The sequence below is a fragment of the Orcinus orca genome, chromosome 17 (assembly GCF_937001465.1).
Source record: "Orcinus orca chromosome 17, mOrcOrc1.1, whole genome shotgun sequence".
Classification (NCBI taxonomy): domain Eukaryota; kingdom Metazoa; phylum Chordata; class Mammalia; order Artiodactyla; family Delphinidae; genus Orcinus; species Orcinus orca.
Genome location: NC_064575.1, coordinates 66,098,134 through 66,170,222, shown reverse-complemented (window position 1 = coordinate 66,170,222; position 72,089 = coordinate 66,098,134). Strand labels below are relative to the sequence as shown.

Sequence of the window (72,089 nt, the reverse complement as noted above, 5' to 3'; positions counted from 1 at the left end):
TTTTTTTTAAAGAAGATGTTGGGGGTAGGAGTTTATTAATTTATTTATTTTTGCTGTGTTGGGTCTTCGTTTCTGTGCGAGGGCGTTCTCTAGTTGTGGCAAGCAGGGGCCGCTCTTCATCGCGGTGCGCGGGCTTCTCATTATCGCGGCCTCTCTTGTTGCGGAGCACAGGCTCCAGACGCGCAGGCTCAGCGGCCATGGCTCACAGGCCTAGTTGCTCCGCGGCATGTGGGATCTTCCCAGACAAGGGATCGAACCCGTGTCCCCTGCATTGGCAGGCAGAGTCTCAACAACTGCGCCACCAGGGAAGCCCCCTGTTTTATTTTTTTTAATTCCACATGTAAGTGATGACATAGACTATTTATATTTCTTTGTCTGACTTGTATCAGTAGCAGTAGCATAATATCCTCTAGGTCCATCCATGTTGTTGAAAATGGCAGAATTTCATTCTTTCTTATGACTGAATAATATTGCATTGTGTGCACGCGTGTGTGTGTATATACATATATACACACATATACATATACAGAAGTTCTCATCACAAGAAAAAAACTGTAACTAGACTTACTGTGGTGATCATTTTGCAATATATACAGATATCAAATCATTTCGTACATCCGAAATGAATACAATGTTATATGTTAATTATACCTCAATTAAAAAAAAAGAAACGTTTTTAAAAGTGCAATTTTGCCCCCAGTGGACATTTTGCAATGTCATTTTTGATTGGCACAACTGGGAGAAATGAAGTACTACTGGCATCTAGTGAGTTAGAAGCTGGGGTGCTGCTAAACATCCTACAAAGCACAAGACAATCTCCCACAACAAAGACTTCTACAGCCCAAAATATTAAAGTGCTGCCATTGAGAAATCCAAGAATGTGTCAGGATTTTTTTTTTTGAAGCAAGCCATTCTTAGTCAACATTTAAATAATTTTTTATTATTGTAAGTAACACTGGAATGAAAATCATGGTAGTTCCTATTTGCTGAGGCTGTTCTGTGGTCTGCATGATAATTTATGTTAAGTTGCATCAATATAAGCATTTTGGGGTGTGTGTGCGTGTGTGCATCTGTGTGTAGGCTTGTACATGAAGGCCTAATGCAGATTATCCCTAATCCACATCCTAGGGACAGTTAAATAGCACTTGAAATGTCCTAAAACAGATCAGCATTTTTAGAGTAGATTATCTGGTACTTAAGGTAATCTTATTGATATCTACACCAGAGAGTGTGTTAATTAGCATAAGTGACATTAAAAATTTTTTTCATTGGTCTAATGAGTGATGTTTCCCATAAGTGACTGATAAGGAGTAAGTTAGAAGACGCACTGCTCTTGGATGCCAGAAGTGTAGGAATAGGACACAGCCAGGAATCCAATGCCATCAGTAAAGTATTTCAGGTCAAGGTTCCCTTTGGTCACTAGTCCCTCCATCCATGACAGACCTTGAAGCCTGTTGGACTCTACACTCACAGTCCTGCCTGCTTGCCGTTGTCACGTTAGCCTTTCAGGCAAGTGCTGGTGATCATACATAAAACAAAGAGCTGGCCTCTCCGAGAAGATTGTAGATGGAATGTGTTCAAACTGGTTGTGGGGAAATATAACTGATATTCAAACCATGATTTCCCTGATATTGTTGCTTGGCACAAAATTACTTTGAAACACACACACACACACACACACACACACACACACACACACAAAGGTGGAACCCAAAAGACTGCTCTTTGTGAAAAAACTGGGCATAGGCAAGGTCATCAGACAGATTTTGCGTTGATCTAGACTCTGCCTCCCTAGATTCACGTCTTGGGGCAAGCTGCTGCTCTGAGCCTCAGTTTCCCTCATAAAATGAGGACTATATCACCAATCTCAGTAAGTACATTAACTGCATAGCAGAATAGTTGGCACACTGTGAGCATGCTATAAATGTTTGTATTATTTGCATGTCTTTATACCCAACTCTACTTCATTACTTAGGATAAATTTCTAGAAATGCAATTTCTGGTCAGTATATCACCTTTGAATGTCACATGATCACAAATGTTTTCTCAATAAAGCCCTCATTGCTTCAGCGATTTAATGATTTTTTCTTTTTTTCTTCCTTCATTTTGTTCTTTTAGGGGAAGAAAAGGCCAGTCTTTGGTTTGTTCTTCTCTTTTGATGGGAGTCAACTCTTCTATTCGACTTCAAGAATGTATTTTGGGAGCCTGGTATTCCCAGTTGCCTGTCACCCTCCCAGTATTCAAGTACAACCACTTCCACCTGGTGCCCTTCCACCAGCTTCCTAGGATAATTCTAGAAAAGTCTCACACCAAGCCTTGCCCATAGCAGGATTAGAGTTCCTGGGACTAAGAGAAGCAGATCCTCAGAAACGAAAGATTATTTGCCTTTTATAACTAGAAAGACAAGACGCATTATACAGTTCTTGAAAGTCACGAAGCTAGTAATGAAAATGTTAAGGTATGTAAGCTTATAGTAATGTGTCAATGTAGGTTCATCCATTGTAACAGATGTACTCCTCTAGTAGGGGACAGTGATAGTGCAGAAGGCTGTGTGTATGTGTGTGGGGGGGTAAAGCGTATATGGCACGTCTCTGTACCTTCTGCTCCATTTGCTGTGAACCTGAAACTTCTCTAAGAGCTAACATCTATTTTTTATAAAAGTGAGCAATACTACCTCCATCACAGGCTTTGGGAAAAATTGAATGTGATTAATTAAATGTGGGCAAAACACTTAGCATAATGCCAAGCATGTAACTGCTCAAGCAATGTTTATCACTGTTGTAAGAGAAAACATAAACGATGGCAGGAATTGCTTTAATCTCTACATCTATTTCCCCATAATAATAATGAAATAATCTATATACTTGTTTTTTTTTTAAAAAAAAAAAGAAGGGGAAGGAGAAGGCACCATGTGGAGTACTTGGTACTAGAACTCACACACCCTGCCTTTCAATGCCTCAATCCTGTAACTAGTTCTTCATTCAGTAGACATTTGTGGCCTCCCTGCAATGTCCAAGGCACCCTGCCCGGTACTTGGGAATACAAAGATGAGTGAGACCTAACCAGCCCACAAGGCAAACGCGTATGGGTAATCACGAGTCACAGGGAGGGGCTTCTGTATTAGGTCAACTACATGTTTAGAGACTAATCATTTTAAAATATCAAGGGGGAAAAGATCTGATTCAAGTAACTTAGTAAGAAAGGGGGAGAAAGCTCTGATACTTTACTAAGGGATATAAAAGAAGACAAATGCATGGCCATCAGCACTCCCTAATTTAATCCATAAAGTCGATGTAATCCAATTAAAATATGCCCAGTGGATTGGGGTATTTTTAACTAAACCAGTTTTCGAGTTCAAATGGAATCATAAACCTGTGAAATGTCTAGAAAAAATTAAAACAAGCATTGAGATAAGTTTAGCTTTTATTAAATATACAACTGTATTCCATTAAAAAAAAAAAGGCTGAAGCCACATGGTTGTAGCCATGTGGGTTTATGCACTGTCTTGATTATCTTGATTAATCTTTAAAGCAGGCTTCCTAGTTTGTTTTCTCTTTTTACCCTAGGGGCATTGCAACATAGTATGATTTGGAATGGATGGAAAATATGCCTCTCCGACTTCCCTGGTGGCTCAGCGGATAAGAATCTGTCTGCAAATGCAGGGGACATGGGTTCGAGCCCTGGTTAGGGAAGATCCCACATGCCGCGGAGCAACTAAGCCCGTATGCCACAACTACTGAGCCTGCGCTCTAGAGCCTGTGAGCCACGACTACTGAGCCCGCGTGCCGCACCTACTGAAGCCTGCTCACCTAGAGCCCGCGCTCCACAACAAGAGAAGCCATCGCAATGAGAAGCCCGCGCACCGCAACGAAGAGTAGCCCCTGCTCGCCGCAACCAGAGAAAGCCCGCGTGCAGCAACGAAGACCCAACACAGCCAAAAATAAATAAAATTAAATCTTTAAAAAAAAAAAGAAAAATATGCCTCTCTCTTCCCCCTTCCCACTCCTCCCCCTCCCCCTGCCTCTAATGTAGAAGTATTATTTTGAACTTGGGCACGTTATCCAGAAGATCAGCTTGAGGATCTGGACTCCGACCATCAATAAATGTTCCCCAGTTTGAAGACTGTTAACTTAGATGAAAGAGAGGCTGCTGTGCCAAGCAAAGGGATTTTCAATTTATCCCATTTACAAAGGTTTCTGAAACCCCACACTATTGACATTTTGGAAATTGGGGGAAATTCTTTGTCGTTTGGGGAGGTCATCCTCTGCACTGCAGTGAAGAATGTTCAGCAGCATCCCTAGACTTGAACCACTAGATGTCAGTAGCAGCACTCCACCCCCTCCAGTTGCAACAACCAGAATGCCTCCAGATATTACCAGATTTCCCCTGGGGGACAGGATCGACCCTAGTTGAGCACCACTGCCCTAGACAAAAGGTAAGTCATTGATAGGGCTTGAAGCAATAAGACACAACCAAAATTGCAAGATTATTTTTATTGCTTTTAGAAGTAATTGCAATGTTAATATGGGGTGAGGCCTAATAAACTTTTTATAGACCTGATGAAAAAGGAGGAATCTTTGGGGACATTTGCCTGTCCAATATCAAAACACACTCTAAAGCTTTGTTATTTAAACTGTGGTACTTGTGTAGGAATTGATAAAGAGACCTAAGAAATGGAGCAAACAGTCCAGAAATAGACTAATGTTAGAAGAGTGAAATAAGCACTCTCACACAATATGATGGTGTCATCATGGTGTAAATTAGTACAATCCTTGGAAAGCTATTTGTTTATATGTATCAAGTTGAGAAAAATTTTTATATCTTTTGGGACTGTATACACTTGTCAGAATACTGTGAACTTGTTAAGAATTATCTTTATCAAGAGTGTGTTATAACATGCAAGCATGCTTATGTTATACTAAGTGAATAAAAATATAGATGACAATATGCATATATACATATATATTGAATACAGAATACAATATACATTTTGAATGTATATTCAATATAGGCACAATTAAGTTAAAAAACAATAAAAGTTTAAGAGGGTGTGGAATAACAGTGCTTTTCTCTAAGTAGTAAACATTTCACAGGCTACTTTTCTGCTTTTGATTTCTCTTTATTTTAAATGTTTTTCTATAATCAAATAACTTCCCCTTATTAATTAAGGGAAAATTTTGCAAAATATTTGAAATAAATTATAATTTAAAATTGAATGAAAAAAATTAAATAAAAATAGCCCAGTGTAATTTTTTTGCTTTCATTGAATGTATCTTTTGACAATTTACTATTACTACCTTAGCCTGCTTGGAGAGACATTAGTTTTCTGTTGGAAAAACCCCATGTTTACTGACAATTGAAAATTGAAAAAATATATAGCACACAGTTCACTTCAGCCTGATTATGAGTCAGTGTTTTGAGGATGCTGGTGATGTGCATTAATTTTAGACTGAATTTGTCTTCTTTTCCCTCACATGGCATCCTATCCTAGGAGGAGCGTCCTGACGGTTTAATTCATCTTCCATTGTCATTCTTGACAGTATTCATCATGAAGTGGAGACATACTGCTGCAGCTCAGGGTAAGAAAAAGTCTAAATTGAAATTTGCTCGTTTTGAAGTTAAGTCTAGTAATAGTTATGAGTTTAAGACTTTCTTTATCTGGATCTCAACTCTATTCATCCACCTTGCTAGTTGTAGAATGCAATTCCTCTTCTTTATTTGACATTCACATTTTTTTTCAACCCATGTAATTTATTTTTATGCTTGGCATCTTGGTTAGATTAATTTTATTTCATTTACTCTCAGATGTGTTAATGCTTACACATAACTTTATTATTTCCTGCCTTGACATAGTACAATTTATACTTAATGAAATATCCTACCTAGGCTAAATGATATTCATAGAGAATTATAATAAAGGTATCAGAGAAATGAAATATATCAAGAGTTATTTTTAGCAAGTGAATCAAGATAAATTTTAGTCATGAAAAGCATTATTTTATATATCCACCTCATCCTTAATAATACTGATTCCTATTACCATTCAACATGTCACTACAGTGTCTCTTAATTAATATAACAAATTATTTCTACTGGGATTCATAATCTCAAGTAGTTATTAGAAAGACAAAATTTGATTCCATAGTCCAAGAACCATAAATATCTACTGAAAGGTGCTTAGTAATTAAAATAACTCCTGGAAGAATATCTTTGGCTTTTAGCTTTTCTATTTAAGTAGAAATGTTCCCATTCTGGTTTAAAATATAAAATAGAGCCTTTTATAATGCTGGCAGTGGAAGAAGGACTCACAATTAATACGTTTATGTATCATGTTTAGAGAGAGATGCTGTACAAAAGGAAATTTATTTGATCCTCAAACTGATTCCATAAAATACGAGCCACATTTTTGCTTTCTGACTTGATAAACCAAAAGAGTCACCTGTTAATTTGCAATAAGAAATACAACTATCAAGCCAATTAGAATGTTCCTATCAGTTCATTTGTCATTTTCCAAGAAGAAAAAAGTCTAACCGGGAAAGCCAACTATCAGATCTTTTCTACCCCACGCGGCAGCCTTGTAGTGAGGTTTTAAGAGTCCAATAAATGACACTACTTGCTTCCAACTCTTGAGCTTGGCAGCCACTAAGAGATGGGATTACTGACAAAAACTTTATTGGAGGACAAGGCTTGGAAGTGCAGCCACGATGATCTTTCTTAAACTGCACTTTTCAGTGCTCACAAGCACCCTATAAGGTAGTCACTATTACTCCCCTCCTTTTATAGATGAGGAAACTGAAGCAGAGAGAAGTCAGGAAATCTGCTCATGTTCAAAGATGTACCAGTTGGTGGGCTGTAAATGTGAAGCCAGGCATTTTGACTCTAGAACCTACATTTAAAACTACTGTCTGCCTCACTTCACAATCTTTTGTGACGGGGATTCCAATGGCTTGAGAACAGAGGCACAAGCATTAAGTTCTTCCATTGGGCCACAGAGTCTCAGACATTTTGACAGTTGACATTTCCTCTGAGAGAGTCACTTTCATTCAGTGGTAACAACTCAAGCCAGAAATTACGAGAGCCACGAGGTCTAAACTGACCACATTACGACCATAGCCATCTGTGACTCTGGCTACATGTTTGTACAGGTTCCTTTCCCTTAATCTGGACTGAACCCTCCCCCCTTGTGTACCTCACAGCTCTCAACCCTTCAAGACTCAGTTTAAGAGGATCCAATTGCCTATTTTTAAAAGCATGCTCTGATCCTCTTGGGAGATGAAATGTGTCACACCATCCACTTGACTCCATAGAACTCCAGGAACTTCCCTCATCTAGCACTCACTACATGTATTTTAGACGATATATCTACTTGCCGACATATAAGCTCCATGGAGACAATACTGGCATTTTATTTATCTTGTTCTTCCTAGGATTTAGCCAGTTATGAACCTTAAAAGAATGCAGGCTCTATAATAAATGTTGTAGAATCATAAAATCTAGTCCAGTCTTATTCTGTTTGAATTCCTTCTGCAGCTCTACAATTCTAGTATATCTCTTGCAAGCTAAGTGTGGGCTTAGGGTTTGGAGATGAGGTATTTAGCTTCGGGTATGAGAAAACTTAGGAACTGAAAAGCAACTAAACTTCAGGTGTAAGATAGTTTTACAAATTTTTATATAAAAAGTATTGTAGTCTAGCTGTAGAAAAATATAAAAATCATAAAGCACAACTTTAATCGCATCACCTTGCTTTAACATCAATATATTCCTCTGATCTTCTTAGCAGCTGTAGTTAAGCCATTAAAAAATAGAAAAGGGGGAGTAATATAGAAAGTATCAATAAAATATTTTAGTTAAAATGATATATTAAAAAGAGAACAGGAAATGTAAAATGTTACGGCACCTGAAACAGGAATAAGGAATGTTCGATTTAAATCAGCAAAAAAGTATTGAGTGGTAACTAAAGGTAAGACAAATACGGTAATAGTGATGCAACCACCTTTGTGACCTCAGAATCCTCATCTCTCAGATGGTGACCAACAGATAATTCTATTCATTCATTTACTCATTCATTTATTCATTCACTCATTCATCAAAGGACTCGGCACAGTAGCACACACTGGTTAGCCCCTAATAGATCAAACAGACCTGCAGAACACATTTTATCCTTTATCCAGTAAGTTCACCCAACAAAAAATTTCCAACTACCTACTAAGTAAAAACAAATTAAGCGTGATCCTGGCCCTGCATAGTAATATCTTGTCAACCTTGGGGTCTACCTTCCTGAAAAATCTTACTTAATCAAACTGTAGGTTGGCACAAATTAAGGTCTCATATAAAATAGGGAGTTAAAATGATTTAAATGTCATTAAATATATTTTTAAAAGAATAAATAAATATTCCAAAAGAGATCTTCTTCCAAAACAAATCAGATTCATAGAATTAAAACCCAGTCATATTGGATAAACCTTCCTATAATTACCTTCTTCTGTGGTTCAGGATACATTGCTGTGGTATTGTTTTCTTAAGGCAAAATTGATTTCCCCACAGTTTTAATATGGTGCAGGTCTTTCAGGTCTTCATATTTTTGAACTAGTCCTTACTGGCTTGAAATGTAATGCTATTAACACTTGCATTCTTTCTGTTTTGTTTCAACATGCTCCGTAACACCTGCTTTGTCATAAATGATCACAGTGCTTGAGGGCACAGTCTTCCTGATTTTGATTCCATATATAGAAAGGGTGTAGCATCCACACACACGCAAATTCTCTCTCTGTAATATCCTCATAAATACATACCTGTGATCTCTAAGAATGGGGAGCTAAATTTGGGTTCATTAACAAGACTGAACCAAACCACATATTTTTTTTTAATCAGGGTTGTTTATATATACAAGACCCCATTATGTCTGTAAAAAACAAATTGTCCAAAACCCGGTATGGTATAGAACCCTATTCTGTTACATTATTCCAACCCTTCCTCTGGGAAGAAATTAGCCCTCCTGATAAAATGCATAAGCAATTTTAGGGCTTAACGGGTTTAATACTGAGAAACCAGTCATCTACCCTCCCAGCTGACTCTCACTTGGTGGTTGTTATGAAACATTATTTTATATAGTTCAACAAATATTAGACAACCATCCTCTTTTCCTATAAGTGTTCTTGCCAAGAGTGAATCTTTGAACTGGCCTTCTAGAGGCCTTTTTGCTTGCATCATGCTCACAATTAAATCCTCCAAAACCTTTTTTTTTAATGTCTGAAAACCTCCATTAGCAAGTCAGAGTTTACAGAAGATTCTCCTAGTAAGGAAGAGTGCAAAATAAGTTGATAATTACAGTGCAGTGTAATAAATTCCACTTCGTAGGTATACCCAGTATGCCGTGAGGATGGAGCAAAACTGTTGAAAGCAGACTGGGACCAGCTTACCACAAGAGAAATTGAAGGTAGGAGAATTTTTGTGAATATTTTATGAGCAAGTTTTCATTCATTGTGTTTATTTTGTTTAATTATTAGTTTTAAGACAGCTACCATTTTCTATCTGTTTTTGCTAAAAGTACATTGTTTTATCCACATTACAGCTCAAACAAGTTTTATTGGAATAGCTGGGAATTTAACCACCATGGTAATATCATTACTAGGGGAAAATAGGTTACAAATTCAAACCAAAAAAATCCCAAATTGACGTATGATACACAACCAATTGGTAAATCAAGATTTCTTGATAATCTATATGGGTGAATACAAAAAGATGAAATAATTCTTAGGTGAGTTCAGCTTGATTTAGCTCTGCAAGATCATTCTCAGAATGAGAATCATTCTGATTATTGAGTTGGAGTCCCAGATATCTTGACAATAGGAAGAATTTCAGCTGGTGGATATGATGATAACATTAGTCACAGCAGTTAAATCTTCCGTTACAAATCAGTCCCTTGGCCTTCTGGGGTATGAGTTAGTCTTTTGTTAGAAAAGTGTACATCAATGCTAAAGTTGAGTCCACGTAAATATACACATGATAACAGAATCAATCCAACTGCTCTAACTATATATTGACTCTGTCCTTGGTGCTGGCTGGTTAATATTTATATGCTTCATTGTTTATTGTTAATGACTTGGATAAAGTTATACCCCCAAAACTTCCAGATAACACTGTTGACAAAATCAAAACTAAAAAAATATCTCCATGTACTAAGATGAACCAAAAATACACCAATAAGAAATTAACTAAGGATAAACGTAAGAAACAATTGCACAAATATAGGAAGATGTGACTTAGCAGCAGCAGGTATAATAATAAATTTTTTACAATCAGAAGGGCTTTTATTGACAGTAAGCTTAGTGTGGGTTAAAAGTGGTCCAAAAAACTAATATGAACACAACCTACTTTCAAATGCAATTAACATTCAGTCAGTTCTTATTTTTCACTATGTTTGGGTCTTCCGTATCATTATTAAAGATTTATAATGAGAGAGGGGATCAATAAGGTTTTTTCTGTGAAGGTTGGGCCCCATCTGGAGAACAGTGCTATGTTCAGAACAAAAGGGAACAGTTTTGTATGTTGGAGTTGCGTGTTTGGGCTTGCAAGTTTTTAGTGAAATAAATTTTTCACAGAAAATTTTTAACAGAGTATATATTATAGAAAGTTTTTAATAGAGAATTTCACATTTACCATTTGTTTTGAATTCTAAAATGTGAAATTGTAATATAAAGGGAAGAACTCATGTTCAATTTTTACCATCTGAAGAGTGCTCTTGAAAAGTATCTCTTAATCTTGGTCACTTCAGCCTGGCAGTCTAATGACTGGATCAACAATCTCTGATATTAGCTAATAACTAATTCTTGTCTGCATCATATCTCTGTTAAAAAACATTCACTTCATCCCATAGAGACATCATCTTAAAGTAAAACAGAATGAGAATCACCTAATTAAATCAATGTGCAAAATGCAATCTTGGGCAAAACCAATCTCAGCACAGCAGTGAAAGTTTTTCCATTAGAGAGAAGGACTTTCATTCTACCGTGAATTTAGGACAAACTCTACAGTGCATGGAATTCCATGAACTATTAATTTAACAGATAAGAACTAACTCTCAGATGTTTCATGCTATTTAAAGTGAAAGATTCATTTGCCTCTGAGCTACACTCAGAAAACTTCAGATAGTAAAAGGCTCCTCAACTGAAATGAGCTAAGAAAATTACGTGAAAGTCAATTTGCTTTCCTACTTGGAAACTTCTGATTTCTGAGATGAAGAAAATGAGTATAATTTTCTATAAATTTATGGATTCAACTCTATGAATGCAAGCACCAATAGTACATCTTAATGGAAACATGGGAAGTTATTGCTGGCATCCTCCACTTCCCCATTAGAAAACAAACGTCTCCTCCTGCTATTCCATATTTCATGAAGCAGACTACTTGCTCTCTGTGGCCTGTATTTAAAATAAGAGTAATAAATGCAATCTGGGATGGGCTGAACAATTTAAAGGAGACATGGGGATTTTGATCCTATCTTTGGACTCAGGCAAAGAGTTGTTTTATTTCCCTTTCGTAGGAAGGACCTGCAGGATGCAGCAGAGACCACTGGCAAAACTAAATTTCCAAAAGTTAAGTAAGTTATTAGCTGACAGTTGAACCCATGGGCTAGGGAGTCAGACCTCTGTTCAAAGAGTGCGTCTGCCACTCACTAGCAGATACTAAACCTCCCTAAGTCTTAGTTTCTCCATCATTGAAATGGGATAAAAAATATTACCTATAGCATAATAAATAATATATATGGAAATATAATATTTATTTCTAGAAACTAAATGGTACCATGTCTAGTTTCACTCACCACCTATCAAAATGCCTTTAATGTAGCAAATGCTTAAGAAATAGCAGTGATTATCCATATCATTATTATAATTATTGGCAAGAATTACCAACATTAGCCCAGCAGTTAAAAGTACAGTCTACATGGGACTTCCCTGGTGCTGCAGTGGTTAAGAATCCACCTGCCAGTGCAGGGGACACAGGTTCAATCCCTGGTCCAGGAAGATCCCACATGCTGTGGAGCAACTAAACCCATGCACCACAACTACTGAGCCTGCGCTCTAGAGCCCATGAGCCACAACTACTGAAGCCTGTGTGCCTAGAGCCCGTGCTCCACAACGAGAGAAGCCACCGCAATGAGAAGCCCACGCACTGCAATGAAGAGTAGCTCTGGCTCACCGCAACTAGAGAAAGCCCACCTGCAGCAATGAAGACCCACCACAGCTAAAAAAAAAACAAACTACGGTCTTCAAAGCTAGACTTTCAGTGTTTAAATATAACTTCTGGGACTTCCCTGACGGTCCAGCAGTTAAGACTCCACACTCCCAATGCAGGGGACCCAGGTTCGATCCCTGGTCAGGGAACTAGATACCCTATGCCACAACTAAGAGCCCACATGCCGCAACGAAGATCCTGCATGTGTTAACGAAGATCCCACGTGCTGCAACTAAGACCTGGCGCAGCCAAGTGAATAAACAAATTAAAATTTTTAAATAAATAAGTATATATATAAATAAATAAATATAAATTCTACCCTTTCCTAGTGATCTTGGATATTACTAAGCCTCTCTGCTGTCAATTTTCACCATTCAACAAATGGTGCTGGAACAACTGGATACTGTATCCACATGCCAAAAAAAAAAAAAAAGTTAGACCTCACACTCTGCACAGAAATTAACTCAAAATGGATCACAGACTTAAATGCAAAACACGAAACTCCTGGAAGATAACACAGAAGAAAATTAAATGACCTTAGTTTTGGTGATGACTTTTTAAAGATTTATTTATTATTTTATTTATTTAGTTAGTTTTAAAATTTTTGGCTGCGTCGGGTCTTAGTTGTGGCACACCAGATCTTCATTGAGGCATGTGGGATCTTTCTTTGCAGTGCGCGGGCTTCTCTCTAGTTGTGGCATGTGGGTTTTCTCTTCTCTGTCTGTGGCGCGCAGATGCCAGAGCACATGGGCTCTGTAGTTGTGGCGCTCGGGTTCCAGAGCGCGTGGGCTCTGTAGTTTGTGGCACGTGGGTTCTAGTTGAGGTGCACGAGCTCAATAGTTGTGGCGTGCGGGCTTAGTTGCCCCGTGGCATGTGGGATCTTAGTTCCCCGACCAGGGATCGAACCCGTGTCCCCTGCATTCTAAGGCAGATTCTTCACCACTGGACCACCAGGGAAGTCCTGGTGATGACTTTTTAGATAAAGCAACAAGCACAATCCATGAAAGAAATAATCGATAAGCTGGACTTCATTAAAATTAAAAATTTCTGCTCTGCAAAAGATATTATTAAGAAAATAAAAAAGACTAGGAGAAAATGCTTGCTAAATACGTATCTGATAAAGGGCTTTTATCCAAAATATACAAAGAACTTTAAACTCAACAATAAGAAAACTACTCAATTAGAAAATGAGCCAAAGACCTTAACAGATACCTCACCAAAGAAGATATAGAGATGGCAAATAAGCATATGAAAAAATGGTCCACATCATATGTCATCAGGAAGATGCAAATTAAAACACCAGTGAGACACCACTACACGCCTATTAGAATGGCCAAAATCTACAACATTGACCTCACCAAATGCTGGTTAAGATGTGGAGCAACAGGAACTTTCATTGCTGATAGGAATGAAAATGGTACACCCACTTTGGAAGACAGTTTGGCAACTTCTTACAAAACTAAACACATTCTACCATATGATCCAGAAATCCTACTCCCCTGGTATTTACTCAAAAGAGTTAAAAACATGTCTACACAAAAACTTGTACACATGTTAAACTAATGATTATTACCAATAATTATTTAACTGGAGTTGCAAATCATACTAAAATTTCCTCTAAGATTTAATTTTAAATTCTTTGTGTCTCCGTTCAGTGAGTCCTTTTTTTTTTTTTTTTTTTTTTTTTTTGCGGTACGCGGGCCTCTCACTGCCGTGGCTTCTCCCATTGTGGAGCACAGGCTCCGGACGCGCAGGCTCAGCGGCCATGACTCACGGGCCCAGCCGCTCCGCGGCATGTGGGATCCTCCTGGACCGGGGCACGAACCCGCGTCCCCTTTATCGGCAGGAGGTCTCTCAACCACTGCGCCACCAGGGAAGCCCCAGTGAGTCCTTTTGTTCCCAGATCCGTAGGTGGAGCTGTCTCTTCCAGATTTCAAGCTCAGATCAGTTTTTAAAGTTGTTTCACTCTTCTGATTCTAAGTCAGTGGTCCTCAATCTGGAGACTTTTTGGGTTGTCACATAAGGAGGAGGAGGGAGATGTTACTAGTAGACAGAGGCCAGAGATGCTGCTAAATATCCTGGATACCAGACAGCTGCCACAAATGGCACAATGATAATTATGCCAAGTTTGAGAAACCGTGCTCTAGCACCTTCTGTCTCTTAGACGTCTTTTGTGTAGTTTTCTCCTCAGCCCACCTTCCATGTGTTCCTCTAAATCCCTAGGGTAACACCTGATTATAATGGCAGTGCAATGGTTTTTACAATAAGATCAGTTGTGTCTCAGACAAAAACCAGTATTCTTAGAATATGCAAATTATTTGTGAGGGTGAAGTATTTTGTCAAAGGAAGGTAAATGTAAGTTGCTATCTCCCACAGAAATGAGTTTATTTTGTTCACTTTTAGCCTTCCTTTGAAAAGAAGTATTTGTCAAAGCCAGCCTACTCATTATTCTCCATCCTTAAGATGTGTTTCAGTGATGCATCTGACAACTTATACTCTTTTGGATGTAATAGTTGTACTATAATAAAGATGAAACCTATTGTAAGAATCTTCCAAAATGTAGAATTCAATCATGTAACTCATTAACGCTTCACACAAACATGTTGCATCAAAGACAGATACGTGTTTTTAAATTTTTTATGATGATAAAAATCTAAAAAATATAAAGAAACAATGCCAAACTAGATATGACATCTTTAATAGCACAGAATATTATTTGAAAGCAGTAGCTTCAAATATATTAGTATTAATAGATCTGTTCTTTCATTTCAAGAAGCATGTATTAGTTTAAATTCTATTCAAGTCTTTGAATATCCTAGTTCAAAATATATACATGGTCTATATAGCAAACCAAGGAATAAATTACTTAAGAAACCTCTTAAGAAATTTGTACTTTGGAATAAGTGTAATCTCTGAAAGAGGGCTCATCCCCTAACTGACTCCACTTCAGCCAAGCAGATCTCCTTTCTGTTCCTTGAAACTTCCAGGGAACCTCTTGTCTCAGAGCCTTTGTACTTTCTGTTCCCTCTCCCAGACACTTCTTCCCTAGGGACTCACAGGGCTCATCCTCTGGTTTCCTTCAGATCTTCACATAAATAGCATTTTCTCAGGGAGACTTCCTTCACCCCCTCAATACTCTCTACTCCCATCCTGTACACTATTTTTCTCCATGGCAGTTGTCACCTTCTAATGTACTATATATTTTACTCATTTGTTGTAATAAGACTCAGCAAATATGTGTTGTGTTCATTTAGTAAATAAAAGGAAGGAAAGGTGGGGATGCCAATAACATGGTTTTGCTGGAGTGGATTTAGTAGGCATGGTCTGTCTCTGGAGCTCTAATGCTGGTGAACACTTCTAACACGGGTCCATAGCTAAGGTAGTGTGATTCTGGAACAAAGTGTACCAACAGTGCCTTCCTGATTCCCCAGCTTCCTGACAGTTGCAGAGGTAGCCCTTTCTTTAGAAGGTAGCTCTCAGTTATTCTGGGAGTCTCTCCTGGAGACCCAGAGAGAGTCAGCTCTTCTTCACAATCTATCTTATTCATCTTAGTTTACCCAAATGTTTCCTATTATCTACAACTGAGCCCTGAATATACCCCCATTTTACATCAAGAAAACTGATCACCAGGAACACTAAATGACAGCAGTAAGTCAAGCCTGAGTTTATATGATCCCACAAACTAAATGAACAATTCTAGATTCCTCTTCCAATGACTCAGAAACACCTACACAGTTCTAGAAATTTCTCCTCCTAATCCCTCAGAAAGATAGATTTCTGGAACTGATGAAAAAATATATTCTTTCCAGCCCAACCCTCTGCCTGGAATAGTTTGCACCTGGTACGGATGACTGTTAAGACTGCTCCCAAGAGGCAAGAAAATCTTGCATCTCAGTATTTGAGCATTTTGCATAATATATTCAGTATGATATTTTTGTGCAATTTTCAAGATATGTTGTACCGGGAAACTCAAATTAAGTCACAAAAAATCGGCTGTTTGGTTATAAACCATCCATTGTGGGCTTACAGTGCATATTATGGATTCAAATCTTCTTTCAACTAAAAATGGCTTGTTTTCCTTTTCTGATTACTCAGTTGATGACTTGTGTGATTTGGGACAATCAGAGCCTGAGAATCTGGCTGCTGCTTCCTGTCTTTTGCACATTCTGTTGAAGCAGCTAAACTCTGTGTCTAGTTGGTTTTTGGGGTTTTTTTTTTGTCCATCTGTGGAGTTTGTTTTTGAAACTGAAAACATTTTTCAAAGAGAAAACCATCTCAGAAAAACATCATAGAGGGAAAATCCTCTCCATTATTTGTATAATATTATATAGGCAAGCCAAGGACAGGCTGCTCCTCTGAAAAGACAAACCTGGTAAGAGGAGATTCCATAATATAGAAAGCAAATGAAGCTGAAGGGATCAGAGGATGAAAAGGACCAACATATTTTCAGGGGTATGAAAGTTAGTAATACAAAGCTATTAAATAACCTGTGAGTTAATTAATATATTTTTTATATATATATATATATATATATATATATACTTTTTTTCTTTATATATTGCAGTTTTAACACACTGTGTTTTTTTTCCCATTTATTTAAAGAGTTATTCCATGAGTTTTTAAGAATTGGTTCCCAGGGAATTCCTGGGTGGTCCAGTGGTTAGGACTTGGCGCTTTTACTCCCAAGGGCCCAGGTTCAATCCCTGGTTGGGGAACTAAGAACCCACAAGCCACATGGTGTGGCCAAAAAAAAAAAAAAAGAATTGGGTCCCAAAACGTACAGAAGGAACGGTCCCTTCCAAAGTTGTAAGTTAGATCATGAGAAATTGTCAGTATTATTGAAAGTTATTTTTAAAAATAGAGTTTCTCTCTTGGTTGTCAAAGTCAATACATTTCCCACTACTCAGACGGAAATCAGACCTTTACCACAAAGAGAATGCTCTTTAAAAATGGCAGTCTCTTGGGCTTCCTTGGTGGCGCAGTGGTTGAGAGTCCGCCTGCCGATGCAGGGAACACGGGTTCGTGCCCCAGTCCGGGAAGATCCCACATGCCGCGGAGCAGCTGGGCCCGTGAGCCGTGGCCGCTGAGCCTGCGCGTCTAGAGCCTGTGCTCCTCAACGGGAGAGGCCACAACAGTGAGAGGCCCGCGTACCGCAGAAACAAAAACAAAAAAAAAATGGCGGTCTCATAGCGTCTAACATAATAGCTTATTAGGTTTAAAAGAGAGAAGAGAGAAAGAGGGAAAGAGAGAGAATAAATACCTTGGCTACCATCAATAAAAATTATATCTTTAAAAAAGGTTTTATATTAGAGAATTCTGTCGCAAAACACCGTTAGATAAAATATTATCCTAAACATATGATATTTTAAGTATAAATAAATAGGGTAACTCCCAGAATGTATCAGGTGGACTCAGGGCAGAGGAACTACAGCGAGTGTGCAGGAGTTGGAGAAAGATTCGCCTTTGTGAAGAGTCAGGCATGAGCATTATGGAAAAGGAAACCCTAGGAAGGAGAAGTCTCATATTTGAGTCTGTAGGATTTGCTAAAGGGCCCGGAATATACATTTTTTTAATTAATCATTAAATTCCACAGCCTGACACATTGCCACACACGATGGTTCAATAAATATTTGTCAAGCAGTTTGATACCAATGATGTCTGTTGAGCACGTACGTAGATGTCAACTCCTTTCTTGCTTCTTCTTGTCTTAAATGGTGAAATGATACCTAGAGCAACAGGCATCATGTTCCAACCATAAAGCCAGTATTCCAAGGATGATAGGGCAGGAAGATGTAAAAAATGTTGGTCTTTGAGGTTATCAAGGAGCTGTTTCCTCCAGATGTTTTGTTATGTGAGTACTTAAATGTTTTATTCCCCCTTTTTTTTTTTTTTCCTTTTGAGTGCAAATTTATATTTGGGGTTTTTTTCCTCTTTTTTATTGAAGTATAGTTGCTGTACAATATTACATGTTACAGGTGTACAATAGAGTGATTCACAAATTTTAAGGGTTATACTTCCTTTATAGTTATTATAGTTTTATATTATAAAACTATAGTTTTATAGTTTATAGTTTATATATTATAAAATATTGACTCTATTCCCTATGTTGTACAATATATCCTTGTAGCTTATTTTATACCTAACAGTTTGTGCCCCTTAATTCCCTACCCTATATTGCCCCTCCCCTCTTCCCTCTCCCCATTGGTAAGCACTAGTTTGTTCTCTATATTTGTGAATCTGCTTCTTTTTTATTATATTCACTATTTTGTTGTATTTTTTAGATTCCACATATAAGTGATATCACACAGTATTTATCTTTCTCTGAGTTATTTCACTTAGCATAAAGTCCATCCATGTTGCTGCGAATGGCAAAATTACATTCTTTTTTATGGCTGAGTAGTGTTCCATTGTGTGTGTGTATGTGTGTATGACATCTTTTTATCCATTCATCTGTTGATGGACACTTAGGTTGCTTCCATATCTTGGCAATTATAAATAGTGCTGCTATGAACATTGGGGTGCATATATCTTTTTGAAATACTGTTTTTGTTTTTTTTGGATGTATACCCAGGAGTGGAATTGCTGAGTCATATGGTAGTTCTATTTTTAGTCTTTTAAGAAACCTCCATACTGTTTTTCACAGTGGCTGCACCAATTTACATTCCTACCAACATCATACAAGTTTTCCTTCTCCACATTCTCACCAACATTTGTTATTTGTAGACTTTTTTATGATAGCCATTCTGACAGGGATGATTTGATATCTCATTGTGATTTTGATTTGTATTTCCCTGCTAATTAGCAATGTTGAGCACCTTTTCATGTGCCTGTTAGCCATCTGCATTTCTTCTTTGGAAAAATATCTATTCAGTCCTTCTGCCCAATTTTTAATTGGGTTGTTTGTTTTTTTGTTGTTGAGCTGTATGAGCTGTGGAGGTAAAAGACCTGTACTCAGAAAACTGTAAGACACTGATGAAAGAAATTGAAGACGATACAAATAGATGGAAAGATATACCATGCTCTTGCACTGGAAGAATCAGTATTATTCAAATGACCATACTACCCAAGGCAATCTACAGATTCAGTGCAATCCCTATCAAAATACTAATGGCATTTTTCATAGAACTAGAACAAATAATTTTAAAATTTGTATGGAAACACAGAAGACCCCGAATAGCCAAAACAATCTTGAGAAAGCAGAACAGATCTGAAGAAATCACACTTCCTGGCTTCAGACTATACTACAAAACTACAGCAATCAAAACAGTATGGTACTAGAATAAAAACAAACACATAGATCAATGAAACAGGATAGAGAGCCCCCCAAAATAAACCCACACACTTATGGTCAATTAATCTATGACGAAGGAGGCAAGAATACACAATGGAGAAAAGACAGTCTCTTCAACAAGTGATGCTGGGAAAATGGGACAGCTACATGTAAAAGAATGAAATTAGAACATTCTATACCACCATATACAAAAATAAATTCAAAATGGATTAAAGACCTAAGTGTAAGACCAGATACTATAAAACTCCTAGAGGAAAACATAGGCAGAACACTCTTTGACATAAATTGTAGCAATATTTTTTTGGATCCATCTCTTAAAGCAAAGGAAATAAAAACAAAAATAAACAAATTGGACCTAATTAAACTTAAAAGCTTTTATGCAACAAAGGAAACCATCAGCAAAATGAAAAGACAAACTACTGAATGGGAGAAAATATTTGCAAATGATATGACCCATAAGGGATTAATATCCAACATAAATGTTGGATAGTCTTTTTCCCTGAAACCACTGTTATTTATTACTTGTAGGAAAAAAAAAAAGGTTATTTATTACTTGCAGAAAAAAGCATTCTTCATTGATACACCCCTAAAAGGAAAACTGTATCTTTTTTCCAGGTCCTGAAAAATAGGCCTGGTCTGATTTCACAGCAGCACCCCCAGATAAACAAACAAACAAACAAAATCACCTATTTGCTGATGACTGCAATTCTTCATGCAACAGAACACTTTATCTAGAACATGTGATATTGACTCATAGTTAATTGTATAGCACCTGCTTTTGGCATTATCTTTGGGTCTGCTCCAAGAGAGAATTTCCTGTTTTAGGAACTTCTGGGCTTGCAAATTCAGATAACCCTCAACATATCTATTTTTTGGTTATTACAGGTTTCCTGGTTCAGCCATTGCTAAGCTTTTGTTCTCAAACTAATCACTCTGCTTCTTTGTATTACATAAATAACCACCTCTAAAACTTCCCCTCATAAACCATAAACCTGGGTTCTTCCCTCAAATAGTCATAGATCACCATCTGTGCCAGTTATCAATTTATTGTCTCTGAGCTCCAAGTTCACCTTTGTTTTGCTTTGTGATACAGGAGCTGGACCATGCAAATATTTTCTCTTGTCAGCTAGTGCAGTGTTAGGCTTTGTCAGCAGGGGGCATGGAACAGAAAGCAGCATATGGGACACCCAGTGGCACTCATGCACCAACAAGTTTAGCCAGCACCATGCAGAATCTCACTAGCAGCTCAGAAAGTGACTTACCAGTGAGCCTCACCAGCATCCCAGAGGGCTGATTCCCAACTAGTTTTACTAGGGCCCCAACAGGTGGTTTCCAGCCAGACCTGGCTGGTGGCACTTCAGCAAATTCTCTGTTACTAAGTAGGCCACAGCCACACCCTCTCCAACAGGGTCTGGATAGCAGTGTTGGCCTCCTTCCAAGTCTTTTCCTTCCATGGGTATGAGACTCAGCTGTAGAAGTAGTAGCTCCTCCCTACCTCTGCTATTCTTGTGTTCTGCTGAGTTCACTTTATTGCTAAGCTGTAATCTCCTGTTATTTAGTTAACTATTAATTATTTATCCCTTAATAGTTACTCCCTGCTATTAGTTCATTATTAGATAATAATTCTTTATATTGAAATGTTCCACTCAATTTATTGAGCTATTTATGTCTCCTGGCTAGACCCTGACTGACACATGTTCTTTAGGTCATTCATAGGAATTCTGTATGGGCTATCTTTATTTTACAAAAATGTCAGGAGTCTACTGACTTCCAAAATAAATCAGCCTATCAGTTGTAGTGTTAAACATGTAAGGCCAAATTTCCGAGCCTGGTAATCCAGTACATTAAAATTAAATAGTATATATTATTTTGCAAAGGTCCAGGAATCAGGAAAGATTCAAAGACATTGAATTTCTGTTGTGGTAGCCTTCCTTAAACCCACTAACATTTATTTTAATTGTAGTTCCAAGGTAATATTTCAAATAGTCTGAGAACGAAATTGCACATGTAAATACTTCAATGTTTAGGGAAGTATTTGGGTATTAGAAATGGACTCTGGTATTGCCTACAATTCAAGGATTTGAAATTTTTTATCTCTACTAATAATGAGCTTATAGGCAAACTAAATTTTTAAAAAGCTATACTTTCAACCCACACAATTGAATATCAGAACATTTGAGATTTTTAGGTTCTGTGCTATCCTTTGTCAAGAATGACCCAAGTAGAGAAAATATTTACAAATAATATACCTGATAAGAGTCGTGTCCATAATATATTAAGAATTCATACAAGTCAACAACATAAGGTAAACAACCCAATTAAAAGTGGACAAAGTATTTGAATACACATTCTCCAAAGAGGAGACATAAATGGCCAACAAGCGTATGAAAAAATGCTCAATGCCATTAAAGAAATACAAATCAAAACCACAATGAGATACCATTTCACACCCACTTGGATGGATAGAATTAAGAAATAATAATAACAGAAAATAACTAGTCGTGGTGAGGATCTAGAGAACTTGGAACCCTCATACATTGCTGGTAGGAATATAAAATAGCACAGACACTGGATAAAGAGTTTGGCTATTACTCAGTAATTACCAAATGACTCAGTAATTACCAAATGACTCAGTAATTCCACTCCTAGGTAAAAACCCCAAAGAATTGAAAACAGGTGTTCAAACAAATATCAGTATGCATATGTTCATAGCAACACTATTCACAATAGCCAAAAGGTTGAAACAACCCAAATGTCCATCAACTGATGAATGGTTAAACAAAATGTGGTATATCCATACAATGGAATATTATATATCCAGAAAAAAGGAATGAAGTACAGCTATACACTACATTGTGGATGAACCTAGAAAACATTATGCTAAGTTAAAGAATTAGGCACAAAAGGTCACATATTGCATAATTCCATTTATATAAAATATCCAGGGCTTCCCTGGTGGCTCAGTGGTTGAGAGTCTGCCTGCCGATGCAGGGATCACGGGTTCGTGCCCCGGTCCGGGAAGATCCCACGTGCCGCGGAGCGGCTGGGCCCGTGAGCCATGGCCGCTGAGCCTGCGCGTCCACAGCCTGTGCTCCACAATGGGAGAGGCCACAACGGTGAGAGGCCCGCGTACCGCAAAAAAAAAAAAAAAAAAGATTAAAATTATTCTTCATGTCTTGATTTCATTAAAAAAAATTTTTTTATGTTTTGTTTTGGAAAATTTCAAACATATGCAGAGGTAGAGAGAGTGATTTCCTCATGTACACTTCACCCACCTTCAACAATTGTCAACTCACTGTTAATCCTGTTTCTATCCCCTCACCCACTCCTCTTTCCACTTCTTGAGGATTATTTTATAATACATCCCAAACATCTTATGTTTTAACCTGTGAATATTTTAGTATGAATCTCTAAAGGATAGTGGCACTCTTTTAAAATATAACCACAATACCATTTCACACCTAAAATAAACAATTCCTTGGTATCATCTTTTTGAACCCTACCTTCCATTAGCTAGTGGATAAAGAGTTTGTCCAGTTGGAAAACGCTGCTCTTTTTAAGAAATCTAGGAATGCCCACATAACACTGAGCAAGACATATTAACCTGGCCACACCTAGATGCATAGGAGGTTGGTAAATGTCATCTTTTAGCTGGGTGCCATATGCCAATCTAAAGAATAAGGGAAAGATATTGGGAAGTAATACGCAGTTTTTGTCATGGAACTCAATATAGAATAAAGATCAACAGTAAAGGAGAAAATCAGCAGATCTCAGGAGAAATGAATGGGGAATGTGTTGAGGAAAATAAGTATGTCATTAGATATCCAAATATCACTAATAGTAACTACAATAATATTAAAAGAATAACTACTATTTACTGAGCTCAAACAATGTGCCAAGCACCATTCTAGATGGTCTAGATATGTCATCTCATGTAATGAGCACCACAGCCGCGAAGGTGTAGATATAAGTAGCCTGATTTTACAGATGAAAAAACTGAGCCTCATGAAGTTAAGCAACTTACTCAAGGTCACACAGCTACTAAATGGGAAGAGCCATGATGCAAACCCAGGTCTACCTGGTTCCAAAGTCTGTTCTCTAAAAATCCTTTCCGCTTGCTGTGGTCCACGTACCAACAGCTTCTGAATTACCTGGAAGCTTGCTAAAGGAAGGAAAAAAAAAAAAAAAAAGCAAATTCTTGGGCCCCATCCCAAGCAGCTGAATGCAAATCTGCAATTTAACAGAATACCGGGATGAGTTTTAAACCCATTAAAAGTGGAAAATCACTCTCTTCCACCCTCCTATAAATATACCAGGCCTCACTGATAATAAAACATCAACTCTAGCCTTAGGGAAAGAATTTTGATCTATTTTGTTACAGTGTGAGTTTCTATAATAATATTAATTCCTCACTTACAATTAGCAGATAAGGGGAATGATTTCCAAATGACACAGAAGTTACATTAGTTCAGATGTGATTTCTTTTTTCCCTAACACATTAATTTTTTTGCCCCCATCAAGTTAATGCAAAGCCCATTAACACAGGACTGTACATGATGCCCATTTCCTTCCACTCAGCTCTTGGCTCCATTGAGCCCCGCACTGTGTCTTTCAAGTGCTTACTGCAGGAGTTTCCCTTATCTCATAACCTAGCAGCTTCTATCTTTCTTTACACCTTTTCCATCAAGCTACTTCCACCTACTTTTTTTCGCGGGCCTCTCACTGTTGTGGCCTCTCCCGTTGCGGAGCACAGGCTCCGGACGCGCAGGCTCAGCAGCCATGGCTCACGGGCCTAGCCGCTCCGCGGCATGTGGGATCTTCCCGGACCGGGGCACCAACCCGTGTCCCCTGCATCGGCAGGCGGACTCTCAACCACTGCGCCACCAGGGAAGCCCTCACCTACTTTTTATACTGTATACTGTATCTACTATATTACTTCCTTGATTAGTGGTAATTTAACATCTTTGAAGTTTGCAAGGATTTTTTTATTAAGATGTTACCATTTTTGTTCTCTGCATTGGTTTTAAGAGCTCTACCCCAGCGCTATTTTCCTGCAGTTTGCCCTACTATTTTTAGTAAGCAATTTGCAGGATGAAAAGAACAATGTATATTACGTTATAACAAAAACACCTGCATTCTGGAATGACTGGAGGGGTTCAGAGGAAACACTATCCATCTGCTTTTGGGTAAGCACCCATTATTGTCAAAGATGTCTCTTTTTTTTTTTTTTTTTGCGGTACGTGGGCCTCTCACCGTTGTGGCCTCTCCCGTTGCGGAGCACAGGCTCCGGACGCGCAGGCTCAGCGGCCGTGGCACACGGACCCAGCTCCTACGTGGCATGTGGGATCTTCCCGGACAGGGGCACAAACCCATGTCCCCTGCATCGGCAGGCGGACTCTCAACCACCGCGCCACCAGGGAAGCCCAAAGATGCCTCATTATTACAGAAGAGATCATGGGCTTCAAAGTAGAGGAAATGCATCAAAACAGTCAAGGACAAAAACGTCCAGCTAAGGAGTTAAAAGTGCTCCCAGCATGGAAATGTTGTTAGCATAATGAAATTTTCTAAGAAAAGTCAAAGTGATTATCATAGACCCTGACCCAGCTTCTGCCTTTGCAGCTTCCACTGGCCTCAACCTCAGTCATTGACAAATTCACATTCCCATGAGGCCCAGAGAACTGCACATCCCTGAGGCCACTCCTGGCCCCTAGTAATTTTTCTTTGCTGACACCTACCTGTCTGAACAGGCCGTGTAGCCTTGACAGGGATGTTTGCAGCCCCTCTCCAGAGCAGAATCCTGATTCAAAATGACATGCCTGAAGCTGAGCATGTGACTATGAATGAAATCTACCATTTATATGATTTATAAAACCCTCTCTCACACATGCCGTTATCACTAACTTATTTAATATCTAGAATATTAAGAATTGAATACCAATGTTTTGTCTTTAATCCCGCCGCTTCTTAAATATAATGCATCTGATTATAACATTTTTGACTATGACTGTTGTCCTTAAAATGTGTTCCCTTTTTGATCAAAATATTACCATCCTTTTTAGGGATAAAAAAATATTGTTGACAGTAGAAGAATAGCAAGAATCTACAATTTTTTTCAGTCATTTTCTGTCCATTTTTCTCTATTTAGCCCACAATCTGAAAGGGGCTAGTCACTCTTTCTGGACTTTAATGAACTTTAGAAACCACAGGCAACAAACATTTTATACTTTGATTTTTCTTTATTTAAATAATTTTTAAATTCTGGTGCAACATACTTAATACTCATCCATTATTAATATTGAAATACTCCTGAAAATCTATCCATTTGCCTTATTCCTCTCTTAATCTAACCCCTCCTACTTACGATATATTTTTTATGTCATAGAGCATTATGTTTTGAAAGTTTAGCAATTCAGAGAAACAAATCTATGAAATTGTGTTTAAACCTTAAACAACTCTGTTACTATGTGTTGATCATCTATTTCTGTAACAGTTTTTATCTCATGAAAAGTCTCAGTTGTGTGAATGTGTGTGTGTGTTCCTGAAATAATAAGACATAGAACACAGCTGCTTTATAAACATGCTTAAGACAGAGGCAGCATCCAGTTCTTCAGACAGTGATTATCCCAAATCATACAAGTCATTAACTGAGGAAGCAGGAAAGAAAAGCAGAGTATTCCAACTGGAGGAAGATTAGATCTGCAATTTAAATCTGTCCTGCCATGGTTTTAGTCAAACAAATTCACAATTATTAAATTGCAAATTTTACATTGCAAAATTGCACACTCACCAAATAAGTATTTCCAGGTAAAGGAGATATTAACTGCAGCTAAGTTCTATAGCAAGAAAAATTAACTAGCTCAACGTTGTGTGTAAGGAAATGAATGAATATGTTGATAGGATGGGACTTCAAGCCAGAACAGAATATATACCTTGTTCAAAAGAATCAAATCCACAGATTTAGGGAATTAGGGTTATATGTGAAGAAAATATTAAAGAAATCCATGAAAGGGAAAGTGGGCTCCAGTGGAGAGCTACTGGGTAAGAATAAATGGTTCAAGAGAAAAGAAGTGATAGTACCTTGGGAGTTCAGTACTGGAGAGAGAGAGACATTACAATTGTAATCAAATAAGGATTACAAAATGGGCATAGAGCGAAGTATAGTTAAGAGGGGCATTTAGAGTATTAGGTATTTACTGATGTTCTTAAAAGCTGAATATTTGATAAATATTTGCCATACCTTGCCAGCTATTTCATTACTCAGAAGCTAGAAGGTTCAAGAGTAATAGTCACAATTTATTGAGTAATTACTCAGTTTCAGCGACTATTCTAAGTATTTCATATATATGATCTTATTTAATTCTTTCATCAGTCATAAAGAGTATGGCGTCCATTTTTGTAGATAAAGAAATCAAAACCCAGAGAAGTTAAGTATAATAAATTGCATATAGTAAAACAGCTGGGAAGTAGAAGAGATGGATTTGAACCCAAAGCCCATATTCATAACCATCCTTCAAAGATAGAGGGAAAAAAGTCTTAGATAAAAAAGTAAGCTGTTGATTTAAATGTTAGATTTGTTATTAGAAATTAGTAAAACAGAATTGTTTTTATTCAAATTAAGAGGAAATGTATGTGGTCCCACTGACAAAAACTCTAAAAACTAATGTAATATAAGAAAGACAGGAAGTGGCAATGCATATTCATCTGAACATATTTTGAAATGGAGACAGATTTAAACTGAAATTTAATATTAACAATGAAGAAGGATTCACCATGCAATGTAGTCTTATCCATGTAATCCTTAACCTGACTCAAGACTCTTCCCAGGCGATTAGTTTTAGATCACTTTGTAGCTGATACGCTTAAATTATTTCGAAGTGTTGAATTAAATCGTTCACTGGCAGAAATTGAATTTTTCTGTTGTAAAGAGTTTGTTAATGAGTGAGTCTGTGTTTTTGTTTGGTTGGTTGGTTGGGTTTTTGTTTGTTTGTTTTTGGGGGGGTGGGTTTTTGGTTTTGTTTTTGTGTTTTGGAGATGATGACACAATTGCCAGAGTTGAGTTTATGAAAAGCCACACCAGCAGGAAGGATTTAAATGTTTTAAACATTTAATCTGTATTGGTTGAGGGAAATCACAATGAAAATAATAAAAGTGCTTGCACCCCTTCCCTACTTAGCTTAGGATTTCAACAACTATCCTTAATGGCAGCCTCTTTAAGTCCCCATTAAAAAACAAAGGGGGCTTCCCTGGTGACGCAGTGGTTGAGAGTTCGCCTGCCGATGCAGGGGACACGGGTTGGTGCCCCGGTCCGGGAAGATCCCACATGCCGCGGAGCGGCTAGGCCCGTGAGCCGTGGCTGCTGAGCCTGCGCGTCCGGAGCCTGTGCTCTGCAACGGGAGAGGCCGCAACAGTGAGAGGCCCGCGTACCGCCAAAAAAAAAAAAAAACACACAAAGAAAAGAACAAATAAACAAACAAAAAATTGCCCAATTAAAATAGGATAGTCACTTTTTTTTCTTTTTCTTTTCTTTTTTGCGGTACGCGGGCCTCTCGCTGTTGTGGCCTCTCCCGTTGCAGAGCACAGGCTCCGGACGCCCAGGCTCAGCGGCCATGGCTCACGGGCCCAGCCGCTCCGCGGCATGTGGGATCTTCCCGGACCGGGGTATGAACCCCTGTCCCCCGCATCAGCAGGCGGACTCTCAACCACTGCGCCACCAGGGAAGCCCCAGGATAGTCACTTGATGAAGCTTTGAGTTCCAGCTGCCATGACCACTTGGCTAATGGACTCCAGCCTGTGAGTTAAACCCTGCCCCAAGCAAAAATCAGGTGACACAGAATAAGTGGAGCACAAGGCTGCCCACTTTCTTATCCACCTGTTGCTACAACATAGGAAGGTTAAAAGTGAGTTGTGTAGTATAGTGTTAAAACCCTCGAAGGGTCCAGGGCAGTTGAAAAACTAGCATACACCTGGGCTGGATTAAAACTGCTAGGTGTCCACATCAAACGATGGTAATCTTATCCTCTACTCTGGCTAGGAGCATTTTGTCTAGCTCAGGGTGCCATTCTTTAGGGAAAAAAAAAATTTATAGGGGAGAATAATTGTGATAATGACAATGAAGATAGTAATAAAAATAACTTAGATTACTTGTAACATGCCATGCACCATTCCAAATGCTTCTACACGTATTCATGAATCCTCACAACAATCCTCAGGTGAGAAACCGAAAGCACAGAGAGGCTGTTACTCATGGTCATAAAGGCAGAAATTGGCAGGGCCGTTTTGTAAAGCCCTTAAGTTTGGGGCGGGATGGGGACCTTTTTTTTTTTTACATTAGTAGTGTTATCCTAAATATCAATAATACAGAGGATCAGGGAAGACTCTCTTGTGGAAGTGACTTTTGAGCTAAGAGTGTAAGATTAAGAATTAGACAAAAGGAGACGGGATGGAAATGCAAGACTATTCTAAGCACAGAGAACAGTGAGTGCAAAACCCTTGAGCTCTCTTGGTTTGATGACTGGAGCACAGTGAGGAAGAGAGAGGCAAGAGGGTCAGGAGACAGGGGCTGGATCATTGTATCATCTTAAGTACTTTGGGTAATAGCACATAGGCAGATACTATCTCACTATATCGTCATTATATCCCAGACCCTAGCTATCTTAGTATGTGGTTCAGAGAAGACCGTCTATAAATATAGGTTGACTGAATGAATGAACCCCTACATTTTAGAGAACTTATTTAAGGGATTTATGTTACATTCGTTGCTACAGAAACATTTAAATGAATTTTTATGTAAGGGGCACACAAAACTGCACAAAGGTTTTTTTCCCTTTAAAACAAGCCCAAGAATAAAGTTACATCCAATCAGCGCTTCCTTGGCAAGCACTGCGCGCGCGCCGCTTGCCAGTTCCGCGACGCTAGAAGACCCTCTAGCAAGAGAATCACCTTTGCGCTTGCTCAGTTTGGGACTGCTCAACCAGAAGGCGGGTTCCAAAGAAAAGGAAATGGTCGCTGCGCCTGCGTTGCTCCTTCTGGGTCTTAGGCTGGCTGCGCAGGCGCACAGGTACCATTTTGACCGTAAACATCCTGCCGATTTGAACCGAGGATTTGGGCGGCAGGAAGAGCCGCGGCGTAACGGCAGCCATCTTGTTTGTTTGAGTGAATCGGGAAGGAGGCGGCGGCCGTGGCGGCGGCGGGAGCAGCTCCGAAGCTACACCTCACAAGGGCTCCCCCCCTTTCCCCGCCCCCTCCCCCGACCCTTTTCCCCTCCCCAGGCCACCCAGCCCGCCCAACTCCCGGCGGAGAAGAAGGTAAGATAGTCGGCCGACCCTTTCTTTTCCTCCGGCTCTCTTCCCCCCACCCGTTCCCTGCCGTCTTGCCGTCGGGGAGCCGGACTCCGGAGGAGGGGCGCGGGGGGGAGGGCGAGGGAGACGTCGGCACTGCCTGCGCCCCGGGTCGGGGCAGTGCTGCCACCCTCCGAGCTCCCGAACCGCTGCGCCGCCGCCCAGGCCCCTTGCCCAGGTGCCCACCCTCAGCCGGGACCCGCGCAGCCTGGGCCCGCATCATTGTCTATTGGGTAACAAATGGTTCAGGTCTATTCCAAGGCCAAAGAAGCAGTTACTCGGTCGGTCTCTCAGGGAGACGCGGCTCTGGGCACCGGAGGGCGAGGAGGAGGTTTGAACGAGCGCGCTCTGGGCACCGGGCCGCCTACTCTTCGGGTGAAAATGGCTGTCTGGGAAGACGCGGGATTCGGGGCGGGAGACGGCGGCGGCGGCGGCGGGGTGGCCGTCCGCGACGCCAGCTCCGAGGGGCCGCAGCCGTCCGCCGAGCGTGGGTGCGGGGGTAGGAGACACGCGGGCCCTGCCATCGCGGCCACGGTGGGGCCGGAGAACGGGGCGGGCCCCTCGCCAGGGACCAGTGTTGCTCCCCCTTCCCCCTGTTTTTTTTTTTTTTTTTAAAGGAAAGTGGTTACGCTGGAGATACCAAATATTGGCCAGACCCATAGAAAACGCGATCAAGGGAAGTTGCCTCTGATTCTTAGGAAATTAGCATAATTGGTTTTCCTCCCTGGCTTTCCTAGCGATTGAGGATATTGAGTGTTGTATTTGGTGCGGGGGGGGGGGCGTTTCTGACAAATGCCTGGTGTCTCCTTCCTCGCTGAGAAAGGCTTTGAGAATGATCTGCTGTGATAGTGTGGAGTGACACTGTCGAGCTGTGCTGCTGCCAGACTTAGCGGCCTTCTTCAAATTTGAAAGAGGGAAACGCTGGAGGGTTTGGCCACCTTACGATTTGTTAGGCTTTCAGTGTTCAAAAACGCGCTTGAGTTTTTAAGGGTTTCTGGTAAAGGCTACTGTTCATCGGCTTCCCTTTGCAAGCGAAAGTTAACATCTGCTCTCCGTATATTGTTTAGAATGATCATTGAATTCCAGAAACAAATTCCCATTTTCTTCCAACGAATGTAAATGCCAGGGAGCTGTGTGGTTGTGCGGAATGTTGAAGACAGGCTGCAGAAGCTTTCCTAAGTTGTAGCGTCACTAAATTACTTTGTTTCATGTTGGAAGCAACTAATCAATTACTTTTAAAAAAGCATTGATGAGGATGTATGCCATACCCAATGATTAAATTATTACCAGTTTGTAGATGAGGTGACAGCAGTGCATAACTCAGTGGACATAATACCTTTTTGTATACAAGTCAGAATTACATTGATAGAGCATAGCTTTTACCTTTCTTGTGTTTATAGAGGCAACGCATTAGTACAATCTAGGATTAACTTTTCTTAAGGATGAGAATTTCTTTCCTGGTGAGTTCCTATTTATTGGAACATAAAGATTCTGAGAAGTTTTATCTTTATAGTTTGGTACAGAAGGGAAATTTCTAATATCAGAAATAAAGATTTTGTGGTTTTTGTTTAAATGTTGTGATGTCAGAATTGTTAGGCATGATCATGATAGCTGGTATGTGCTCTGTGGGAGATTTTTTTTCTAAAGTAACTATTTGTGTCTGTAGTGGCATTGTGTTGGGTATGATGTTCTGTTTAATTCTCATAATACTGTTCGGGAAACATCCCCATTTTATAGATGAGAAGGCTAAGACTCAGATGTTAATTCACTTTTAACCCTTACAAAACAACTGTGGAGGGAGCTGAGTTTGAACCTAGGACTGTCCGATTGTAAAACTCTTCTTCAAAGAACATTAGTATCAAAAGGGAGGGGAGCTCTAGGGTGCAGGGTTGGAAATACCTTCTGTCCCTGAGACACTCCCCAAGCACCCCCAAAGAGATGGTTCCGTTCTTATCTGAGTTCGATGTTGATGTTTTCTAAGGTTAGTTATCACTGAATTTCCACCTTCCAGTTTTTTATAGTTAGGGAAAGTGAACTACACAGATTAAGCAGCTTAACATGCTAGTTACTGGCAAAGCACTCCCAAAATAATTGTTTTTACTTTGAATAGATGACGTTTGTGTGTGCCATAAGTTACAAAAGAAAAGAAGTCCAACAGTACAGAAGGGTAGTCTTCACTTTCTCACTGGGCACAGGTTCCAAAGGTGACCGGTGTCATCAGTTTTGTTTGCACTCCATAGATACTTTTTGCTCATGCAAGTGCGTGTTTGTATACATGTATAGAGAGAGCTCTCTTTTATCATTGTTTAAGAGTGCATGGGAATTCTATTGTATGATTGTATTAATTTGCTAAAAGTCACTTATTAAGGGCTAGGTAGGTTATTTCTAATACTTTGCTATTAAAAGTCATGCTGGCAAGGCAACATAGTGTTTAGTTAGACTTGTGGGCTCTGAAGTTCAAGTTCCACTCGCATTAAATGCTGGTGACCTTTGCCACATTCCTTATCCTCTCCTTTTCTCCTTTTCCTGGTTTGTAAAATGGGCCAGTATTTATCTTCTAAGACTATCATGAAGAGGATGGACACCTAAAATACTTAGAGCTTAGTAAGTTTTTGGGTTTTTTTTTTAATTGTTATTATACATCCTCAAATATACTTTTGGTTTATTACTGGAAGTGCAGTTTCTTGCTGGAAAGTATGAGATGTTGCCACATTGCCCTTCAAAGAGGTCATACCAATTTATGCAACCAGTATCCTGCCCTGCTTTTTAACAGATGAGTGAAATATTATAATGATTTAACATCATTGTAGAAACATGAGCTGTAATTTGACTTTGGTTTTTTAGAAACATCTTAAAGAAATCGCCGTTTTTGCGTTCCTGAATATGTTCTAAATTATCAGTCTGTCATTTCACATCAGATTTAAATTACTTTTTAGGATCAATTTTTAAAAGTTGTTTGCTGCTTTAGAAAAAAATTGAGCAATCATGAAATTGGTAAGCTGTGCTTTTTGACCAAATGCAGACTTTCTGCTAAGATCTTTTGTAAAGAATTAGCAAAATTTAGAATCTTTAAAACTTTGAACCAATCTTCTTTAAAGATTGGTTAAAGGTTTGGTATTACTAAGGGAAAAAAATGGTTTAAAAGGCAACAATGATTACACTTTATTCTTATTTAGGTACAAGCCAATAGTTGACCCACTGCTGTACATCAGGCTTCCTTTAGTTATTAAGGTGATTTCCTCTTGCTAATTGTTTCCCAGATTAATTTTAGCACCACTCTGCTTTAGTTACTCCCCATCCAATGCCAAGAAAGCATCCGTTTAGGAATCTCTGCCTGGGCATAGCTGGGATATTTTAGGCATGGTACTCTTGACTAGCAGCTGAAGTGCTGGCCATGAACTGCTGACACCTGTTGAGACGTGCCAGTTTCAATTTCTAAAATTTCCGGAATTTTTTACATGTATCAATTATGAGATCACTTGGTGTATTTCATTTCCTTGTTCATTAAACACTTATTTAGTAGTTGACATGCAGCAGGGAGTATTCTAGGAGCCAAATAGTAAGAGTTTTTTTTTTACTTATTTGGAACATGACTATCTTCCATAGTGATACTTGGAGCTTATTGTGTATGACAGTGATTGTATTTCTGAGAACATAGAGCTATATTGGATTTGTAAAAATCCTGTAGATTATATTTATAATGCTGTAGAGGCAGCTTAATTTTTATGCTAACAAACTTTAAGGCTTGAAGTAGAAGCGCTGCAACATAGGAGGCTCTCTTTGATTATAGGAAGCAAATTTTGATCTGCTAAGTGGAATAGAAGGTGCACTTGAGGTGTTGTTATTTAATGCTTTTACCTTAGAGCATTTGATCCGAATTCTTCCTAGTTTAGTATTCCTTAGTTCTTTTCTTAACTCCACATTTGAGAGAAAAAGTTCACATCATTAGGCAGTTGATGAAGCCTATTTTATTTTTTTCTTCAGAGAAAATTTTCCTAGTGTGAATTAATGATCCCCTGGAAACATCTGGTTCAGAGATTGAAAATTTCATTAAGTGATGGAAACTGGAGATGAGGCAAACCTGACTGAATTACTCTTGCACCACCCTCCCAAACTTTTTTTTTTTTTTTTTTTTTTTTTTTTTTTTTTTGCGGTGCGTGGGCCTCTCCCGTTGCAGAGCACAGGCTCTGGACGCGCAGGCTCAGCGGCCATGGCTCACGGGCCCAGCCGCTCTGCGGCATGTGGGATCTTCCCGGACCGGGGCCTGAACCCGTGTCCCCTGCATCGGCAGGCGGACTCTCAACCACTGCGCCACCAGGGAAGCCCCCTCCCAAACATTTTTGACAGGCATAAAATCTCTTGCCTGGGATACATTAACTAATATGTATGTATTTTCTGTACCTTATTGGAAAGAATGAGTATAGTTTTTAATTGAAAGTACAGTAAGCAAACTCCTTGTTTAAAATTTACAGTCCCTTTGTAAAAACATGAAAATTCAAGTTAACTTACTCTGGATCTTTTTTCTTAAGCTAATTCAAAAGAAATTGTGCATTCCCAATAGCAGTGTATGAGAAATGGCAGCGTCTCTGTATCCCCACCAGCATTTGCTTCCTGTTGCCATTATGTTCTATTTTAGCTCCTGTAAGAGGTGTGCAGTGATATCTTATTGGGTCTTAATTTGCATTTTCCTAATGACTAGTGATGCTGAGCATCTTTCTTGTTTTTAATTTGCCATCGGTATATTCTCTTCCTTGAAATGTCCTTTTTTTGGCCCATTTCTAGTTGGATTTTTTTTTTTTAACTCTTTTAGTTTTGACAGTTCTTTATATATTTTGGATCCAGGTCCTTTTCAGATATGTGGTTTGCAAATATTTTTTCCATCTTCTGTCTTGTCTTTGCATCCTCAGTGGACTCCTTCATGTTAGGTTCTTTTACTTTATAGGACATGTTTTTGGTACAATGTCTAAAAATTCTTACCAAGCTTTAGCTATCAAAGGTGTTCCTTTGTGGTTTTCTCCTTAAAATTTTATAGTTTTACATTTAAGTCTGCGATTTATTTTGACTTAATTTTTATATAATGTGTGAGGTTTGGATTGAGGTCTTCTTTTTTTTTTTTTGGCCTGTGGGTGATGTCTGATCACTCAAGCGCCATTTGTCAAAGACTAAAAGACTACCTTCCTTCTTTGAATTGCTTCTGCATCTTTGTGAAAAATCAGTTGGACTTAATTGTGTGGATCTATTTCTGGGTTCTCTGCTCCATTGATCTGTGATTGATCTGTGTATCTTTCTCTTCACACAGTATTGACTGTTGTAGCTATATAGTAAGTCTTAAAATTGGGTAGACTGATTCTTCCCACTTTATTTTTCTTTTTCAAAATACTTTTAGCTATTCTGGGTCTTTTGCCTTCCCTTATGAGTTTTAGAAAAATCTTGTCAGTAGCTATTAAAAAACCTCATTAGAGTTTTGATAGGAGCAGTGTTAAAGTTTCTTTAAAAGCTAAAGGAACACTTATCATGCTGTCCAATAACACCACAGAACATTTGTCTTGAAAAAATGAAAAATTAACATTCACCAAGTCTGTGTACACTAATATTTACAGTAGCTTTATTTGAAATAGCGAAAAACTGGAAACAACCGAATGTCCTTCAATAGGTAAATGGCTAAGCAAATTGTGGTACTATAACCACCCCCATGGAATGCTGCTCAGCAATGAAAGGGAACATACTGTTAAGACATGCAACAAACACTTGGATGAATTTGTATCATGATGCTGAATCCAAGAAGCTGTTCCAAAAAGTCACATACTGTATGATTCCGTTTATATAACATTCTCAAAATGCTAAAATTTGAGTAAAGAACAGAGCGGTGGTTGCCAGGACTTAGGAATGGTAGGGAGCAAGGGATAGGTGTGACATAAGTTTTAAAAGTTTTTAAATTTTAATTAGTTTTCATGTGTTTTGGGTGTGCTTGAGTTTCTTTCTGTAAAAGCATGACTTACCTTTTTTTAGTGTTACGGACATTTCAGAAAAAATTCAGTTGGCAAAATAGATTTTCTAAAGTTTTCTGTGGAAAAGGGAAAATACATGATATAAGGGAAATTATCTTTTTACACTGTTCACATGCTCTCCAAGCTGGAGTTTTGCAGGCTGCCTTTTTTTCTTCTTAGATATTAATACATTAGGTTACTAAAAGGAAAATAAAAGAATAACATACTTGTGTTTCTACTAAGACTGTTTCAGTCATGAGTTAAATTGTATACTGTATCATTGTCCTGAATTTAGTGATCAAGTGCTTTCCAGATTCCTGAGTTGAGAAAACTATACAATGCTTATCTTTTTAAGGCTCAGCTTTTGAAAACTGCTTACCTGTAAAATGGGGCCAACCCACTTACTTATCTGCTTGGTGAAATATGAAATGCTTGTCATGAGGTAGCAATTATTATATAATGCATTTAGCTAAGAATCTCAGTTTTTAATGGGGTTCTAAACATGGAAATTTCCTCATTGATTAATATCTGTGCCTGAGTGTTTTTCTTCTTGGACATTCTTTTCTTGTCATGAAGAATATATTTTCTGGCTTTTGGCCAGAAGCAGACTTATTTTTACAGTTAGTAATCAGGATAGGAATGGAATTAACACTTGATGGAACTTCAAAAAGAAGAGTTTTCTGAAGACAGTTTTTACTTAAAGGAAAAAAACCAAACTAGCACTTTTAAGATGACAGTAGGGCATGGAAGTGACCTGACTTGTCCCCTTACCTTTCAGCTTAGCATTTGGGGGGATCTTTTCTTACCTTCTCAAAATTAAACAATAGATTGTTTTTTATATGCGTACTATACTTCACTCAAGCCTTTCATAGTTTTCATATTTAGAAGAATAGGAGACTTTTATTTTCAGGTTTCTTGTATGTCTTGTTAAATAATTCAGTTCTCATGTGGTGTTGTTTGCATTAACTTTTTGTCCCCTTCAGGTTTCCTCCTGTTTCATAGTCAACCAGAACAATGTTCTACGCACATTTTGTCCTCAGTAAAAGAGGGCCTCTGGCCAAAATTTGGCTAGCGGCCCACTGGGATAAGAAGCTAACCAAAGCCCATGTGTTTGAGTGTAATTTAGAGAGCAGTGTGGAGAGTATCATCTCACCGAAGGTATGTTTGATGTTGATATTTTTATTCACTTCGTTAATTGTTCATTGATGTGTGAAATAGAATTCTATAAAAACAGCTTCTTAGGCAGGCACCGATGTATACTGGAGGTAAAGAAAATCCATAGCCAGAGTTTCAATTTGATACTCTCTTCTCTTTAAAAATTCTGTTGAGTACACAGATATCTTCATTTGCCTCTTTCAGTGGCAGATAAGCATGGTCGGGCAGTACCCAAATATTTTATATTTAACTTTCTAGATGTTTTTTATACTAAATATGTGTATAGGTATTCCTGATTGAGGAATTTACAAAGTTTTCAAAATAAGGACCCATTAGTTAGAAAATGTTGCAGGGGCCAGATCTAACTATTGATACCTTATCCACGTAGCAAATAGTATCCAGAACACTTGCTCCACCTCAGCTTCCCAGGCCTACTTGCCGTTTCTTGAAGATACCAGAACTTTTCCCCATCGTAGAACTTTTGTACTTGGCCATCTTTCCCTAAATATTTAATCACTGTGTTCCCCTAGAATGGAAGCCTTATGAATGTCCTTACCTTATCTGCCTTGCTTACTACTCTGTTTCTAGAGGAGATTTTATTGATATCCTCTGAAACTTCTGAAGCAGTGGTTTCCACCCTTCTATTTCACAAATAGTATGACTTAATATGTGTTTTTTGTGTTGCCAAGGAAAGACCATTCAAACAAACAGTCACAATTATAGCTACTAACATCATGAGCATTTCATTGAGGAACAGACAGGTTGACTTTAAAAATGTATGAAGGGCTAATCTCAAAATAAAGGTATAGTCCTTGAATATAATTTTTATATATCCACATACACACACATATCACATCTGTGTTTTAAAGGTCCTTTCCTGGGCTTTGTATTTACGCATATGCATACACACATACATGTACCAGTTTTCCTATTTTGAAAGCATTCCAGATTGCAGCTCCCTGCATCAGCATTGGGAGCTCCTCTTAGAATTAACAGTTTGGACAATGCTGGTATAGTGTGTTAAATAAGAGTAGTTCTTTACTGCTGAAGGAGCAAGGGCATCCCAGGAACAAAGGTGGGATGTAGCAGAGACTTGTTCAGAAAAGTTTTCTGGGAAAATAAATGTTTCACAGGAGAGAAGTGAAAGTTTGTATTTGGAATTAGATTAAATTATAAAATTTCTATCTGTATATGGAAATTCAACTGGTCTTAGAGTTATAGTGTAGAATTTATTGGTGTTAAAGATGTTTCTATTATGTTATTTCTAAGACAATACTAATTAGAAAACTTTACAAACGGGGAAATAAGTGACCTGTAGTTCTACCACCTAGAGAAACCTTTAGTATTTTGCTGTGTCTTCTAGACTTTTATGGGTGCATGTGTTATACATGTAATTTTTCTCCTTTTTTATGCATGTATAAAAAAACTGCACTGTAAGTTTTGTAACAGGACTGCATTCAGGAAAAGCTCTGTTCATAACTCTGCCATCATTTTTAATGGTTGCATTGTACATTGTCATAGTCTTTTACCCACAGAACTTAAATACACAAAAAAACCCAGAAACACAACTTGACCAAAACTGAAGTGAGGTTATTTGTGTTTTCATAAATTCTAATGTGTATGGTTATGGGGAGCTGCTGCAGACACTCTTGGGAATGTTTTAATAAACTGCATGTGCACTGCATTACCTTTATAATATTCAAAAAGCTCTGAATTCCAAAACACATTTGGCCCCTAGGACTTCATATAAAGGATTATGGACCTGCAATTTATCATTTTGATTGTGTATGATTTGTTTGACCAGCTTCTTTTGGGAGGGAGGGAAGTAATCCATATTTTTTCCAAATTTTTTGAATTTAATTCCTCGGTCTGTATAATGCAACCATTAAAAATTATGATAATGCTATGAACAGAGCTTTTCCTGGCTGCAGGCTCATTACAAAACAATATAATACAGTTTTTTGTGTACACATGCACACAAAAAGAAAAATTGTGTTTATGCATATATAAAAGCCTAGAAGGCATATTAAAATATTACTAAAGGTTTCTCTAGGTGGTAGGATTACAAGTTTTTGTTTTCCTCTTTTTAAAAAACAGCCATTTAGTAACTGTTACTTGTAAAATCTTTTGTTCTCTGTCTTTCCTTAATGTTGATGTTTAGGAATATAATTATTGGAGCAGGTGATATACTTATTTTAAGATTTCTGATGTGCATTAACAATTGTTCTGTGGGGAAATTGCACCAGTGTGCACTGCTGGTGGAATTGTTTGAGAAGATGATATTTTCTTTTTATAGGTCTGCTTACTGAGTTAGGTGAATGGAGAAAGGAGAAATTGAACTCTTTTCTTGAAATTGCTAAGTGTGGCTAACTTTAACATCCATAAGCAAGTATTGAGGGTGATTTGGCTTAAAAGGATAACAAACTTTTTCATAATATGTGCAGAGTACTTTGTACCCCATTAGGGACACTACAACTTTAAAAACCATTTCTAAGTGTGTTTTTATTTGATTGATTGATTTTGTTTTATTGTGATAGAATATATCACAATAGATATCTCCACAGGGTGAACTGACCTGAAAATTTCTAATGTCTGCTTTTGTTGTGCAGTTCTTGTGGGTGAAATGTTGGTTTAGTCGTTTAGAACAAGTGGCAGAGAAATTGCTCCTTGCAGCTGCATGCGTTCTCTCTCCCCCCTTCCCCTCTCCGTCTCTGGTTGGAACAGCCCCTCTTAAATCCCTGCAGATCAGAGTTTTCCTTGGATGTATAGCCTGTGTTCTTGATTATACCTCCACTCTTAACATGAGCTAGTTCAACAGCAAAAATGCCACACCTCATTTTACCTATTCTGGGACTGAACTCTGAACCAAACTAATCCAGAAAGAAAGACTTGGCCCAAACACCACCTTTTTATTTAATGAGGTGACTACTTTATTATCTGCATTTTTAAGAAATTTACTTTGAGGTAACATTGATTTATAACATTATATAGGTTTTATATTTCTACTTCTGTATACCCCACAGTGTGCTCACCACCAAAAATTTAGTTTTCATCCATTACCATACAGTTGATCCCCTTTAGCCATTTTGCCTTTCCCCCACCCCTTCTCCTAAGGTAACCACTACTCTCTTCTCTGTATCTCCATGTTTTTGTTTAAACACCACCTTTTAAAAGTTGCTAATTCTGGACAAGGTAATGGCATGCCAAGATTGGGGGTTTTTTCCCTCCTTTTTTCTTAGGTGAAGGTGCAGTCAGCAGTAATTTTAAATTTCCTAAGACTACACCATAAAGGGAGATTCTCATTTTCCATTATGAGCAGTATTTTAATTGGGTATTATTTTTCATATCAGGGATTTATCATCAGATAAGTCCTAGATTTAGTTATAAATTTATTACAGTTTTAGATACTTAAGAATTTATAACACTAAACTTCATAATTTATGCTGTTATGAGATGTGACCATAAATATAGAGCCTGAGAGTTATTGTAAATCGGATTCTAGACTGCTATAGAGAGTACCCATATTAAATAAGACAACACATTGTATTTGTAAGTTATAAGGAACATAGTGTACTAAGCATAATTTAAACTTTAAGCAAATATTTAACAGCTTTCTTTGCTACTTAAAAATTTGATGTTTTTATGGTGTTATCTGGAAAACAATCTGGTAAAGTTGAGCTCATGTTTTCTTGTTCTTAAAAAAAAAAATTCTTATTATAACCAGAGGAATTTTGAATCATTCTATTTAGATTGGGTATTTACTTCTCTCATTCTTTTCCAACTACTCTGTCTCATCCCACATACTGGATCCCCCTAAGCACTGATCAAGATCTACCTTGATAAAATACAGGCTGAGGAATGTATTTTCTTGTGAAGAAAGATGGATACCATTATCCTTTATCAGTTAGTATGCTTTCGAGTCAGGTAATAAAAACTCAGTGAAAAGTGGCTTAAACAATAAGGAAATTAACAGTCTTATTTAACTAGAAGTTTAGAAATAGGAAGATCTAGGTTCAGCAGTTCAAAGATGTCATCCAAGGACTCACCTTTCTTAGTTTAGTGGCTTCTTGTCCTCATGCAGACAGCCTTGCAGTTATGGGGGTACTGCAGGCAGCTACAGGCCCCACCTACTCACAGTGCAGGAAGGGGAGAAGGAAGGGAGGGGTGTTCGTTGTTTTGTTTTGTTTTAATTGGGAAAATCTTTCTCAGAAATTCTCTGACCTACTTGACTGAGAAGTTGGCTCAGTCAAGCCAACTTCTCGTTGGCTGAACTGGGTTACATGCCCGCTCAAAAACGAGCACCAGCAGAGAAGAATGAGACAGTCATCCTTCAAGACTGGGGACATTTCACTTCCCAAATAAAATCAGAGTTCAGTTAGCCAGCAAGGAGCAATGACTCTAGATTGGCAACCAAAAGTGCCACATACTTCTTAATGTGCTAATGACAACAGTTCATGGATTGCCTTAATACTTGCTTCATAGCTACCTTCACATCTATATTCATTCATGAATTTCTGCCAGTCTATTCTTTGGGTATACTCAGGAAATTTACAGGTAAAGGCAGTGAGAAATAAAATATACATGACTGTGAGGTAACTTCAAATAAATGGTTAAAAGTATGGAGAGATATAAATTGCCTGTGAATTGCACAACATACAAGCTTTGAAGTAGTCTCTAAATCCAGAAAATTAACTTTATAAATTAGAGTAATGTTAATTCACAGGTGAAGATGGCACTCCGAACGTCAGGACATCTCTTACTGGGAGTAGTTCGAATCTATCACAGAAAAGCCAAATATCTCCTGGCAGACTGTAATGAAGCATTCATTAAGATAAAGATGGCTTTTCGGCCAGGTATTGTTGACTTTTTTGTTTTGTTTTTAACTTTGGAGTTAATCGTGTTTAGTTTAAAAACTGCTAAGCAAATATGCTAGATGAGCGTAGTTTGTTTTGTTTTAATTGCAGTACAGGGAACCCCTTAAAAACGGGGCAGAGCTTAGAGAGGCAGTGTTTCAAGGGAGAAAACCGATTTTATTTTTGTTCTACATATGGAATTATGACAGTTACACCTTTTTTGTTAATCCTTTGGAGTTGCCTTTTTCTTTTAACCCCTTTTTCAGCAATCATCAGAGGTTGAAGTGTGGAAAACTAATTGTTCTGTGATTTTTAAAAAGCTCGGGAAAGAAAATATTAGACTTTTAATTTTTTCCTGAATAATTCTAGTGTATGTTTTTTTTTTTTTTTTTTTTTTTTTTTTTTGGCGGTACGCGGGCCTCTCACCGTTGTGGCCTCTCCCGTTGCGGAGCACAGGCTCCGGACGCACAGGCTCAGCGGCCATGGCTCACGGGCCTAGCTGCTCCTTGGCATGTGAGATCTTCCCAGACCGGGGCACGAACCCATGTCCCCTGCATCGGCAGGCAGACTCTCAACCACTGCGCCACCAGGGATGCCCTTAGTGTAGTCTTAAAATCAAATTCACTTTTAGCTTAAGTTGTTGAGACTTTATTAAATGTTCTCTATAGTTCTTCGTTGTTGTTTTGTTTTAGGTAATAGTTGATTCTAAATTGGACTCTAGCAACCAAACTTGCATCTGCATAGATAATTACTATTGTATAATTTTTTAAAGCATTGACAAAATTTTATTCTGATTAAAATAATCTCAATGTGTAGGAGAGATGCCTTATACCGTAATTTCTACTGTTGTTATATTCTTATACTTCCATTTATTTTAATATATAAATAGTGAAATCTTTGAGATCTAAGATTTGGTTAAAAGTAAAATATTTAGGCGGCGGCCGATGATTTCTTATATGGGGCTACTAAGTGTATTTTGCTTAAATAACATGTTTTGTTTCTTTTTATCTTGTAAAGCAATGCATTTTTATTATAGACCACTTGAAAAATATAGGGGAAAATGTAAAGAAAATTGAAATAATTTAATCCCACTTTCCTAAAATAACCAGTTCCTCTTAACATTTGGGGTATTTTCTTGCAGTCATTCCTTTTCCTCATAAATTTCATGCTTATTTAGAAAACTGTTATTAATATTTATTTACTTGTTGATACGTCCTTTTAAAGACTTCTCAGTTTAATGCATAATTAGTGCTTTGACCTCTTGTAACACAAGTAATGTGGCTAATGATTATTAAAAAAACAAAAGTACTTGAGCTTCAGTGGTACTTTGCAAATATTATCAACCTTCTGGAAAATAACCTTAAGAAATTATACTTTTTTTTTAACATCTTTATTGGAGTATAATTGCTTTACAATGGTGTGTTTGTTTCTGCTTTATAACAAAGTGAATTAGTTATACATATACATATGTCCCCATATCTCTTCCCTTTTGTGTCTCCCTCCCTCCCTATACTGACTTTACCTTCCTTGACCCCTTGATAATTTTTGGTGTAGCCACAGGTCTTCAAGCTTACCGTTTCTTTTCCAGGTGTTGTTGACCTGCCTGAGGAAAATCGAGAAGCTGCTTACAATGCTATTACTTTACCTGAAGAATTTCATGATTTTGATCAGCCATTGCCTGACTTAGAGTATGTCTCTATCTCTCTGTCTCTTCTTTTTTTTTTTTGACTTGGTGTGCAAAAAACATTATTGGCTTACCAAATGCATAGTTTTCTTGGGATGTTTTGACATTGCGTTAACATGTAGCTAGAATGCATGTGCTTTCATTTAGCGTATAAATATGAAACACATAACCTAGAAGTGTTTCTTCTATAAGATCATGTAGAAGATGCCAGCTTTAACACAGCTAAGAGAATTCTGATTTGCTTAGGCCATTGTGTAAACTGAACAGCAGTCTAGCTGTTTGCTTTACATAATGATATCAGTAAAACTTGAACTGTTGCTTCATGATTTTTTTCAGAGGTATATAGTAAAGTCATCTACCAGTTTATCATCTTGGCCAAGCTATACTCAGCCACAATTTTTGTTCTTTTCTTTTTTTAATAAACATATGAGATAACTTTCTATAAAGAGCAAGAAAGGGTCATTGTCACACAACATTTAAGAAGAGAAAGTTGTACAGAGATGGCCATTACAGCAGAATACTGTGGTATGTTTCCCTCTTCTCAAGTCTTCAGAATTCAGCTATGATTACCATGACAGGGAAGTGACTGTCACTTTCCAAGTGATTGAGTAGCACGGTTATCCGAGAAACCCTCTCCACCAATCCCCATTTATTTTTTGACAAATTTGTCTGCTCTTTTAAAAAATGATCTTTGACTTTTAATTATAGGAGTAAATTTATGATTTATTTTGCATTTATTGTGTTAATTAGTGCTAGGCACTATTTGGCTGCTTTACTTTTTCCTCCCTTTCTTTATACTCCTATTTTATTTTTAAAATATTTTTATGGTGGAATTTTTTAACATAGCTAAACAGTAGAGAGATTAGTAAATATTATGAAGCCCAGGTACTGATCATCCAGCTTCTTTCATTATCAATATATTGCCAGTTTTATTTCATGTGTACCATTGGCCCTTAGACAGGTTTCACCTGGGAGGGTCTACTTACGTGCAGATATTTTTTCACTAAATACATGCTACAGTACTACACAGTCTGAGGTTGGTTGAATTAGTGGATGCAGAACCACAGTTACAGAGGGCTGTCTGTAAAGTTATATGTGGATTTTTGACTTCAGGGTCAAAATCCCTAAATCCCACATTGCTCAAGGTCTCAGCTGTATTTCTCCAATTGACCTTCTAGCAACGGATTATTTTAAAGCAAATAACAAATATTTTATTTCATCTGTAAATACCTTGGAATGTATCTCTTTAGAGGCAAGGAATTTTTAAAACAAAGCCATAACACTACCACAGTTTTTTAAAAATTACAGTAATTCTTTAATATAATATACAATCAGCAGTCAAATGCCCCCAGTTGACGCTTAGGCTCCCCCCGCCCTGCTTTGTTTCAGCTACGGTCTATACAGAGTTTCCAGCCTGCATTTGGTTGATATGTCTCAGAAGTCTCTCGTAAGAACCTGTAACAGAGCTACATGTTTTTTGTGTGTTTGTCCTTGCCATTTATTTGCTGAACAAACCTGGTGATTTGTTTGGAAGTATTTACATTCTGAATTTGGTCGATGGTGTTCCACATTTGTACTAAACAGTCTCAGAAAAGCCAGTAACTTCAGTGTTCACATAGCCTGTAAGTTGCAGGGCCCTGATGAAAACCCACGCCTATCTAGCCCATGCATCTGTAAGTTTTTGCGCTGTAGACCATGTTGCCTTATGTAGTGATTTCAGCATATTATATTTTGCTTGCTGGTCATTAACAGTTTTAAAATTTAAATACAAATTAACTTCCACATCATTTAGATTCTTGGATTGTATTTATTTAATATTAAATATTTAGGCTCCATAGGTTGTATGTATGGTTTTTTTTCTTGCTTATATAAAGAATTGAGATGTGTGTTCCCTTATAAATACATTACAATGAGACTTGAGACTACATTGTATTTGAAATTCTCTTAAAGTGACATCGATGTGGCCCAGCAGTTCAGCCTGAACCAGAGTAGAGTGGAAGAGATAACCATGAGAGAAGAAGTTGGAAACATCAGTATTCTACAAGAAAATGATTTTGGTAATAGAGAAACAAATCATTAGCCACTAGCTATAATGTTAAAATTATGTTATGTAATATATTTAGGGTAACCTAAATTTGGATCTTATATTTGAATTTTCTCATGCACCAGAATCAGTTTATGAAATATAATAAAGATTTAAAGTTTAAACTAGATGTTTTAATATTCAAAGAAAAATAAGACTTCAGTAAGCAAATGTGACATTATAATTAAAATAAATCATTAGCCATTTTCTTTTGATTCGGTGATGTTTCTAACTTTTTTTCAACTAATGACCAACTAAAATTTGTTTAGGTGACTTTGGAATGGATGATCGTGAAATAATGAGAGAAGGTAGCGCTTTCGAGGATGATGACATGTTAGTGAGCACTGGTGCTTCTAACCTCCTATTAGAGCCTGAACAGAGCACCAGCAATCTGAATGAGAAGATTAACCATTTAGAATATGAAGACCAATATAAGGATGACAATTTTGGAGAAGGAAATGATGGTGGTATATTAGGTAAGTCACAACAAGGTGATTATTCTAACATAATTTCTTTATTTAGTTGCGGGGTTTTAGAGCAGTTGCTAATTCTTAGTCTTGAGCATCTCTCTAGGTATATATGTGTGAATTGTCACCAGTTGGTTCAGTAAAAGTTTTCTGTAAACCTGTAGCCTAAAAATGTTTTAACAATACCTAATTTTGTTTAAAACTGCTTGTCTTGGAGTTTTAAGTTTTACTAATTCTTCGAAGTGCTCTATTTGTGTTTAAGTAAATATATGTTTTCAAATTAAGAGATTTTTTTCGTATGTTAAGTGTTTTATACTTTTGTGTACTACCTTGAAGAGAACAGATGCATAATGAATACAGATTTAAATTTTTTAATTTAATCCATTTTAACATTATTTTTCCAGTGATTGGCTATTGTTCTTTTAGCATTTCTTTTTCAAATTGTAACTAAATTACATTCCGTATTTCAGATGACAAACTTATTAGTAATAATGACGGCGGTATCTTTGACGATCCCCCTGCCCTGTCTGAGGCGGGGGTGATGTTGCCAGAACAGCCTGCGCATGATGACATGGATGAGGATGATAATGTATCAAGTAAGCATTTCATGTTCAGTGATCCTGGGCATGACGTGTGGCATCCAAAAAGATATTTACTGTAGAAGACCAAAAACTAAGTTTCAGCTTTTAATGAGCTGTAAATCTCCTTAAAAACAGTGCTTATGATTGAGTCTCTTTAACCCTGTGTTCCGCCCCCTTTTTTGGGCAATAGGTCAACTGGAGAGACCTCCTTATAACTAGAAAAGTGTTTTTTCTTTGGAACCCGTGGGTTTCTTTCAGTTACTCAAAGGGATTTTTTTCCCCTCATTTGCTGGATATATATTATTAAATAGCCAAGCCTTTTGTGACCAAATTTCTGCTTTTACAGTGGGTGGGCCTGATAGTCCTGATTCAGTGGATCCTGTCGAACCGATGCCAACTATGACTGATCAAACAACACTTGTTCCAAATGAGGAAGAAGCGTTTGCTTTGGAACCTATTGATATCACTGGTGAGCAAACAAACTTTTCGACTTAGAACTTTTTCTAGTTCTGGCTCATGTCCACTAATCTGCTGCTCATTTTAAATATAACTAAACTTCTTTTCTCCTTTGTTAGTTATCTATTATGGAAACTTTAATTCACTTATAATTCGAATATCTTACAGAGTATCTTTACAAGTTGCTGTGAAATAAAAGTATGGAACAAGCTTTCTGCCAATAAATATCGTAGTCTTTGGGGGTTACAAAAATGCCAACAGGTCACATGTGTAACAGAAAGCATTGCAAGGCATTTTTCAGTAAAGTACAAGATTGATCAGTTATCTTCCAAAATTCTAGATTTCTGTGTATGGTTTGGGCTACAATCTGGGAAAATCTAAAAATACTTTTAACTGGAAATATCAAAGGTTCTAAAATCAGTATTTTTCTTATACTGCTTATTAAGAAGCACAGCAAAGCATATTTAATTGGGGGTGCTGCTTCTGAGTAAAAGAGGCAGTATGTAATTTGGATGAGAAACTTTAAAATTTCTAGATGGTGTATGGGTACAATGGGGTAGAATACTTTAAGTCATTTACAGTATAATTCAAGTTACTGTTATTACTTCTAAGTAAAACAAGATTAACTTTTTGGGTTTCCTACTTAGAATCTGATCACCAAAAATTCTGATTTGGGCTTCTGGTTTAAAAAGAGTACTTACTGTGTAGCTATATTTAGGAACTAAAAATATAAAAATGAACAAGTCTTTATCCTTGTGGAACTTAAATAATAGGGGAACATGGGTAATTAAGTAAATTATATACTATATTATTGACAGATATTACAGAGCTCTATAAACAAGGTAAGAGGGACATATACTGCAGTGTTTAAAATAGGATAATTGAGCTTAGCCAGCTGTTACAAAAACTTGAACTTTTTAATTTCAAGGAAGGGAACTCAGTAGCTGGAGGACAGGGCCTGGACAGAGGCTGTAACTGTATAACATCTTTTTGAATCTTGAATTTTGAACCACATGAATATTTTTAAAACCTATGGGGTATATAACATGTATGACAATGAAATCTTGAGGAATTTATTTAATACCATGAGCTTTTCTGTATCTTAAGAAATTGAGATAATGTTACCTCTTTGTAAGAGTCTAGTAAGGATTAGAAATGAGGATACAAAAAGTGTACAGGATGGAGTTCTGGGTTCATCTGACTGGGTTTGGGCTTGTTTCACTTTATCAAGCTGCTTGTGCAGCTGCCATACATGAATTGTAACTTCCAATAAAAATCATGGTAGTTGCAACCTTTTATGGAGTCCTCAATCTATGTCAGACATCGTACTAAATATTTTACAATCCCCTATAAGTGGTTGGCCATATTTCAAATGAGAAAATGAAGAGGTTAGCAAAATGAAGTTAACTTTTCTTAATGGTCACTCACTTAATAAGCGGCAGAACCTAGGACTTGAGTCCAACTCTGAACCAAGTGTGATGTGTTTACAATATAAAGCTACATGGGCAAGAATGAATTGGCTCTTGCCATTATTTTGCTCATTTTGTGCTAAAAGTCAACATTCATTCATTCAGCAAATTTTTATTGAACACCTATTGTACGCTAGCCTCTATATGGTACTTGGGAAATATCACTTAAAACAGATTCTACCCTCATGAAAACTTAACTTCTCTTCTAGGTGTTTAGAAAAGTAGGAATATAATGAGACCAAATCTGGTAGTTGTATGTTTCATGCTGGCCTCAGAAAAAATGACCTTATTTTCTTATATCATGCCAGTCAAAGAAACAAAAGCCAAGAGGAAGAGGAAGCTAATTGTTGACAGTGTCAAAGAGTTGGATAGCAAGACGATTAGAGCCCAGCTTAGTGATTACTCCGATATTGTTACTACTTTGGATCTGGCGCCACCCACCAAGAAATTGATGATGTGGAAAGAGACCGGGGGAGTGGAAAAACTTTTCTCTTTACCTGCTCAGCCTTTGTGGAATAACAGACTACTGAAGGTAATATAGTTTGCAGAATTTTAAATTTCATATAGATTTTGATCATTTTTTAAAATAAACTTTAAAAACTTCTGTTTGAATCATTTTTGATCAGGTATTGCTCAGTGATATAGCATCTTCTCTTTTTTTTCCTCCCTTAAACAACAGTATACTGAACATAAACCTGATCTGAAAGATCATGATAAGTGACACCTGCATTTCTAAAAGATGTAGAATTAATCTTCACTATTCTAAAAAGCCACTGATGTCTTTAATAACAGTTCTCTCTCCTCAACTTTCTATGATACATTACCACTTCTGTTGCCTTGGTGTGTACTGTGGTTCCAGTCTGCAATCTTTAGATGTTGCTTTCTGGCTAAAACAAGGGGTCGTTCTGCTTTTCCCACAGTACAGAAATCTGGCTTTATGAGAGTTTTTTTTCACTTACAGGCCCTTTCTGCTCACTTTAGGTTCCAGACTATTCTAAAGCAAAGTTCTGAGGCATCGTAGAACCAATTGATTTTTACTATAAAGTGTTTAAAGCAGCAAGGCTTTGGTAAAACTGCTGTATATTGGAAGCACAATCGTAGAATCATTTGGAAGAAGGTTTTGAAGTGGTTTTTTTTTTTTTTTGACTCAGTGGTCTCATTGTCAGGAATTTTTCTTAAGGAGTAATTCAAAATATGGAAAAAGCCACTTCTATAAAGATGTCCATTAATTATTATTTACAGTTAAAATAGTGAAGAATCATTCAAGTGTGGCATATATATACACGCACATATATATTTACTTCCACTCAGTGGAATATTCAATCATTAAAAATACTAGAAATGATAGTTAATGAAATTACTGTACAATATTAAGTGAAAAAGGCAGTATGCAAAGCTGTTGGGTATGATTTCAGTTAGATTGTTTTAAGTGTATGAATATGAAAATAAACTGCAGGTAAATAAATTTAGAACTTTAGGGTTATCTCCAAGTTATGAGACAATGGTTAAAAATTTCATTCTCAACTTTTCTAAAATTGCAAGTGAAAATAATTTTTACATAGAGGATTTCAAATTATAAAGTAGAATGAAGCATGAATATAGCATTAAGTAGAAATCATGCTAAATTATATATACAGATAGTTAAAACATACTTATGGAAAATAGTAATGCCAGTGGTAGGTTTTCGGTTCATGTGATTTATAGTAGAGATTTTATAATTGATATTTATTTCTTTATTTAATAGCTGTTTACACGCTGTCTTACACCACTAGTACCAGAAGATCTTAGAAAAAGGAGGAAAGGAGGAGAGGCTGATAATTTGGATGAATTCCTCAAAGAATTCGAAAATCCGGAGGTTCCCAGAGAGGACCAGCAGCCTCAGCAGCAGCAGCGTGACGTCATCGGTCTGTTCCACTGGAATAGTTCCCTGATACGATCGCAGTGAACATTGGCTTAGAATTTACCTGTATATTGCCAGAGTAAAAGAAATCAGGAACAAAGACGTATTCTCAAACTTTTGGACAGGGAAATACATGCCTTATATTCTCTGATTCCTTTGTTAGCTGGGAAGTTTTCTGTTTTCAGAAAGGTCTGAGGTCTAGGACTTGGCCGAGTGATAGTCTACTAAAGGATTGTCCTGCCTTGGAGGTGGGACGTGTCCTTCTAAAAACCTCTTCCCACCTTTAAATGTATTATAAATGTAGTAACCTTTGTGGAGGTAAAATTTTATTCAGCCTTCTTCATTAGGGAAAGTCTTAGCATATTAGTATTAAATGGTTCTAGAATGTTGAGGACTGTATGACCGTTGTTCCCTCTTCATATGATCGATTGCAGATGAGCCCATTTTGGAAGAGCCAAGCCGCCTCCAGGAGTCAATGGAGACCAGCAGAACAAACCTGGATGAGTCAGCCATGCCTCCACCACCACCTCAGGGAGTTAAGCGAAAAGTGGGACAGATGGACCCAGAACCCATGATCCCTGTAAGCACAGCTCTCCAAGATGTTTGGGGTGTGGGTGTGCGGGCAATGTTTTAGATCCCTAGTAACAGCAAGTGTTATTTAAGGAGACCTTTTGAAGTGTCTTGGTTTGGGCAGAAAATAGTAAGGAATGGGTCCAGAAAGAATGACAGCTGAGGATCAAAACACAATATCATGTAAGTGGGAGGTGTTCTTAGGAGTTTTTCTGACTCTGCTTCACAGTGGACTAAAGTGAGCATCCTTGGCTAATGTGGACTCCTTGACTCTGAACTTGGTTCTGGTTTTTACTTTACTTCTCAAACATTAGCCCATATTAGCCCACGGTGAATCCGACAGTCTAGATAGAAAGTAAAGCAGCATATGGAACCTGTTAAGTACGTTGTGAGTAAAATGAAACAAACTTCCTGCTAATAATAACTTTGTCAGCAAGATGGAACATTTTTTCTCTGGTTTTATTGATATAATTGACATATATAAATTGTATTAGTTTTGGGTGTGCAATAGATAATGATTTGATAGATGTATATATTGTGAAATGATTATTACCATGGTAAGTTCAGTTAACATCCATCACCTCACAGAATTAGATTTTTTTCTTGTCACGAGAACTTTTAAGATCTACTCTTAGCACCTTTCAAGTACATAGTATATAGTTGAACCTCCTTATCCATGGATGTATACTGAGGGCTGTCTGCAGTACGAGACTTGAGCATCTGTAAATTTTAGTATTCACAGGGGATCCTGAAACCAATCCCCTGTAGATACTGAGGGACAGCTGTATTGTTAATTGTAATCATCATACTGTGTATTAGATCCCCAAAACTGACTGTGACCAGTATCTACTCGTTTCCCCCACCCCCTAGTAACCACCATTCTACTCTCTAGTAACCACCATTCTACTCTCTGCTTCTGTGAGTGTGAGCTTTTTAAGATACTTAAGATTCCACATGTAAGTGATATATCTATCATGCAGGATTGAGCGTTCTCTGATTTATTTCACTTAGCATAATGCCTTCAGGGTCCATCCATGTTGTCACAAAAGGCAGAATTTCCTTCTTACGGTGAATGATATTTCGTTGTGCACGTATATCATATTTTCTTTATCCATTTATGTGTTGATGGATACTTAGGTTGTTTCCATAGCTTAGCTATTATAAATAATGCTGCAGTGAACATGGAAGTGCAGATATCTTTTTCAGATAGCAATTTTATTTCCTTTGGATAGTGGCTGCACCAATATACATTCCCACCAACAGTGCAAGAGGATTCCCCTTTTCTCCTCATCCTTGCCAACACTTGTTATCTCTTGTTTTTTGGGTGATGCTTTATTGTGGTTCTTATTTACATGCCCCTGATTAGAGATGTTGAGCACCTTTTCATGTACCTGTTGGCCATCAGTATTGCTGTCTTCGGGAAAATGTCTGTTCAGATCCTCTGCCCATTTTAATCAGTTTGTTTTGCTCTTAAGTTGTGTTGCATTCTTTATATATTTTGGATATTAATCTCTGATTTGCAGATATATTAGTTTGATGAAGTCCTACTTGTTTATTTTTGCCTTTGGTGTCAAATCCAAAGTTGTCAGGACCAATGTTTTCTTCTAGGATTTTTATGGTTTCAGGTCTTAGATTCAAGTCGTTAATCCATTTTAGTCTTTTGCATGCGTCTGTCCAGTTTTCCCAACACCATTTATTGAAGAGATTGTCCTTTCCTCATTGTATGCTGCTTTGTGCTAAATTAATTGACCATATATGCAGAGGTTTATTCCTAGACTCTATTCTCTTCCGTGTTCTGGTTTATTCCTTATAAATATTCCTGTATATCTTTAATACTAAGCAGTTTTAGGCTATCTTATATACTCATCCAGTTGCTGAAAAAAGGTAAAGCAACGTCTTGCTACTTCATTTAGACTGGCTACCATTAAGTTCACTTCGTGTTCCTATCCTGAGTATAAAGGAAGGAGGTGGTCTGGTTTAAGGCTTCCCAAGCTTAAGTCTATAGAATAAATTAACTCTGGGCAAAGGGAGGCTTTTCGGTACCTTAGGCTCTTGGTTCAGCCTCCATCATCAAGACATTGGCAAAAGAATATTCTTTGCCAATTTTAACAACTAGTTCTCTATGCCCTCGGATGGTAAGGAGTTGTAAAAAAAAAGCATTTTTGAGTTCAGGAACAGGAACAAGTAATTAGTGGGTTACTCTAGTACCACTCTCCGGGTAGTTGTTCCCTTGTCACTCTTAATGTTCTCATGTGTTAGTATTAAGTCCGAGAAGAAAGAAATTCAAGAAATGGACCCAGAAAAATAGTCTCCTCCTTCCTAATATTTGCTGCTGGAAGAGCACAAAGGCTCTTATTTCGAGCTCAGGCTGAGTTGCAGTAGCCCTTATACAGCAATGGTCGACAGTACCAGGCTAATTAATGTTCGAGCCTTTTTGCGTTGCCCTGGAGTCAGTGGGTTCTGTTCAGTCCTAAAATGCTAATACAGAAAGTGTTGAGGGTTTTTTCTTGTTTGCAAATTCCTAACATAGAATTAAACAAAACACTTTTGTTCTAAGATAATGAATGGATTAATTTCCTTTGTAAAGTACTTTAATGTTGTGGCTTTACAGTAAAAGAACAAGATGTGTAATCAGGTTTTGATTATGAGGAAGTGTGAAGATAAAGTATTTCTTTCCATTTTGAAAACTGCAGCAACTACATGCATGTTTGCATAGTTAAGAGAAGCTACCCTGGAAATGTGCCTCTGAACTTGCCTTATCTTTATTGCTTTAAGCCTCAGCAGGTAGAGCAGATGGAAATACCTCCTGTAGAGCTGCCCCCAGAAGAGCCTCCAAATATTTGTCAATTAATTCCAGAGTTAGAACTTTTACCAGAAAAAGAAAAGGAGAAAGAGAAGGAGAAAGAAGATGATGAAGAGGAGGAGGTAAGAAAACGTAAAAAAAGATCTGATGAATAAATTCCCATTCTAGGTTTAGCGAAAGTCTTCAACCAGCTCTTACTATTTTTCACCTTGGAGCTGAGTTCATTGTGGTGGAGCATCAGAGTGATGAAAAAATTTTGAATATAAGCAGAACTTAGCCAAATTCTTAGTGATCTAGACCATCATTAAGAACTTCAGATGTGCTGTGTTCTCTCTCATTTGTCCCTTGGGGGCTTTTCAAGGACATGGGACTTGCCCTTTCACTGATTTCTTGACTTCTGAATTGTTTGTGAGCTGCTTTTGTTATTGTGTGGTCAGCTATTAGCATCTGCCTCTAATCTATTTGTGTGGATTTTGCTTTTTCATTAGACTGGAGTGGTTTGTCCTGGGGCATGCTTTGGCTGTTCAAGTTTTTTCTTTCCCTCTTTTCCTGGATCTTTAAGGTTGTATATTAGAATGTGTATTCTTCTATTTGATGTTCTGTCAAATATTTTAAAGTTTCTTCCAATTTTCATTACCGTCTGGTCGTGTTTGTAATTTATGCCAGCATAGACTTCATAACCATTTAGTGCTTAACACGAGCCTTTTAGTGCTTAACATGAGCCTTATACTGTTTTAAAGTCAGAATGTAGCCCCGAAGCTCTTCCAGCCTGTGTGCTAGAGTATCTCAGCCTTAGTGTTCAATTAGCATTTAAAATTATACTTTCTATGTTAAGCTGTTATTAACTCCTGGTTCTTTGGATGTGGTGATAGTTGCAGCATAGCCTGGAAGCATCTCAGCTGTTGCCCCATGCCAACTTAAGACAGGCTTGTAGGTGGCAGGTGACTGGCAGCCACGCCACTCCAGTTAAATATATATTATAATTATAGCCCATTGCTTTTAAAACACTGTATGGAACAGTATTACTTACTCATCTTTGCTAGCCTGCAGGCTCTTTGGTAGTGGTCCATAGTGAGATTAGGAATTTTCTGGAATACCATCGTCCAGAAAATCATGCTACAAAAAAAATACATAAATATACATTCAGTTAAAATAAACAGTATGCTTAGTGACATAGTTGGTTTATTTCCTTGCTTAAGTTTCTTACCTTAGCAAGGGCCGGTAATGCATAGCTCGCCAACCAGCGATAGTCCATGGACCAGACCGTGTAGATCACACACTTATAAGACCAGTACAGAGTCATATATTCAGTTAACTGCTTGCAGGTACAGAGGATTTTCTTTTGTAATTTAAGAAGGATGTCGAACTAGATGCTAAGTGATTTTTCCATTGGTCAAAATGCACACAATTTAGAGCTTTCAGGAGATACGGAAATGCTTCATTTTGTAGCAGTTTTGGCAGTTTTTTGTTTTTGTGTGGGGGTCATTTTCACTCAGGATGAAGATGCCTCAGGGGGTGATCAGGATCAAGAGGAAAGAAGATGGAACAAAAGGACTCAGCAGATGCTTCATGGTCTTCAGGTAAAGTCTTAGAGAAAAAATTGCATCAAAGGCTTTTGGCAGTGTTTCCTTAAAAAAAAAAAAAAAATTAACCAGAAAACCTTTTGTGAAACTTTTTGCAAAACCACACACCTTAAACTATTTTAATACATAAGCTGTTGGGCTAAGAGTAAGCCTGGAAAGCATCCAGGTGAACACTTTCCCGTGGTTACCCTGCAAAGCAGAGCTCCTTTGTGTGTGCACATTTTCTTACTTTTGGTTGAGCAAATTTAATGGGTTGAATCACTAAATTTGTCAAATCATTGTACAGTGTCATTTATCCTTGGGCCTTAATGTGTCAGATACAGAGGAGATACCTTGAGTGTCTATGAAATACCAGGCAAGGCGCTCAGGTCTCCTAAAATAAATTCAAAGGAGAGTTGACAGTTTTCAGAACTGTAAGTGCTAGATGAAATTGATAGATGAACTGATTTTATTAATTAGAAAAAATGAATCATCTATATTAGGTTGCCCCAACAAATGTTAACTTTGCCCCCTTGCCTTTTTTAATGTGAGAAACACCCTGGTACTGTTCAAAAATCTACTCCTAGCCCCCAACAGAATATACAGTATACTTTTTTCAGTATCCAAAAGTAGTATCCTTTTAAAATTACTACTTCATTGTGTAGATTATTTTCATTTAATTCTTCCTTTCATTTCAGCGAGCTCTCGCTAAAACTGGAGCTGAGTCTATCAGTTTGCTTGAGTTGTGTCGAAACACGAACAGAAAGCAGGCTGCAGCAAAGTTCTACAGCTTCCTGGTTCTTAAAAAGCAGCAGGCTATTGAGCTGACACAGGAAGAACCGTACAGCGATATCATTGCAACCCCCGGACCAAGGTTCCACATCATTTGAGCCGCGAGAAGCATTATAGCTAGTGTTCATTTCACTAGTGTGTACAAATTGCCCCCATGTGTAGGGCACACAGAACCCTTCAGAACCCTTCAAGAAAATTTAGATTTTTGTGTGTACAAAGTCCCTGCCTCTTTCTTCATGTTTTCTGGTATTTTAAATTTATCAATTAAGGGAAACTGCTTGTATGGTGTTTGTGCTCTGATGGAGAAAACAAGTACCCCAAGTTTATTTTAACAGTCCAGAACAGATTTGTGCAATATTGGCGCATATAATACTGTTGAGTAGCAGTGGAAAGTCAGGGTTTTTATCTTAGTTCTCCATTAATGCATTGTAAAGGAGAACTTTTCAGGAAAAAATGCCTGACAGTTAATAACTATAGTGTGAATCGTCTTTTCCCACCAGCACCGGGCAGTCTTCTTCGTAACCATTGTGCTTTAGGGATGGTGCCCAAAGCAGAGATTGTCCTCTTAGGTTTTAAAGTACAATTCCACACTTGATCATGGGGTTGTGTGAAATTGTACTGTAACTAATCCCTTTCAGCTACAAAAAAATAGGACTTGGTTTAAAGTGCCCTATTTTTTGTAAATCATTCCATTTGAACCTTTTTAATGAATCTTACTATCCTGAAATCTCTTGTTTTAGTGAGGCTCTAAAATGAGCAGAAATAGACTTTTTAGCGTAGAATGAATATAAAAAGCATTTATAACTTTCCAGGAGCTATAAATCAAAGTTTTAAAAAGATGTTTGGATATATTTGAGTATTCAGATCATGAAAATAGAAATTGCTATGCCAACTGAAAGGACAAACTGATGGGAAATCGTACAACTGGTTGACTTAACCTTTAAGCAGACAGTGCTGTAAAAACTAATGGCTTCTCTGATATTTATTATGTTTTAGTACTGATCATTTTTTCCAGTGCTTGCACACTCCTGTGTTTGGAACTCTAATAGCTTTGCAACAGAAATCCAGTATCCGGTTTCCTATAATTTAAGTGAAGAAAAACACATCCAAATAAAGGCTTTAATATTAACAGATCAGATAGCACCAGGAATTATGTGACTGTTACGATTATCAATACATGTCTTAACATTTTAGGGCAAAATTACACACTGAAAAGTTCTAGCTTTTAAGTGTTGGCACTTTTGTGGAAAACAAAAATCACTCAGACTTCAGTGTATACCCAATAATTTTAAATTATGTGAGATGTTTTAAATTTGTGAACTCGTAATTACTGTTTTGATGATTCAGTTTCTTGAGAATGGTAATTGTATAAAATTGCTGTTGCCGCTTTATTTTCAATATGATGTGCCTGTAAACCATGGTTTTTTCTCCCTTTGTATAAAGACATTGTAGATAATTGAATGTTTGATTATAGAAAGGTCATTAGTTTCTTGTTACACATTTTGTTAGTCTGGTTTTTGTTGCTTATCAGGTTTAATATTGTTCTTGAAAATAGTTGATGCTATGTTATGTATAACTTTTCTAATAAAAGTTGTGTTATAAGCTGTAAATTTTGAGGTATTGGTATTCAGTTGGTGGCACTCCCCAAGAAAACATCGCTTCATCTTTTTTGCCCTATCTTGAATAATTATCCATACAAATAGTAAGTGAACTTTTCAAGAGGTCTTAGAGTAAAAAACAAATCGTTACAATGGCTGGTACTGAGGAATCTCTGGGGCATAGATCAGGCCTGTAACTGCTAAGTACATAACAAATTACGACATGCCTATGGTTCTTGGTGCCCTAAACAATTGTAGCCCATGGGCAACGTCCTGGAGATTTTCTGGGGCCATCTGAGAAGCCTAGCTTAGCCAGGGCTTTCGGTAGGTAACTTGGAATGTATCCACCTTTGCATTCAAGCATCTGACTTGTCCTGCCACCAGCTGTGAGCTTTAAGACATTCAAGACTTTATGGTTTAAGTAAGCCGTGCTGTATCTTCCGCATAAATAGTTTAATACTGTTTATAATAGAAAAACCAATGTTTACTAAACACCAATTAGCCTCAACCCGAAGATGCTTTAATTTGAGGCTCACCACCTGTGGTCAAGACAGCCTAGTAAAGAATTGCAGCCTAATATGGAAGTCATGGGCGCCTCGAATACAGCATGCCAAAGTACCTGCAGATAGTCCAACGAGAAAAAGCTCTTGCTAAGATTTGAAAGATAACTCAGTGTGGTAATGGTTTTATTATCAGGTATAGCAGAACCATGAGTATTCAACTTGGGACTAAAAAGCCTAGGTAGAGATGTGAGAGTGGAATCCTGCCCCTTGACTTCCTTCCTCAACTTAGAGCTAACAAAAAGGGTGCAGTAGGGCTTTCCTGGTGGCACAGTGGTTCACCTGCCGATGCAGGGGACACAGGTTCAAGCCCTGCTCCGGGAAGATCCCACATGCCGCGGAGCTCCTAAGCCCGTGCGCCACAACTGCTGAACCTGTGCTCTAGAGCCCGCGTGCCACAACTACTGAGCTCGTGTGCCTAGAGCCCATGCTCCGCAACAAGAGAAGCCACTGCAATGAGAAGCACATGCACCACAACGAAGAGTCGCCCCCGCTCACCGCAACTAGAGAAAGCCCGCATGCAGCAACAAAGACCCAGCACAGCCAAAAATTAATTAATTTTTAAAAAGGGGGGCGGGTGCAGTAGAGCCATGGGCCAGGGGTGTAGAAACTCAGCTTCAAAATCTTAATCTGATTATGGAGCCTAAAGCCCAGGAAGCTTTATTCTCTCTCTGGGCCGGATCGTATACAAGCAGCGGTTCTCAGCCTCGCTGCCCTTTGTGGTCACCTGAGGAGCTTTAGAAAATACTGGATGTCTGGGTCCTATTTCCTGCAGAATGCTTTTCTGGATTGCTAATGCCCACTGAATACAAAATAACTGAATGGATGGAAGGAAATAAAGTAACAGATCTCCCACAACAATCTGAGTCAACATTAGTGCACCTGCAAGGCGTATCTTATTTACTGTGTGGTTTGGAGTAATGCCTGACATGCTGCCACCAGTCGCAGAATTTGAGAAAAATCCGTCAAGTGAAAAGTAAACTGGTATTTACAGTTAAATAGCCCAGGGTTGCCTTGAGACTCCATTTCCTCAACCATCAATCTGGGTGGTTGGTACAGAACTTGCAGAGTATTGGCGAAGGGTCCCTAAAAGTGGGCACTCAGTAAATTGTGGCGGTTGTAAAAATGTTTAAAGCAAGGGATTCATATTAGAAAATGGAGTTTTCAAGATATGAATCTGAAAGAGTGGGATGCAAGAAAGGATTATGAAGAGACTAAAGGTCTTTGTAAACACTAGGGAATCTGAGTAAGATGCCAGAAGGAACCTAGGAGATGGTCTCTCTCTGAACATTCCCACCCTTTCAGCACATTACCTTCCTTCTGCCTTCAGTGCCCTATGACATGAGCAATCCTGGCTGCAAAGATAGTGACATAGGAGGCTCCTGAACTCCCCTCCTCCCATGGACATACCAAATGTACAGCTGCACATGGAGCAGTTTCCTTTGAAAGAAATCCAGAAACCCTAAGCGACTCCTATACATTGGGTAAAACCAGAATATACCCACGTCAAAGTGGGTAGGAAAGGCTGAGACATGCTTGACATAAACCTCACCCCCAGCACAGCAATATATAATCAGGAGAGATTATATAATCAGGAGAGAACTCCAATTCCAACTTCTCCCTGAAGAGTGGAGGACTTGGACCCCACATTCACCACCACAACTCTTAAGACCCCACCCAAGGGACAGGCTCCCAAAATACCTAATTCTAAAAGCCAATGGGGCTTGCATCCGGGAGACCCACAAGACTAGCAAACGTTTTTAACAGGTGTGCGAGCACTCGCCACAGCTATCCTCCCAGGGTTCAATGCAAAGGGAGCAAAGAAAGGCTCTTAGTTGTGTACTTTAAAAGCTGATTCCTGGGCTTTCCTGGTGGCGCAGTGGTTGAGAGTCCGCCTGCCGATGCAGGGGACACGGGTTCGTGCCCCAGTCCGGGAAGATCCCACATGCCACGGAGCGGCTGGGCCCGTGAGCCATGGCTGCTGAGCCTGCGTGTCCGGAGCCTGTGCTCCGCAACGGGAGAGGCCACAGCAGTGAGGGCCTGCGTACCGGAAAAAAAAAAAAAAAAAAAAGATGATTCCTAAGGGTCAGGTTTCTAATTGAGCACACTTACAGGGGCTGACTGCAATCCTCCTCAGACTAGGGAAACCAGCAGACGCCTCCCCCCGCTCTCTCCCTCTAGCTTGCTTCAAGTCACCAGTATATCCCTGAAAGGAGCTTTCACAAGTGTCTTATGCCCCAGCTTTTACGGCTGCTGCCTGAGGGAAAGACCCTTGGATCACCTGACTCTGAGAGCCAACAGGGTTCACAAGTTGACATTCACAAGTCCCACAGAATTGTAGCAAACAACAAAGGAGTTCTTAGCTTAGACTCAGAAGCACGCACACGCGCACACACACCCCACTGCCATAGATCCAGGCCCAAATCAGAGGGAGCAGGCAAAACACCCACCTGGAAGGTCTAAATACTTTAACCAGCTGCTGCCTAAAGGTCCAGCTTCCAACCAGCCTGTATCTATGTGCTGATTGCAGTCCTTCCCTTTGGGACATTGTCATATCTGGGTACACCCTCAACTACTGAGAGCCAGTAGGAACAAAGAAAGCAGCCTGGACAATCACAAAGGCTTGAGAAACAACTAGGAGCAAGGGCTAGGCTTACTGCTGAGGCTCATCTCTTACACAAGACCACTTTGTCAGGACTGGGAGAGGTGACTGTTCTGTCTAAGCACAGACACCAACACAGTCAAAGAAAATGAAGAAACAGAGAAATACGTTACAAACAAAAGAACAAGACAAATATCCAGAAACAGATCCTAATGAAACAGATATAAGTGATGACCCAATAGACATTTCAAAATAATATATAGATGTTCACTGAAGTCAGGAAAACATTGCATGAACAAAGTGAGAATTTCCATAAAGAGAAAAAATATTTTGAAGTACCAAATAGGAATCACAGAGTGTACGAATACAATAACTGTACTGAAAAATTCAATAGAGGGGTTCAACAGCAGACTAGTCAAGCAGAAGGATCAGCTAACTCAAATCCAGGGAGTAGAATTCATCCGGGCTGGGGAACAGAAAGAGAAAGAGAGACTATAGTGTGAGGGACTTACGGGAAATCATTAAGAGGATCAATATACATATGATAGGGGTCCCAAAAAAGAAGAGAGAGAGAGAGAGGCAGAAAGCTTGTTCAAAGAAGTCATGGCTGAAAACTTCCCTAACCTGGTCCCGCTGGACTGTATACATTTGAATACTTTAAAAGCTGCTGCCTGAGTTTCTGGCTTCCAGTCAGCCTAAATCCAGATGCTGACTGAGATTCTCCTCTTTGGGACACTTACAGGTCTTGGCACACTCTCAACTACTGGGAGCCACTAAAAATAAATCTTCTTGGACAATCACAAAAGTTTGAAAGACAACAAAGAGCTAAACAGGGTTAAATGATAAGGTTCCTGTCCTACATGAGGCCACTCCTTCAAGACTAGGAGAAGTGACTCTTCTACCTAATGCACAGAAACCAACACAGAAAGTCAAGGAAAATGAAGAAAAAGAGAACTATGTTCCAAATGAAAGAACAAGATAAAATCTCAGGAAAATATCCTTAATGAGACAAAAATAAGTGATTTATCTGATAAAGAGTTTAAAGTAATGGTCGTAAAGGTGCTCACTGAACTCAGGAGAAGAATGGATGAACCCAGTGAGAACTTCAAAAAAAAAAAAAAAAAAGACAGAAAATCCTGTATAAAAAAGTACCAAAGGGCTTCCCTGGTGGCGCAGTGGTTGAGAGTCCGCCTGCTAATGCTGCCGATGCAGAGGATGCGAGTTCATGCCCTGGTCCGGGAATATCCCACATGCCACGGAGCGGCTGGGCCCATGAGCCATGGCCGCTGAGCCTGCGCGTCTGGAGCCTGTGCTCCGCAACGGAAGAGGCCACAATAGTGAGAGGCCTGCGTACCGCAAAAAAAAAAAAAAAAAAGGTACCAAACATAAGTCATATTAATGAAGAATACAATAACTGAACTGGAAAAAATGTACTAGAGTATAGTACATTAAGAGAGCAGGAAAAAAAAAAAAAAAATGAAGGTAGTTTAAGGGACTTATGGGACAACATCAAGCAGACCAACGTTTGTATTATAGAGGTCTCAGTAGGGAAGAGAAAGAAAAAGTGACAGAAAATGTATTTGGAGAAGTAATGGCTGAAAAATTTCCTAACCTAGTAGTGAAGGTTAAAAGACAAAAGTTTTAGTAAAAAAACAATTATAACTACAATAATTAAGGGATACAAAAGATAAAAAGATGTAAAATGTGACATCAAAAATACAAAATTTGGAGGTGGGGGAGACAATAAAAATGTAGAGCTTTTAGAATGCACTCAAACTTGTTATCAAATTAAAATAGACTGCTATAGATATAAGCTGTTATATGTAAGGCTCATGGTAACCACAAAGCAAAAGTCTATAGCAGATACAAAAAAAGATAAAGAGAAAGGAATTGAAGAATACTACTAAAGAAAATCAAACCACAAAGGAAGAGAACAAGAGAAAAAGAAAGGAACAGAGGAACTACAAAACAGAAAACAAGGAGAGAAGGCGGAAGATGGCGGAAGAGTAAGACGCGGAGATCACCTTCCTCCCCACAGATACACCAGAAATACATCTACACGTGGAACAACTCCTACAGAACACCTACTGAAGGCTGGCAGAAGACCTCAGACCTCCCAAAAGGCAAGAAACTCCCCACGTACCTGGGTAGGGCAAAAGAAAAAACAGAGACAAAAGAATAGGGACGGCACCTGCACCAGTGGGAGGGAGCTGTGAAGGAGGAAAAGTTTCCACACTCTAGGAAGCCCCTTCGCGGGCGGAGACTGCGGGAGGCGGAGGGGGGAGCTTCGAAGCCGCGGAGGAGTGCACAGCAACGGGTGCGGAGGGCAAAGCGGGGAGATTCCCGCACAGAGGATCGGTGCCTACCGGCACTCACCAGCCCGAGAGGCTTGTCTGCTCACCCGCCGGGGCGGGCGGGGCTGCGAGCTGAGGCCGGAGCGCAGGGAGAGAACTGGGGTTGGCGGCTTGAACATAGCCTGAAGGGGTTAGTGCACCACAGCTAGCCGGGAGGGAGTCCGGGGAAAAGCCTGCACCTGCAGAAGAGGCAGGAGAATTTTCCTTCCCTCTTTGTTTCCTGGGGCGTGAGGAGAGGGGTTTAAGAACGCTGCTTAAAGGAACTCCAGAGACGGGCGCGAGCCGCGGCTAAAAGCGCGAACCCCAGAGACGGGCGCGAGCCGCGGCTGAAAGCGCGGACCCCAGAGACGGGCGCGAGCCGCGGCTGAAAGCGCGGAATCCAGAGACGGGCGCGAGCCGCGGCTGAAAGCGCGGAATCCAGAGACGGGCGCGAGCCGCGGCTGAAAGCGCGGAATCCAGAGACGGGCGCGAGCCGCGGCTGAAAGCGCGGAATCCAGAGACGGGCGCGAGCCGCGGCTGAAAGCGCGGAATCCAGAGACGGGCGCAAGCCGCGGCTAAAAGCGCGGACCCCAGAGGCGGGCGGGAGACGTTAAGGCTGCTGCTGCCGCCACCGAGGGGCCTGTGTGCGAGCACAGGTCACTCTCCACACCCCTCTTCCGCGGAGCCTGTGCAGCCCGCCACTGCCGGGTTCCCGGGATCCAGGGACAACTTCCCCGGGAGAGCGCACAGCGCGCCTCAGGCTGGTGCAAAGTCACGCCGGCCTTTGCCACCGCAGGCCCGCCCCGCACTCTGTGCCCCTCCGTCCCCGCCGGCCTGAGTGCGCCAGAGCCCCCAATCAGCGGCTCTTTTAACCCCATCCTGTCTGAGCAAAAAACAGACGCCCTCCAGCGATCTACACGCAGTGGCAGGGCCAAATCCAAAGCTTAGCCCTGGGAGCTGTGAGAACAAAGAAGAGAAAGGGAAATCTCTCCCAGCAGCCTCAGAAGCAGCGGATTAAAGCTCCACAATCAACTTGATGTACCCTGCATCTGTGGAATACCTGAATAGACAACCAATCATCCCAAATTAAGGAAGTGGACTTTAGGAGCAAGATCTATGATTTTTTCCCCTTTCCTCTTTTTGTGAATGTGTATGTGTATGCTTCTATGTGAGAGCTTGTCTGTATAGCCTTGCTTCCACCATTTGTCCTAGGGTTCTATCCGTCCATGTTTTTTTTTTAATTTTTTTTCTTAATAATTAATTTTAATAACCTTATTATACTTTACCTTCGTTCTTTCTTTCTTTCCGTCCTTCCTTCCCTCCTTTAGACAACGAATCATCCCAAATTGAGGAGGTGGTCTCTGACAGCAAGATTTAGGATTTTTCCCCATTTACCTCTTTTAGTGAGGGTGTATGTGTATGCTTCTGTGTAAGATTTTGTCTGTATAGCTTTGCTTCCAACATTTGTCCTAAGGTTCTTTCCGTCCCTTTTTTTTTTTCTAAATAAGAATTTTTTAATTCAATAACTTTATTATACTTTATTTTATTTTTACTGTATCTTCTTTCTTTCTTTTTTCCTTCTTTCCCTCCTTCCTTCCTTCCTCCCTCCCTCCCTCCCTCCTTTCTTTCCTTCTTGCCTTCTTTCCTTCTTTGCTTCTTTCTTTCTTTCTTCCTTCCTTCCTACCCTCCTTTCCTTCTTTCTTTCCTCATACTTCTACTAATTCCCTCTACTTTTTCTCCCTTTTATCCTGAGCCTGTGGATGAAAAGCTTTTGGTGCTCCAGCCAGGAGGCAGGGCTCTGCCTCTGAGGTAGGACAGCCAACTTCAGGACACTGATCAACAAGAGACCTCCCAGCTCCACATAATATCAAACGGCGAAAATCTCCCAGAGACCTCCATCTTAACACCAGCACCCAGCTTCACTCAACGACCAGCAAGCCACAGTGCTGGAAAACCTATGCCAAACAACTAGCAAAACAGGAACACAACACCACCCATTAGCAGAGAGGCTGCCTAAAATCATAATAAGGCCACAGACACCCCCAAACACACCACCAGACGTGAACCTGCCCACTAGAGAGACAAGATCCAGCCTCATCCACCACAACACAGGCACTAGTCCCCTCCACCAGGAAGCCTACACAACCCACTGAACCAACCTTAGCCACTGGAGACAGACATCAAAAACAGGAGGAACTACAAACCTGCAGCCTGCAAAAAGGAGACCCCAAACACAGTAAGATAAGCAAAATGAGAAGACAGAAAAACACACAGCAGATAAAGGAGCAAGATAAAAATGCACCAGACCTAACAAATGAAGAGGAAATAGGCAGTCTACCTGAAAGAGAATTCAGAATAATGATAGTAAGGTTGATCCGAAATCTTGGAGATAGAATGGACAATAGATTGGACAAAATGCAAGAATCAGTTAACAAGGACCTAGAAGAACTAAAGATGAAACAAGCAACGATGAACAACACAATAAATGAAATTAAAAGTACTCTAGATGGGATCAATAGCAGAGTAACTGAGGCAGAAGAACGGATAAGTGACCTGGAAGATAAAATAGTGGAAATAACTACAGCAGAGCAGAATAAAGAAAAAAGAATGAAAAGAACTGAGGACAGTCTCAGAGACCTCTGGGACAACATTACACGCACCAACATTCGAATTATAGGGGTTCCAGAAGAAGAAGAGAAAAAGAAAGGGACTGAGAAAATATTTGAAGAGATTATAGTTGAAAACTTCCCTAATATGGGAAAGGAAATAGTTAATCAAGTCCAGGAAGCACAGAGAGTCCCATACAAGATAAATACAAGGAGAAATACGCCAAGACACATATTAATCAAACTGTCAAAAATTAAATACAAAGAAAGCATATTAAAAGCAGCAAGGGAAAAACAACAAATAACACATAAGGGAATCCCCATAAGGTTAACAGCTGATCTCTCAGCAGAAACCCTACAAGCCAGAAGGGAGTGGCAGGACATACTGAAAGTGGTGAAGGAGAAAAACCTGCAGCCAAGACTACTCTACCCAGCAAGGATCTCATTCAGATTTGATGGAGAAATTAAAACCTTTACAGACAAGCAAAAGCTGAGAGAGTTCAGCACCACCAAACCAGCTTTACAACAAATGCTAAAGGATCTTCTCTAGGCAAGAAACACAAGAGAAGGAAAAGACCTATAATAACGAACCCAAAACAATTTAGAAAATGGGAATAGGAACATACATATCGATAATTACCTTAAATGTAAATGGACTAAATGCTCCCACCAAAAGACACAGATTAGCTGAATGGATACAAAAACAAGACCCTTATATATGCTGTCTACAAGAGACCCACTTCAGACCTAGAGACACATACAGACTGAAAGTAAGGGGATGGAAAAAGATATTCCATGCAAATGGAAACCAAAAGAAAGCTGGAGTAGCAATTCTCATATCAGACAAAATAGACTTTAAAATAAGGACTATTAAAAGAGACAAAGAAGGACACTACATAATGATCAAGGGATCGATCCAAGAAGAAGATATAACAATTGTAAATATTTATGCACCCAACATAGGAGCACCTCAATACATAAGGCAAATACTAACAGCCATAAAAGGGGAAATCGACAGTAACACATTCATAGTAGGGGACTTAAACACCCCACTTTCACCCATGGACAGATCATCCAAAATGAAAATAAATAAGGAAACACAAGCTTTAAATGATACATTAAACAAGATGGACTTAATTGATATTTATAGGACACTCCATCCAAAAACAACAGAATACACATTTTTCTCAAGTGCTCATGGAACATTCTCCAGGATAGATCATATCTTAGGTCACAAATCAAGCCTTGGTAAATTTAAGAAAATTGAAATTGTATCAAGTATCTTTTCTGACCACAACGCCATGAGACTAGATATCAATTACAGGAAAAGATCTGTAAAAAATACAAACACATGGAGGCTAAACAATACACTACTTAATAATGAAGAGATCACTGAAGAAATCAAAGAGGAAATCAAAAAATACCTAGAAACAAATGACAATGGAGACACAACGACCCAAAACCTGTGGGATGCAGCAAAAGCAGTTCTAAGGGGGAAGTTTATAGCAATACAAGCCCACCTTAAGAAGCAGGAAACATCTCGAATAAACAACCTAACCTTGCACCTCAAGCAATTAGAGAAAGAAGAACAAAAAAACCCCAAAGCTAGCAGAAGGAAAGAAATCATAAAAATCAGATCAGAAATAAATGAAAAAGAAATGAAGGAAACAATAGCAAAGATCAATAAAACTAAAAGCTGGTTCTTTGAGAAGATAAACAAAATAGATAAACCACTAGCCAGACTCATCAAGAAAAAAAGGGAGAAGACTCAAATCAATAGAATTAGAAATGAAAAAGGAGAGGTAACAACTGACACTGCAGAGATAAAAGAGATCATGAGAGATTACTACAAGCAACTCTATGCCAATAAAATGGACAATCTGGAAGAAATGGACAAATTCTTAGAAATGCACAACCTGCCAAGACTGAATCAGGAAGAAATAGAAAATATGAACAGACCAATCACAAGCACTGAAATTGAAACTGTGATTAAAAATCTTCCAACAAAGAAAAGCCCAGGACCAGATGGCTTCACAGGCGAATTCTATCAAACATTTACAGAAGAGCTAACACCTATCCTTCTCAAACTCTTCCAAAATATAGCAGAGGGAGGACCACTCCCTAACTCCTTCTACGAGGCCACCATCACCTTGATACCAAAACCAGACAAGGATGTCACAAAGAAAGAAAACTACAGGCCAATATCACTGATGAACATAGATGCAAAAATCCTCAACAAAATACTAGCAAACAGAATCCAACAGCACATTAAAAGGATCATACACCATGATCAAGTGGGGTTTATTCCAGGAATGCAAGGATTCTTCAATATACGCAAATCTATCAATGTGATAAACCATATTAACAAATTGAAGGAGAAAAACCATATGATCATCTCAATAGATGCAGAGAAAGCTTTTGACAAAATTCAACACCCATTTATGATAAAATCCCTGCAGAAAGTAGGCATAGAGGGAACTTTCCTCAACATAATAAAGGCCATATATGACAAGCCCACAGCAAACATCATCCTCAATGGTGAAAAACTGAAAGCATTTCCACTAAGATCAGGAACAAGACAAGGTTGCCCACTCTCACCACTATTATTCAACATTGTTTTGGAAGTTTTAGCCACAGCAATCAGAGAAGAAAAGGAAATAAAAGGAATCCAAATTGGAAAAGAAGAAGTAAAGCTGTCACTGTTTGCAGATGACATGATCCTATACATAGAGAACCCTAAAGATGCTACCAGAAAACTACTAGAGCTAATCAATGAATTTGGTAAAGTGGCAGGATACAAAATTAATGCACAGAAATCTCTGGCATTCCTATATACTAATGATGAAAAATCTGAAAGTGAAATCAAGAAAACACTCCCATTTACCATTGCAACAAAAAGAATAAAATATCTAGGAATAAACCTACCTAAGGAGACAAAAGACCTGTATGCAGAAAATTATAAGACACTGATGAAAGAAATTAAAGATGATATAAATAGATGGAGAGATATACCATGTTCTTGGATTGGAAGAATCAACATTGTGAAAATGACTCTACTACCCAAAGCAATCTATAGATTCAATGCAATCCCTATCAAACTACCACTGGCATTTTTCACAGAACTAGAACAAAAAATTTCACAATTTGTATGGAAACACAAAAGACCCCGAATAGCCAAAGCAATCTTGAGAACGAAAGAAGGAACTGGAGGAATCAGGCTCCCTGACTTCAGACTATACTACAAAGCTACAGTCATCAAGACGGTATGGTACTGGCACAAAAACAGAAAGATAGATCAATGGAACAGGATAGAAAGCCCAGAGATAAACCCATGCACATATGGACACCTTATCTTTGATAAAGGTGGCAGTAATGTACAATGGAGAAAGGACAGCCTCTTCAATAAGTGGTGCTGGGAAAACTGGACAGGTACATGTAAAAGTATGAGATTAGATCACTCCCTAACACCATACACAAAAATAAGCTCAAAATGGATTAAAGACCTAAATGTAAGGCCAGACACTGTAAAACTCTTAGAGGAAAACATAGGCAGAACACTCTATGACATAAATCAAAGCAAGATCCTTTCTGACCCACCTCCTAGAGTAATGGAAATAAAAACAAAAATAAACAAATGGGACCTAATGAAACTTCAAAGCTTTTGCACAGCAAAGGAAACCATAAACAAGACCAAAAGACAACCCTCAGAATGGGAGAAAATATTTGCAAATGAAGCAACGGACAAAGGATTAATCTCCAAAATTTACAAGCAGCTCATGCAGCTCAATAACAAGAAAACAAACAACCCAATCCAAAAATGGGCAGAAGACCTAAATAGACATTTCTCCAAAGAAGATATACAGACTGCCAACAAACACATGAAAGAATGCTCAACATCATTAATCATTAGAGAAATGCAAATCAAAACTACAATGAGATATCATCTCACACCAGTCAGAATGGCCATCATCAAAAAATCTAGAAACAATAAATGCTGGAGAGGGTGTGGAGAAAAGGGAACACTCTTGCACTGCTGGTGGGAATGTGAATTGGTTCAGCCACTATGGAGAACAGTATGGAGGTTCCTTAAAAAACTACAAATAGAACTACCATATGACCCAGCAATCCCACTACTGGGCATATACCCTGAGAAAACCAAAATTCAAAAAGAGTCATGTACCAAAATGTTCATTGCAGCTCTATTTACAATAGCCCGGAGATGGAAACAACCTAAGTGCCCGTCATCGGATGAATGGATAAAGAAGATGTGGCACATATATACAATGGAATATTACTCAGCCATAAAAAGAAACGAAATTGAGCTATTTGTGATGAGGTGGATAGACCTAGAGTCTGTCATACAGAGTGAAGTAAGTCAGAAAGAAAAAGACAAATACCGTATGCTAACACATATATATGGAATTTAAGAAAAAAAGTCATGAAGAACCTAGGGGTAAAGCAGGAATAAAGACGCAGACCTCTTAGAGAACGGACTTGAGGTTATGGGGAGGGGGAAGGGTGAGCTGTGACAGGGCGAGAGAGAGTCATGGGCATATACACACTAACAAAGGCAGTAAGGTAGATAGCTAGTGGGAAGCAGCCACATGGCACAGGGATATTGGCTCGGTGCTTTGTGACAGCCTGGAGGGGTGGGATAGGGAGGGTGGGAGGGAGGGAGACGCAACAGGGAAGACATATGGGAACATATGTTTATGTATGACTGATTCACTTTGTTATAAAGCAGAAACTAACACACCATTGTAAAGCAATTATACCCCAATAAAGATGTTAAAAAAAAAAAAAAAAAAAAAAAAACAGAAAACAATTACCACACAATAAACACACACATATCAATAATTTCTTCAAATGTAAATGGACTAAATTCTCCAGTAAAAAGAAATAGGTCTCTCTCTTTTTTTTTTAAATCCATTCAGCCACGCTATCTCTACAGTGCCTATAGGAGACTCCAGATATAAGGACACACACAGACTAAAAGTAAAGGGATGGGAAAAGATATTCCATGCAAATGGAAACCAGAAGAAAGCTGAGATAGCTATACTTATATCAGACAAAATAGACTTTAAAATAAACACTTCATTAAGAGACAAAAAGGACATTACATAATGACAGAGGTCAATCCAACAAGAAGACAAAACATTTGTAAATATTTATGCACCCAAGATAGGAGTACCTAAATATATAAGACAAATTAATTGAACTAAAAGGAGAAATAGACAGCAAAACAATAAAGGTAGGGACTTTAATACCCCGCTTGCATAAATAAATGGAAAGATATTTCATGCTCATGGATTGGAATAATTAATAGTTAAAATGTCCATACTACCCAAAGCAATCTACAGATTCAATGCAATCCCTATCAAAATTCTGCTGCTTTTTTTTTTTAACAGAAATAGAACAAACAATCCTAAAATTTGCATGGAACCACAAAAACCCTGAAAAGCCAAAGCAATCTTGATAAAGAATAAAGCTGGAGGCATCACACTCTGTGATTTCAAACTATATTACAAAGCTATAGTAATCAAAGCAGTATGGTATTGTCATAACAACAGACACATAGATCAATGGAACAGGATAGAGAGCCCAAAATTAAACCCATGCATATATGGCCAATTAACTTATGACAAAGGAGCCAAGAACATACAATTGGGAAAGGACAGTGTCTTCAAAAATGGTATTGGGAAAACTGAACAACCACATGCAAAAGAATGAAGCTGGAAATTACATGATAATTAACTATAAATCAATTAAAGTTTGAGTGTAAGACCTGAAACCATAAAACTCCTGGAAGAAAACATAGGTGATAAGCACCTTGACATCAGTCTTGGCTAAGATTTTTTAGAGCTGACCTTAAAAGCAAAGGCAACAAGCAATACTAACAAGGAGGACTACATCAAATCAAAAGCATTCTGCACAGCAAAGGAAACCATCAACAAAATGAAAAGAAAACAAAAAGAATGGGAGAAAATATTTGCAAAATATATATCTGATAAGGGATTAATATCTGAAACATGAAGAAATCATACAACTCAATATCAAAACAAACAATCTAATTTAAAAATGGGCAGAGTGTCTGAATAGACATTTTTCCAAAAAAGAAATACAGATGGCCAACAGGTACATGAAAATATGCTCATCATCACTAATG

General features: G+C 38.6%; 1 protein-coding gene and 1 non-coding gene across 3 annotated transcripts; both read left to right on the top strand.

Moving 5' to 3' along the window:
- The first annotated feature begins 16,876 nt into the window (after positions 1-16,876).
- On the top strand, positions 16,877-16,949 carry TRNAK-UUU (transfer RNA lysine (anticodon UUU)). The gene has a single exon. It is a non-coding gene; the product is annotated as a tRNA-Lys (tRNA).
- A 12,694-nt stretch (positions 16,950-29,643) lies between these two features.
- On the top strand, positions 29,644-57,834 carry RAD21 (RAD21 cohesin complex component). 2 transcript variants are annotated; one of them, XM_033419922.2, is made up of 14 exons: positions 29,644-29,829; positions 36,833-37,007; positions 41,728-41,857; positions 43,446-43,545; positions 45,492-45,598; positions 45,894-46,100; positions 46,562-46,687; positions 47,019-47,141; positions 48,906-49,129; positions 50,342-50,501; positions 50,932-51,077; positions 53,843-53,992; positions 55,367-55,450; positions 56,131-57,834. In XM_033419922.2, exons 2-14 carry the CDS (start codon positions 36,864-36,866, stop codon positions 56,320-56,322), a joined length of 1,893 nt encoding a protein of 630 aa, XP_033275813.1. In that variant the 5' UTR covers positions 29,644-29,829; positions 36,833-36,863; the 3' UTR covers positions 56,323-57,834. The 2 variants fall into 2 exon arrangements, with proteins under 2 accessions (XP_033275813.1, XP_033275814.1); XM_033419923.2 differs by lacking the exon at positions 53,843-53,992.
- The last annotated feature ends 14,255 nt before the right edge of the window (positions 57,835-72,089 follow it).

Excerpts from the sequence above, each read along its gene's own strand:
- RAD21 (XM_033419922.2), top strand. The coding sequence starts at position 36,864 with ATGTTCTACGCACATTTTGTCCTCAGTAAAAGAGGGCCTCTGGCCAAA. Across the intron at positions 41,858-43,445 it reads AAAGATGGCTTTTCGGCCAG|GTGTTGTTGACCTGCCTGAG; the intron begins GTATTGTTGACT and ends TTTCTTTTCCAG. Across the intron at positions 53,993-55,366 it reads AAGATGATGAAGAGGAGGAG|GATGAAGATGCCTCAGGGGG; the intron begins GTAAGAAAACGT and ends ATTTTCACTCAG.